At 49.5% G+C, this 71,094-nt stretch overlaps 1 protein-coding gene across 1 annotated transcript; it reads right to left on the minus strand.

Moving 5' to 3' along the window:
• Window positions 1-18,592: 18,592 nt before the first annotated feature.
• On the minus strand, window positions 18,593-56,301 carry DDRGK1 (DDRGK domain containing 1). Its single transcript, XM_035325076.1, has 9 exons — window positions 56,197-56,301; window positions 50,006-50,164; window positions 41,068-41,174; window positions 39,059-39,160; window positions 29,291-29,413; window positions 27,176-27,214; window positions 22,769-22,825; window positions 21,415-21,463; window positions 18,593-20,166 (listed from the first exon to the last, which is right to left on the minus strand). The coding sequence occupies exons 1-9, from the start codon at window positions 56,282-56,284 to the stop codon at window positions 19,994-19,996; spliced, it is 897 nt and encodes a 298-aa protein (XP_035180967.1). The 5' UTR covers window positions 56,285-56,301; the 3' UTR covers window positions 18,593-19,993.
• Window positions 56,302-71,094: the final 14,793 nt, after the last annotated feature.

Consider the following 71,094-nt stretch of genomic DNA (forward strand, 5'->3'; position numbering starts at 1 on the left):
GACCCCCACGCATTTAAAAATAGGGCTCAGATAATGACATTTGCCTCCAGGAACCTTGATCCCCTCTCCTTGCCCCTTTGAGCCGTAGGAAGTGGCCAGCAATGGACAGTCACTCTGCTTTCTCCACCACATGAACCAGCAACACGTCCTCTCCTCGTGTAAGCAGGACTTAGCCCAGCTCCTCACGCCTCCCAGGTTCAAACATCCTCACCAGCAGACCCCACTGTCCAAGGACAACGCAGCAGAGACGTGACCCTGGTGCCCCTGCTGAGAGCCAGCTGGGTGTCTGTGCTCCTTGGAAAAGGGACTGGCGAGCCTCAGCTGGTGGCTGGAGACACCTCACCCCTTCCCATGGCTTTGCAGAAACCATGAGAGGTATTTACGGAAGGGCTGGGACCAAGGTGGGGCTGTGTCTGAGGAGAGGGGTGGCACAGCAGAGAGACCACGAGTGTGCTCCTCTCCGAGCTTGCCAAGTGGGCAACGAAGAGGTGTTCTCTCGTTGCCCTCCTTTAGGACGGCGAATTATCAAGAGACCTTTGTTCACAGCAACCTCGGTGGAAATATTTTTGTGTGTGTGTGTGCGTGCGCGCGTGCTGGCATCCAATTTGGCAATGGTTACTCAGCACACGTGGGCGGCCTGTCCCTTTCTCTCAGCTGGAGTCTCCTCCTCCTCACAGGGACCCAGGAGAAGGATGAAGCTGGAGCAGATGGTTTGGGGGTGCTCAGAAATACCAATGCCAAGGGCTGTCTCATCACCAGCTAGAGCTTCGTGGCGTGCTGAACACGCTCAAGACCAAAGAGGTCTCTCCGAGGATGGGGGGATTCAGGGGGCTGCGAGCTCTTGGACGTGCTGATGGTTTCAGCTCTTGGTTGGAGTTTGGGAAGGAGCAGAAGTGGAGATCTTTGGAGGATCATGCAAAGCATGGGCTTCCATGTTAAATCCTCCCTTCTCAAATCCAAGAGGGTTCAAAACCCACCGATGCTGAGCAGTTCTGCTAGGAAAAAGTCTGAGGGCTTTCTCCAAGTGGGAACACGAGGGGGCAAACCCAGACAGCCGAGCACGGCAGGCACGCTCCATGCACCTGGACATCTTCGGGTACAAGATCTGCCACGAGCCTTTGGCTTCCCCGGTGGAGAAAGTCCCAGACTCCCTCTAGAGCATCCCCGCTGCCCTCATCCCCACAGAAACCAGATTTCCCCTGCCCTCCTTCCCCCTTCACGGCTCCCAGCATTTCGTTTTCCCCGAAGCGACACACGGGCACGGAGCGAGGCTGGCTCCTACACACCTTGGGAGCTCAGGCAGGGCTGCTTCCCACACAGCGTCTTTCACCCAAATGAAGCAGCTCTCGGCTGAGCTCTGCCATCCATCACGCCAACCCGCAGGCAGAGCTGGCTTTTTTTATTATTATTATATTATTTTTTTGGCAGCTTTCTCCACCTTTTGGTTCACGTCCAGCGGGGAAGGAGCGGGGAGCCTTGATGTCAATGCATACAAGGGGCGCGCAGTTGGGGAGACGGCTCGTGCTGAAATTGGTGGGAGGCTTCCCTCGTTAAGCATAACGAAGACCTGGGTATCGAGGGCTGTTTTCAGGCTGCCCACTACAGTTTTCAGTCTTCAAAGGGGGCAAGGACGGATGCAGAGCGGCTGCTCCTCGGGGCTGGGTCACTCCCCGAGGAGGTATCACTGAGATAGTGATACCTCACCCCACACTCACCAGAGCAAGGTTTGGGAACCTCAAGCAAGGTGGGAGCCTCTGGCTCTTTGGGTTTTGGGGGAAATCACCATTTTTTTTTTTTAGCTATGCCCCTTTTGAAACGAGCAGGCCCTCGCTGCCTGCTTGCCCGGGGGGATAACCTTAGACACAAATTGCGTTAAGAAAGGACATTGACAGCAGGGCTGTGCTCAGGGCTAGAGTTTACAGCCCAGGCAACCGCCCTGGGCTCCTTCCAGTCCTCCAGGGACTGGAAACACTTTTGTTTTTCAGTGCAAGCACCACCCCAAGGCTCGGCTGAAGCAGGGAGCACCCATCCCTGGTTTGGGGTCAGGTTTAGTTCAATCCCCACTCGAATTCTGCTGCGACCCGGTGATGCTCTCAGGTTCCTCACAAATTTGAACATATCTGCCTACGTGGTGGCAGGCAGCTCCCCCGACACGTGTCTGCACAAAATGCATCGTAACTTGCTTTGTGGTGAAAGGCAGTGGGGAGAGTGAGGGATAAATCAGCAAAAGAGCCCCAGTCCCACCAAGGGTCAACCCCGCATCCTGCCCGGCTGCCCACGGTCTGAAGGAAGCGGAGAAAAATGCGAGGAAGTTCAGGAAAATGCCTGAGAAACCTGGTCTGGGGCCAGAGATGGACAGAGCTGGGTCTGGTGTGTGCGAGAGGAAGATGAGAGGGGAGCGGGTCGCAGGCTGACTGCGCCGTGAGGATTTTTCTGGGGGTTCAGAGCCGGTCAGCACAGCTGGGAGAAGGCACGGGGAAAGGCTCCGATGAGAAGATGTCGCTGCCTGAATTCCCAAAGTTCCCCCAGTTTTCGGCAGCGAGGGTGTTTCACCAGCTGGACAACTTGCGATTGGATTCTCTCCCAGTCTTTAAACCGAGCCCATCTGTGTTTTCAAGCACTAGCTTTAACCCCAGAAGTTGTGATCTGGGCAGAAAAAAAAAAAAAAAACAAAGATGAATCTGGGAGCCCCATTCTGGCAATGTAACGTAACGACCCCCCCGATAAAATAACGAACCCGGGCACCTTTCTGCAACAAACCCCGGGGTGTTTGAGGATCTGTTTGTGCCGCACCGAGCACGATGTAGCAACAGCTGAAGGTCAGAGGCGCCGTATAAATAGCAAGGAGGTTTTCTTGTGACATGGCCAGCCGGAGGCATCGCTCTCGGGTGTGCCATCTGGGGCAGGGGAACGGGATCCTCTGCAAGGAAGAAAAAGAAATCCCGGGCACTGCAGGGAGTGTAGGGGAGCGGCGGGTTTGGGACTTGGCTCCCAATTTCACCAGTTCTCGAGAAGAATCGGATGGGATGGCCTCCTTCCGTATGCAAAATGGTCTCCGACGGGGATTCAGTCACCCCAAACGGAAGGGTTTCACCCATAAAAAGCGTCTCACCTCGGGGAGATGAGACCTTCCCTTCGATCGCTCGGGCAGTGCTAGATGTGCTCCAGGTGGATCTTGCTTCTCCCCCTCCATTCCAGGCTTCCTCATTTTTAGCAGGTGATCTGGACGGGGTCATTAAATCCCAGGAACCATTAAAGGCGGCCTGTCGGAAACCCACAGGAGAGAGGAGGCGGCGCGGAGGCCGTGACTGCTGCTTCCCCTCCTCGAAGGACAGCGTTATGGCCGCAGGGAGGAAAATCTTTACCCTCCTGCCATGCCTGCTGATACGGCATCGGATTGTGCGAGGGGTCACGCCTATCGATCACAGCAGGCTAAAAAAGAAACAGCCCATAAATATCTGCTGACATCCCCAGCTGCGCCAGAAACCCTGGGCGAACAAAGGGCTCTCGGGAAATCTGCCCTGGGATTTCTCCGTCCCTCTCCTTCGGGAAATGCTTGGGAGAGCTTTGGCTCAAGCCAGACGACGGGGGCTCACTAAAAGCTTTTGCAGATGTTTTCTTGCAGGGTCGGGTTGTCTCTCAGTCCTCGATCCATCCCGTCCTGGCAGAGCGTCTCCAGCTGCACGGGCTCAGGGCAGTGCTGCCGATGTTCCCGGCGCTGGTCCTGCGCCTGCTCTCTCTAACGCCGCAGCGGGTCTGAATCTGACCCTCGAATTCATGAAACGACATCATTTTGGCCAAAAAATAACAATAAAAAAAGGTAATAAAGGCACGCCGGGAAGTCTAAGGGGCTCTGGGGTTGTGTTTTCTTAAGGAAACTTAGCCCTGGATGGGGCCGTGGTGGAGAAGGGAAGCATGGCCCATGCTATAGCAGCCGAGCTGCATCCAGATCCAGGACGCAGCAATGGGAAGGGGCTGCAGGAGATGCTGTGGGGCTCAGCGGTGCGTTCAGCGTGTGCGGACGACAGGCAAGGGACGGACAGACGGACATCAGGACCCCGTGGGCCAGCCTCCCACCCAGCCCGGCTGCTGCTGACCGCGGCCAGGGCAGGATGGGCGGCCAGCAGCCCCCTCCTCAGAGCATTTTGTGGTGCTCCAGCAGCAGCAAACACGTGAGAGGAGGAGGAGACGGCCAGGCACCGTGCCTCCCCCTGCCTCGTGCTCCCTCCCTCCCCCTCGTTCTTGTTTTTACAAGGCGGACAGGAAAAAAAAAAGCCTTCCCCACGTAATGATGATTCGGCCAGCAGGTCAAGTCAAGCATGATAGATTTCATTTTCGAGCTGGGGTCAGGCGGTAAATTGCCTTAATGCTGCTGGCACCGAGATCGCCATGCGGAGAGCTTCTTGCAAATGAGGTCTCCCGGCATCACCCGGCTGCTCAGACCTGCAGGAGTGATGCTTCAGGTTTTTTTTGGGGGGGCTGGAGGGGATGGGTACAAGTTTTGGGAGAGGAACCATGCTTGGAAGTCATGGTCTGGGGGCATTTCCGTGGATCCCGTGGTCTCAAAAGCACCGGAGTGCGGAAATGCCAGGGTGAGGGATGCTCTGCGGTGGGTGATCCCTTGTTGTAAGGGTCCGGGGCAATATGCGTGCTGGAAATATGAATTATTTCTGCTGCCAAAGGCTCTGAGATGTATTGCGGGTCACGCTGGTGCCAAGCAAGCTCCAGGAGACACCCAGGCCCTGACATGAACTCGGGAAAGAAATCCATCCCGCTGCAGAGGGAGATGGAGAGTCAGCCAGGGAGGGGAAGGTTTATTTAGAGAAACAACCGTGGGCTGCCTGCCCACACCAGGCTTTTAGCTGATGAGCTGCACGTGCCATGGCTGGGGGCGGCTGGGGGAAGGGGTCCACTGTTAGCAGGCGTGCAGCATCTCCTCCGGGGCCCCAGGGGAGGGGGGGCTGATCCAGCAGGACCCCACTCGTGGCATCACCTCGGCCGACCTTGGCCGAACGAGACAACACACCCTGGAAATTGTATTCCCTGACTTGCTGCAGGCTCCTCGGTGGTGGGATTAACCAGGTGGGACGGAGGGAAGGACACCAGGAGGGACACACTGGGGCCAGAGGGGTTCCCCATGTCGTTACCGTGATGGAAATGGGTTTTCCATCCTCCCCCCGTGCCCGCCAGCTTGCTCCTTGTCAAGGGCACGCCGCTAACTGCCCTCCTGGCATCCCGTTAATTAAATGTCAGGAGGTTTAAGAGCCCTGAGATCAGAAGGATTCACAGAGAGCTCCGTTACGGTGCGAGGTGGGGAGAGGGGAAGCTATGGCAGGGAAATTCGCTGTGCCCAGCCCCGTGCTGCGCTTCCCACCTCGATAGGGCACGAAAACCAACAAATGCCGGGATGTTTCCTGAAAGCAGACGAAAAATCCACGTCTGGGATCTTCCGTGGGATGAACCCGCTGAGGTCCTCCCCCGAGCGTGATGGGCAGCGCAATTAAAAGTGATAAATGCTTCTGGGCAGCCTGCTTCGGGTGGTTTCACCAATGACACTGGGATGGTGGAAGTGCCCTGACGCATTTTTGCCAGCTTCTGGGGAGCCCGAAACACGAGCCAAGTTGGGCGATGGAGAAATTTCATGTTCCAAACCATCATTTCTCCTGGAAAACGCTTGGCTGGGCTTCTCAGGTGGCACCTGAGCCCTACGAAGAGGCAATTTTCTGCAGCCGCTCCACCTTCAATTGGAGGTGACGCTCGGTATGTAGCCCAACACCAAGGTGAGGTTGATCTCCACGAGATCACAGCCATCCTCCCCCTCCACCTCAGCGCTCAAAGCATCTCACAGTGATCCCAGCATCAACCCGGGGATGGGGGAACCGAGACCCTCGTGGGCAGCAACGGGGACGTTCCCCGTGGCACCCCAGCTGCTGGAGCTTTCCACCCTCCCTCCCGGGGCTCTGCGCTCACGTTGCCCTCCTGGTTTTGATGCCGGTGACACGAGCGATGCCCATCCGAGAAGGACGGATTGCTCCGATCTTGGCAGCTGCTCGGGTAGGTGCCACAAGGACCCGGGCAGCTCACGGGGAGCCTGACCCCAGCGTGTCCACGCCAGCCCTGGGGAAAGCCACGAGCTCGCCCAGCTCACCCCGACGTGGTGCTCATCTTCACCCCAGGGTGCTCAGCCTCTCAGGGCCTCGAGGAAGGTGCTCAGCACATTTTAGCTGTCCGGGAGGCACCGTAATGTAACCCTCCTGGTGGGATCTCATTATGTGATGAGCCGAACGTCTGGATTAAAATAGATCAAATAGGCACTAAATCCTAAATAAGCCCCGGAGCTCAGTGGCAGCCATATGCTTCCTGGTGACAAGCTCAAAAAACTCCCTCCTTGCCACAAGCTGACGCCGCACACGGTGTTTTCTCTTCCTCCAAACCTTCCTGCTCTTCCTCCCAGCCTGGCCTGGGGCCCCTGGGCAGGGATGGTGAGGGCACACGGCACGTCTGGGCTGTGATGACGAGAGCACGGGTGGGCACTAACACCAAAACGCAGCACATTCGGTGACAACGGTTAAAGAAATGCTGCTAGTAATAGTTAAAGGGAGCTGGAAAGGAGAAAGAAAGAAGCCACCGTGTGGTTTCACCCTAAAAATGTTCCTCCAGATGGCCAAGGTCTGGCAGAAAGCTGCGTATCCCAATACACCGACCCGAAAGAGGTGTGACAATGACACCCCTGGTCCCAGCACCAGAAATACGGGGTGCTGGGGGCTTGCCGTGGCTGCCGAGGGGCAAGGAGAGCAAGGCGGGGGAAGGGGTAGGTGGCAGGAAGTCTGCTTGTAACGATCCTAATTGCATTATTAATGGGAATTTGCGGTAATTGGATAATTTGAATGCTACATGCGAGCCTCGTTGCGGCGAGGCTAGCAAAAATGACTTGCTTTATCTCGATGTGACTGCTAATGAGGCTAACGTTAGAGGTCTGCCCCCTCTGCCTGCTGCCCCCCTCCTGCTCTGCCCCCTGCCCTCTCCAGGACCTGGGTTTGCCCCATAACGAGATGGGCAGGGGGTGTCCTGCTGGTGTCCCCTTCCCCGGTGCTGCCCACGGGCATGGTGGCCCTGGGACAAAACCGAGGATGAGGGGCACGTGTGTGGTGCTTTACAGGGGCCGCATCCTGCTGGGGAGGTCGGGGGGCTCCGTTTGGGCTCGCTGAAGCCCCTTGGCTGAGGGAAGGATGCGGTGCCCACCTGGGGGTGGCACAGCCTGGAGCTGGGCACCCAACCCTCTCCGTTTGCAGACACCTCCCCAAAACTGCCCCAGCTCCCTCTTTTTTTAGCAGGAGGGGCTGGTCGTGCACGGGATGGACAAATCCCTTTTCCCTTTTGGGCGAGATCCCCTGACTTTCCGGCTGATCTCCCGATCCTTTTAGAGGGGAAACAGGGAAACGACACCCCCCAGGATGGGACCTGCTAACCCCCAGGCTTTGTTTTGGCCGCTGAAATCTTTCCTCCCCCCCCCTTCCACGCCTTTCCCTTTGCTCGCTGGGAACGGTCTGGATTTCGGGGGCGGTGGGGGAAGGGATGCTCTCCGCGCCGCCTCTCCTGCCTCCGGTCCTGTCTGCTTGTGGCCGATCCCTTCGCCGAGCAGGGATGATGCTGATGTGCAGAGACACTTGACCGTGCTGCGCGGGGAGAGGGCAGCCCCCTGCCAACGCTCCCCCTCCTGCAGCTGGCATCGCCCCGGGGGCTGCTCCCACGGTGGGGCCGTGGTGGGCACCCCGCTGTCCGTACCCAGCCCTCCGGCGGGGGGTGAGGCTGCCTGGGGGTCCCCGAGGCATGGGGAGTGATGGAGGAGGTGGGTAGAAGGGTGAGGAAGGCGGCCCCGGGCGCCTGCCGGTGAAGATTGACCCTTGGATGGGGCTTGTAGGTTTGGGTGGTGGGCTGGGGGAGACGTAGCCAGTAACTGAGGGGGAAAGGTGACCCAGCTGCCATCCCCAGACTCTTCTTCTTTGTCCTCAGCCTCCATTTCTCCACCTCTCCAACTCCATTCTCCCTTTCTCCATCTCCAGCCTCCCCTTCTCCATCTTCAGCCTCTTCTTCTCCAACCCCAGCCCCAATTTCTCTATTCCCAGACTCCCCTTTTTCATCCTCAGCCTCCAATTCTCCATCCCCAGCCTCTTCTTCTCCATCTTCAGCCTCCCCTTCTCCATCTTTAGCCCCCTCTTCTCCATCCTCAGCACCCATCTCTCCATCCCCAGCCTCTCCTCCATCCCCAGTCTCCCTTCCTCCATTCCCAGCCTCCCCTTTGTCATCCCCAGCCTCCAGTTCTCCACCCCCAGCCTCTCCTTCTCTATCCCCAGACTTCCCTTTTCAATCCCGGCCTCCCTTTCTCCATCCCCAGCTTCCTCTTCTCCATCTTCAGCCTCCTCTTCTCCATCCCCAGCCTCTCCTTCTCCAACCCAAACCCCCATTTCTCCATCCCCAGCCTCACTTTCTCCACCCCCAGCCCCCATTTCTCCATCCCCATCCCCCATTTCTCCATCCCCATCCCCCATTTCTCCATCCCCAGCCCCCATTTCTCCATCCCCAGCCTCACTTTCTCCATCCCCAGCCCCCATTTCTCCCTCCCCAGCCCCCATTTCTCCATCCCCAGCCCACATTTCTCCATCCCCAGCCTCCCTCTCTCCAGCCCCAGCCTCCAGCTCCTTCTGCTTGCCCGGTGCCTGGGGAAGGCTCCCCGCTACCCATCCCATTCTGCTCAGCTGCCGGGGGCTCGATGGGGCTCCCTACAACCCGGTCCCACAGGACCCCGAGCTCTGTGCTGTGGGGCTCTGAACCCTCCGCTTCAAAACCTGGAGCCAGGAGAAGAAAGAGGGCAGCCTCCCTATTTCCCCTCTACACCCAAATTCGGGGGAGGATCTGAAAGCTGCAGAAAACAGACCTGATTTCTCACCCTTTTATCGAGAAGACACAGGGCAAGGGACATGACCTCGTTTCCCCTGCAAGGCGAGCCAGCCCCGCTTCCTCCTGCTCCTCAGCCAAGCAGCCGAGGCTGGCCTGCAGCCTTCCCAGAGCTTGTGGGTATGGGACAGAGGGGAAAATGTTATGGGATGGGGAAAATGTCATGGGATGGAGAGGAAAACGTTACGGTCAGCCCTGTCAGCACCCAGATGTCCTGCTGATTCATCCGGGGAAGCGTCTGCTTCCTACTCGCCGCCCCCATCGGCTGCAGCGGGACGGAGGGACGCAATTTGGGATAAATGTGGGGAAGGAGCACCCCGACCCCTGTCCCGAAATTCCTGGGGCTCCTCGCCGCAAGGTGCCGCTGACTGCAAGTGCCAAAGGTGTCAGGGGATCGTCCAGCCCAGGGCTGGATGGACAAAGGGACGTGAGCAGGGTTAGAGAGGGTGCGAATAGGGTTGGAGGGGATGTAAATAGGGTTAGGGAGGGTGTAAATAGGGTTAGAGGGGATGTAAATAGGGTTAGGGAGGGTGTAAATAGGGTTAGAGGGGATGTAAATAGGGTTGGAGGGGATGTAAATAGGGTTAGGCAGGGTATAAGTAAGGTTAGAGGGGATGTAAATGGTCAGCTTGGCTGGGGTGAGGCTGGCTGCAGCAATTTGTGGCACCTCCACGAGCCCCTCCTGGTGCTTCTGAGGGCTCCGTCTGGGTTTTCCCCCAGGGATTTGGCCGGTCATATTGCCAACAAGCCCCATGGGGTCACCTCGAGACCATGCTGGGAGCCCCCTGCACCCCCATGCACTGGGGGAACCCTGAACAGGAGCGCTCCTGCCCATACGCAATCCTGGAGGGGCCAAACCTGCCCCTGCATCTCCCCCAGCCCCATCCCCGTGGTATTTCCCCCGTGGTGCAGCTCCCCAGGCCCCCAGCTTGCCAAATGGGACCGCAGAGGGCCCCAGATGGGGCGCAGTAAGGGGAAAATCCTCCCATCGCCGTGTTTGAGGCCCAGAGAGGAGATCTGCAAACCTGAGTGGTCCATCCCCCACAAAGCGACAGGGGACAGCTCTCTATGGGATGCTTCATGTCCTTGTTGGCGTAATCGCGTGGATATAATTTGATTATCCCTTCCTAGGTGTTTAGCATCACAAAGGGAAAAGCTGCCTCCGAGCTGAGGCACCGCTGTGAGACTGGTCTGGGGGAAAAAGGGTCGGAAACCGGGCTGGGGAGGCTGCAGCAAGGCTTAGAGCACCAAAATATCCCGTGTCAGCACATTGCTGGGTCCCCAACTCCTGGCTGTGCCTGTATGAGGAGTAAAACAGAGTGCTGGCCTTTGGGGTTTGGTGTGCTGGTGTCTGTGAGGATGAGCAAGACCTTGGCCAACCCTACAAAGAGGGCACTTGGCCAGCTCTTCCGCAGCAGATCCCAAATCAGAACTGCTGCATGGGATGGGGAAGCCAAAAAAACATTGAACCTGGGACTAGAAAGAGGGAAAAAAAATCCTTTGTGGGTTGGAACTGGTGGGAGTGCTTGTGGGGTGGGATGGTGGGCGTGGGGACGGGGTGATGGGAGTGGGGATGGGGTGATGGGTGTGGGGATGGGGTGATGGGCGTGGGGATGGGGTGATGGGCGTGGGGATGGGATGCTCGGTGTGGAAATGGGTTTTATGGGCATGGAGATGGGGTGTTGGGTGCGTAAACGGGGTGCCAGACCAGCCGCGTCCTCCCAAGCGGCCGTGGGGAGGAGGAGGCTTCTTGCAAGGGAGTGAAGGAGGCGGCTTGGCGAGGCACTCAGGGCTGCCGGGCTAAGCTGGGGGTTTAACGCGGGGATAAGCAGCTTTAGGGGGAATCACACTCACAAAAGTCAGCAAGGGAAACCAAACAGTGTCACCGGTTACGTAAGGGATCAGCCAGCGGGCGACGCGTCAGGCGGCCGCCGCGTGCGCTGCCCCCGGGTAACGCACGGGCGGTTTTTGGCCCCTCATTACATCTCGTTAAGGAGCTGGAGGAAGATGGAGGGGAGGGTGAGGAAGGTTCAAAGATACGTGATGGGTCCCGATGGAGGAGGACGGAGCGGGGTTTGAATGGGGCTGAAAAATTAGGGGTGGGTAAGGGAGAGCTCTTCGGTGGCCCCTGCATCCAGATACCCAGAGCCACTGAGCAGGGTCAGGGGCAGGGAGAAAAAAACAGCTGCACCTCATCACATCTACAGTTAAACCAGGGAATTGTTGCTGCAGGGTATTGCAGATAGTTTACATGGATCCCAAAACTTCAGGAGGACACAGCTGCTCTCAGAGGTGCTGTGCTGGAAGGACCGTTAGCTGGTGCTCCCTAGGATGATGGGTGGTCTTGTAGGATGAACAGGCCACCAGACTGCCCTCATTTGTGCACTGTGGTGCTGTAGGACACACCGCCTCATCTATCCAGCTGCTGTATTTTGATTTGAAGCCTTTTTTTTGGATAAAGTTCCCCCAGGATATTCCCCGCTCTGGTGTCCAGAAGTGAGGACCCCCTAGTGGCTCCTCACCCGCTCCTCCCAAGTGAGAGCCCCTGGATCTGCAGCAGGAGGGGGCATTCAGTCCTGGCCGGGACAGGCCAGGCTCAGGAACATCCCAGAGACCATCCACAGGGCTCGGGGCAGCACCAGCACCGATTTCTGCAGGGCTGGAGCCTGGAGCCAGGCAGCAGGATAGCCTGAGCGAGCCATCAGCAAAGTTCACCAGCAGCAGCCAGAACAGCATGTGCTGCAGCCCGTCTCGCCGCGATCCACTCCAAGAACGACACCCCGAGCCTGCCCTCTGTGCTTACTGCTTTTTTTTTTTTTCCCGTTTCTATTGAAAAGATTAATTTCCCCATCTGGAAAGTTTGTGCAAGCGTCAGCCGTGGCTGTTGCATCACGGCGCTGTTTGGTTTGGCCAGCAAGCCCAGGAGCAGCAAGCATCCGGATTTAATCGGGATCGCTTCCCTGGCGGCGACACCCATAAAGAGGAGAGGGGTGGGGAGATCGGCGTGGAAATCCAGGGCAGCTGGAGCCTGAAGCACCTCTGACCCCCTCGTGCTGGGCATACCCCTGGGCTGCGAGGCCTCCCTCTCGTTAAAGTGGTTAATTATAAAGAGAGGCGATGAATAAGAGCTGAGATGGGGGTTTTATTGCCCTCTAGGTCTGGGAGTCTTGCTTCCTACAAGGGGGCTGCAGATCCCACGCCTGCAGGAGGGCTGGCACGAGGGAACCCAGCACATGGGGGGGATTCATGGCCACGTGTGGTCACTGCAGGGACCTGGGGGCAGAAAACCAGTGTGGTGTGTTGGTTGAACCCCTGATATGACACTTTATCCCTTAATTCCCCCTTCGGTGTGTGCTGGAAAATCTGCAGAAACGGCTTTGGTGGCAAGTGGGGGGCGGTTTCCACAAGAAGAAAAACAATTCTTCAGGAGGAAGTGCTTGCTTGTAGCCTAAAGTTTCAGCTTTTCATTAAAGCAGTCCCCCCCAAAAAAATTTAAAAAAAAAGTTTTTAGATGAGGTTATGAAGAAAGCTTTCCACTTCCCCAGCTTCTCCTCCTGCTGCTGCTGGAGGTGAGGACACCTTCCCCCCAGTACCTGCTGTGGGGGCTCACCAGGCACCCCCCGGCCATGCCCAGGGGGCCAGGGGGAGACTTGTCCCAATGGGAACCAGCGGGATGATTATCCCTCAATGGAAAAAGCAGCAAATATGGTCCTCATCAAATCCTATAAAGTCCTATAAAGTCCTCTAAAAGTCAAGGAAAAGCCCCAGAATGACAGCGCTGGGTGCAGGGGGCTCAGCAGGGGCTGGGTGTTGTCTCCTGGGGGCGTTGGGCCTGGGGAAGAGAAGGTCCCGGGGAGAGCTCACAGAGGCCTCACAGGGCCTAAAAGGAGCTGAAGGAAAACTGGGGAGGGACTCTGTGTAGTGATAGGACAAGGGGAGTGGTTTTAAACTGAAAAAGGGCAGATTTCGGTTAGACATTAGGGAGAAAATTGTCACTGTGAGGGCGCTGAGGCCCTGCCCAGGCCGCCCTGAGGAGCTGTGGCTGCCCCATCCCTGGCAGTGCCCAAGGCCAGGCTGGATGGGGCTGGGGACAGGGGGCCCTGCCCATGGCAGGGGGTGGAATTAGGTGGGCTTTATGGCCCCTTCCAACCCAAACCCCTCTGTGATTTTGTGATCTCAGCACGGGGAAGCCAGCAGCCCTCTGCAGCACCTCTGCCTGGCACGGCCACACCATGGGGATCCCATGAGGGTGGCCCCTCGCCATCCTCCAGCAGGCCTCTTGGCCTCGCCTCCCCTGCTGTGGGCATTTCAGAATGAGGTTGCCCAGAAAAGCAATTTAGACTGAAAGCCACAATTGTTGTCCTAAAAGAAACGTGAGGCTATGAGGCTTTGCCCCACAGTTGGGCTGACCGGGCCTTGCTCACACAGCTCATGGTAGTTTACAAACTAAGCTCAGCCCCCAAGTCATTCCTTACACTGCTTTGGACAGCAGCCTGCAATATTACTCTTCCTTGCATAAGCAACCTTCTAACTCAGGACATAAATATCGCCGGTGCTTTCTGTTCACTTTGTATTCCAGCTTTGTACTTACCCCCAAATGTCTTGGTTTGCTAGTTCTCTGGGGTGGCTGCACACGTGAACAGGCTCAGCGTGAGTCCTTTCTGTCAATCACACAAATAATAAAGTCGGGGAAAATGAGGGAGGGGAAAAAAAAAAAGCCATGCAGCATCTCTGGGGAAGGGGCGATCGGGCCAGGAGACCTGGGAGAGGCCAAATGCTTGCTGTGCCACGAGGTCTCGGAGATGAGCCGTGCCCCAGCGGCACTACAGAGCCGTGAAGACTTCAGGCTTCAGATCCTGGCTCCTACATCCCCTGCCTCGGTGTTCTGCACCGGGTCACTGGGGCCATGGTCTGCCCCATGGGTCTTGGTTGAATGTGGCTTTCATCCATGGGCCTCCCTGTTCACCTTGTCTGGGTCCTGCAGAGCTGGGCCCCAGCTGGCATTGTCCCTGTCCCACCAGATCCTTGTCTCACCAGATCCCTGTCCCACCAGGTCCCTGCCCCACCACGTCCCTGTCCCACCAGGTCCCTGCCCCCCTGGCTGTGCCATCGCACTCAGCTCCTGGCTCTCTATCCCTTAGGGATGTGTCCCACTGCCCTGGCTGCTGCTGAAACCTGCAGCCCCTCAGGTTGTAATTATCAAATTAAATACGGGGGGATCTGCCCCATGCTTGAGCAGGAGGCTTCCAAAAACAGCAGCTGTAATCCCTGCAGTGAAGGAACCTGCAACTGTCACAGGAGCCATCTGACAGACATCTGAAGGTCCTCATGGCCCATGATCAGGTTTGCTTTTTCTGCAGAGCTGTACCTGCTGCGTCAGTCCCTAGCTGGGACTTGAAACCACAGCAATTCGTCGGCCAGAGCCAGGGCTAGCTCAGCACGAGAGAAATGCCTGCCTGTGCTGCATCGGGCCCTGGGGGGTGATGCCAGCATGCTCAGCACCTCCTGCTGGAGCTGCGGTCCCAAAGGGAAAGATCCAGAAGATGGAGAGACCTGGGGCAGGACCGGGTTTTCCCCTGCTCTCCATCAGGAGAAGGATGTACCAGCTGCAAACACCACCAAGGAGAGCAGTTTGTAGATGTGGGCTTACCCCCACCACCCACAGGAGGTTTTTTTTGGAAAAAAAAAAAAAAAATTGAAAAGCACTTTTGAGCACAGACAGGGGTCCTGACAGGGCCACGGACTGCTGTGTCTTGTCTGCAGACCGCAATTTGCTCTCACGTCTGGGAGGAAGATGAGGTGAGCCATGAGCCCCCCAGTGCCCATCCCGACCCCTCTGGGGACACACGGGGCTGCCAATGGCCAAGGTCAGGGCAGCAATAAATGCCTTTAAGCGGGGGGATGTGATGCCCCTGGCCGTGCTGGGTCACCACCACTGCCAAAAAAGGTCCCCAGGAGGTGGGGTGTCCCCTCGGGGTGTCCTCTGCCCCCTTTCTGGGCTGATTTAGAAGATGATGAAAATGCTTGGAGCATCCTCGCTGCCGGCTTGGCGTCAGCAAAGGCAGCAGCTCCTCCTGCAGTCGCTTCTGCAGCGCTCACCCCATGCCCGCAGCCTTCCTCCCACCTCCACCCCAGGCTGAGGGAAATCCGCGGGGAATTGCCGGGCTGCAAACCCTGGGTCTGCAGATTTTTAGGGAGAAAGCAGCTCAGCCGGGCAGGTTGCTACGCTGCAGGCGCCCCAAGGTTGGGTTGTGGCTGTCCGAGTCCTGCTGTGTCCGTCCTCTGCTCCCACAGGGGGTGGCCGTGCCGCTGGCTGCCACCACTGCATCATTCCTTTGCCCCAAAATGTCCCTAAATTCCCCCAGTCCCGCATGAGCCCTGGCACCAGCATCACCGATGGGTTGTCCCCCGAATTCCCCCCAAATACCATCCGGCTGGGAGCACAATGTGCGGGGTGTCTGCAGCCCAGGAGAAGGGGTTGGGCTCCACCACCCTTAGGCTGTCCATCTCAGAACCCTGAAATGGCTGATTTCGGAATTTTTTGAATCCTGAAGCCCTGGTTTCAGCCGTCTCTGAAGGCTGAAATCCTTTGGATCCAAGGGAAGGACTTGCGCTAGGAGAGGAGAAAAGAGAAACAGGCAGTGGAACAACCAGCGGGCAATGCAAACCAGGATAGCACCAAATGCCCAAACAAAGGGAAAAGGTCCCAGGAGAGCTGCTGTTCACTCCTGGGGCCCCTGTCCCACCCCAAACAGTGCTCAAAGCTTCACAGGGAGCTGCCCCGGTTCTGGGTTCTGAGGGTCTGGGGAAGTGTCCTGCCTCCAGCGCCCTCAGTGAGCGCCGTGCTCCAAAAGTCTCGGATTTTTGAGCCCCAGGTGTCCCAGGGATGATCCCCAAGCCGGGTTTTTCTTTAGGGACAGGCTCAGCTCGTGCCCCCCAGAGAAGCTCAGCCCTCCTGAGATCTTTCTCCTGCCGTGTCAGTGCTCTGGCCGCTCACAGGACCAACGCGTGCATCACAATTTGACTCTCAGACCTCGCCAGCTGACTTCCCAGCACTGATCTGACCCCCAAACTCTCCTCCGTGGAGCTCCTCTTCCCAGGGGCTGCTTTCCTCGCAGCCTCCCCTCTTGCTGGCAATGGATTTGGAGCCGTCAGCAGAAGCGTGCTGTTCCTGGCGGCGTGTGCAAGATCAGCACCGAGAACATCAAACGGCGGCGAGGCGCTTTTGGAAGGAGATAAGCTGCAGCGGGAGGTTTATCTAGCATCAGACAGGGGGAGAGCAGATCTCTGACTCAGAAGGGGAATTAACTGGGTTACCGGCGGACAAATAAATCTGGAGCTGCTCCTCTGTCTCACCACCAAACCTGCCTGGGAGCAAGGAGCCTTCTGAAGGATAGAGGAGGCAAAAATGTGCCTGAATCTGGGCTGGGCACGGGCTGTGATGCACCCATAGAGATCAGTAAGTGCTCCTTTCTCTTTAGGGCAGGAAAAGGATTTTTTTTTCCCCATTTTAATCAGGGAAGATGAAAAGACTGAAGTCACAAACCCTGCGGTGCTTCAGGCATCAAATGTCCCTGGGTATCAGCTCTTTGGTCTGCCTGGGTGGAGCCTTGCAATCAAGCCCCCATCCAGCACTGATGCTCTGAACTCACTTCTGGGGTTAAAAAACATAAATCTGAGTGCCCGGAACGTGGCTGTTTCTGTGCAGAAGGGAAAATTGCAGCTCCGTGATTCATTACTGCCTTGTGATACTTAGCACTTTCCTAAAAGGATCAACAGAAACCAGCAATTTAGGGCAACACCCAAAAAGCCTCCCAGAACCTGTCCCCACTATCCGTGGTCACGGAGAGAAGCTGGAAGCCAGGAGGCTGACGGGCTCTCAAACTCGTCCCATGAACAAATAACCTGGGAAGCTGTGACATTCGCTGCTTTTAAATGCTTATGATAGGAAAATGCTTCACGTTTCGCTGCGTTCTGGGCAGCCGCTCTGTTGTTTCACCGAGACGCCCGAAAAAGAAGCCGGAGTTTTCCTTGGTTAGAGCTCGCCTCGTGTGAAACGAAGACGAGAATTTAATTTTTTTGGCCTTTGCCTTCAGGTGGAACGGCAAAATTAGGACAAGCTCGCTCAAATGAGCCACTAATTATTATTATTCCTCTCATGTACAAGCAGAGTAGCTTGGAGCCCTTGTGCTAGTTCAGGGAGGAAGAACACAGAGATAAATGCTGCGTAACGCACGGGCAAAAATTAGGAGAAAATAGGGATCTGAGACCCTTCAGTACCTGCTCCCATTTTTCAAAGGATAGACACTTCAAGGGGACAGAAACCAGAGCGTTTGAAGTTTTACAAACAGAAGACCCCAAATCTAACGGAGTCGGTAGCACACAGGTATTTTATTTTTGCTGTGATTTCCCTCAATTACAGTATTTTGCTGCTGTGCCAGACGTGACAGAAGGGATCATGCTGACACAGATGAGTTTGGTGGCTGGCTTCTGTGTTTGACCCCGTAAAGTTTTCCATAAGCACGTGGGCAGGATCTGCGCCTTGCCTGAGTCAGGCAGCGGTCAGGATGAGTCCCTCCCGGGTTCTCCTGCAGCAGCAGCTCCCTGCAAGAGGGGTTCGGGGCTGGTTCTGAACACCAAGGCCATCTCCTGCCACGGCCAGGACTCCTGGGGGCCTCCTCTAAGACAGTGCCTGCAGGGATAAATGCCTTCCCTTTTAGGAGGCACTTCTCATCGTGGGAGACATGAAAGGCCAGTTATCATATGGCTTATTAGCTGTGTGGCAATTAATTTTTGGCACAGAGGGCCCACAGTAATTCTATTCAAGGTTTTCTAGTCGAGATTTTCAACCATTTCCTTGGACTCCACAGGCAGATTCCCAGAAAACAACACAACTCCCTTTAATAGGAAAAGAAAACAAACCCCAAACCAGTTACAATTTAATGGTAGTGGCTCTGCTTCCCAAGGCAGACCACAACTGCTGGGTCAGAGCAGAAGCACCTCCACCTGCCCACGCCTCCCGCAGACCCGGGCTCTGCAGCACTCCAGAAAGCCCGGGCAGGAAGATGTACAAAACGTGTCCAGTGATGCATTACCAAAAGAAAGGGCTCGGTCTTGCTACCTTCCTTACCTCAAAGGCTTCACTTAGTGTGGAAGCAATCCTTCAGAGCTCCAAACAGCTTCGGCAACGTGCACTTCTGAGGCTCCTGTTACTTGCTATCGGACCGTGAGCTCGGCTCACAGCACTTTGCTATCACGTTGTTCATTTACCTGCTTTTAATCAGTCCTTCAGAGCCATCAATGAATCACAAGCAACCCTTTTGGCTGTGGCAGAGCTCTGCGAAACCTCAGGACTGAAATAGTTTGGATTATTTTTGCGTTACAGGCTGCAGATCTTGTCCCAGCTGAGACACAGAGGTGTGTAAACGGAGCCTGTGCGCTGCTCTCGGCAAGCAGCTGTCCTTGCACAGCAGAACAAGCTCGCAGTGCACGGTGAACACGGTGTTGTTACACTCGCACAGACTGAGTGCCCTCTGGAAATCCCAGGGATTTAATGGAACACCTCTAGCCCTCCACTGGCACACACAAGTCTGTTGGCTCCTTTATCACATTAAAAACAACTTCTCATCTCTGCAACTCTTTCGGTATCATTTATTTTACAAGAATAGTTTAGGACAGAACAAAAAAAATCATGGCAAAATCAAACTTTTCGTTAATTCAGAGGCTTTACAAGCCTGCAATCAGGTAATCTCTGCTGGTGACTGTTGCACAACATGGTAATGGCACTGATCTCTCGCATCAACGTGTGGTGCTGTGACCGAGCTCTCCTGCACCGCACCACATCGAGCAGCAGTGCAGAGATTAAACAGGAAATGTGCTTCCTTCCATTGTTCTCTTGCTATCTCATCTCACTGATAACATAGCTTTTAGTCTACTTAATTCACCTCTAAGCTCGGCAGCGACAAAGCCAGCTCCCCTGTCCTCCCCAATTACCGCATATCCACACAGATTCTGTTGAATACAGAAAAGGGAATTAACAAAGCATCAATTAGGCTATTAAAAAAATAAATATTCTTAGGCAGGAAATATACTGACATCTATAATTAAGATATTAATAACCGTTTACTTGTAACATTAATTGCGTGACTCATCCTGCCTGAATTTTTATACATCCAAAACACAAAGGCCACGGAGCGGGGGTGTCTGAGGCCTTCAGACACACTGAGCTGGCTCTTACTTCGAAGGATGAATCATCAGAACCTGGTTGGTGTCAGTAGGATTGTCCTGCACAATAAATGAGGCGAGTTAGCCTTTCCCTGGAGGTGTCTCTGTCTCTTGGCTACGGAAAAATAACACAGCTTGGCTGCAAGGAAACTTCTGACATCGTATAAAGCAAACAAAACATTTACATAGCAAAGGTTTTCTGAAATAACCTCCAGAAGTTTTAAAAACAAAGCACTGCGGAAGGTTTTCACATTTTAGTAAGAACAGAGACACGTGTGTGGTATTTTCTTTTTACTATCTCCTTCCAAAGGTGATGCAGAAGACAAAATCCACAAGCCTCATCCCCACAGACCTTTCGTTCCAGGCAGGAACAGTCATCGCCACAGTTCTACAGCTCTGTGAGAGCAAAGCAAGCCTGCAGAATCCAGAATGCAATTGGAGCCAAATATCAAATACATTATCAAATATATTTAAAATATATCTGAGGCATAGAATTTGGAAGCAACAAGGAGTATGGGTACAGTCACATCACACTGACTGCCAAGATGAAGTAGGCAGGTACCAATTACTGATATCCCTGAGGTACACGAGTGTTTAAGCCCCACGTTCTTTGCTAGCTTCTGCTGCACAAATTTTGTACCATCTCTAAAGAATCAAAAGCAAAATTTCCAATCAGGTCTTGTAGCTAACCTCTAAACAAAGCGTCCTGCCTCCAAACACCGCAGATGGACTAGAGGGGTTCCTGTTTGCATTTATTTTTGTGGCTTATTCATTAAAAGGTTAAGCTCCCGCTGTATTTTCTCGTGTCACCATTTCATGCCACAGTTGGAGCAACAGCTTGGCTGTCAGGCTGGAGGTTGATCAGGGAATTGCTTGCTTGGACCAGCTCGGCAATGGAGACTCGTCCCCTCTGCTTGATATACTGAGCCACGGCAGCCATCTCCTCTGGCGTGATGTAGATGAACTTTCCTCTGTCATCAATCACACCTACAGGGGAAAGAAAGGACCTTGAAGTCAGCACTTTGGCTCCTCTCACTTCCCGACAGACATCAGTTACTTCTTTTTGGAAGGGACGTTTGAAGTGCTGAGGCTGCATTTCATATCTAGGGCAGGCAGAACAGCATGCTAGCAGTCAGGCTTTTATTTCCTTCCCTATTGTTGGGCTTCTGAATGGGGCTTTGACAATACCTGAGTGCCTGGGTAAGAGTAATTTGGTTCAGCAAGTGATGCATTTTTTTTTCCCCACTGTGCGTAGCTGGCTGGGAGTATCGCAGCAGCTACTTCAGGTACGTTGCATTGGTGCTGACATTCCAGGCACGGGCAGCTTAAGGAAAAAAGCAAAGCAGGAGGGCCCAGGAGGAGATTCGGAGCCCATCCAGAGCCCAGCTCAACCAGTCCACTGTACCCTCTGAAAGCTCAGTTTCTGTATTTTTGGTGCTCCATCAAGAATGGGAAGAGACTTCTCTGTTCTTAACACATTATGGGGTCAAACATAAGGCAGGGAGACTTATTGGCATGCCTTTTCGGCCATTCAGATGGGTTTCTACAAGCACCCAGCAAGATATTGTGGTCAAGGCTGGGAAACAACTATCAGGTCGGTCAATGTTTGCATTGGCACCTTCCAGTGCTTCACCCTCTGAAAGAAAAAGACCAACCAGCAATAAAAGAGTCTTGTTCAGATGGGGAGCTCCCTGCATGCTCTGTCTCTGCTTACATTCCAGCTCTGATTGCATAGGTCCGTGGCTGGGAACGAGCACTTCGCTCCCTACAGCTCCTCGCTTTGGAGAGCTCTGCGGTGTTTGCTTATCCCACAGCACACCGTACCCCAGCACTGGCTTTGGCCACAGCGTCTTTAAAACAGGCTTGCCAACTACCTCCAAAACGTCCCAGTGATTCTTTCAAATTCAGACTTGGAAGGACAAAATTTGAACCTGGGTACTCAGTAACCCCCTAAGGTCTCCAGCAGGGCTTAAACCATATGTGGAAGCCTTGCGCTGGCCCCTGAGCTGCTGGGAGCATTCACCCCCAACCTCTGTGAAACACATCACAGAAGCAATTCCATCTCATTTTAAACAGAGTTTCACATCTGCTGGAACAGGAATAATAACTGTAGCTATTCATCAAGTCCTACCAAGATCCTCCAAAGTTTAAAACAGAAATTAGAGAGCCACAGTTAAGGCATTTCCTGCACCTTCACCGGCTAAAATATACTCCCACTTGTGTTTTGGCTGTCACCTGTTAGAGTGCCATCTGCCATCAGGTCCTGGATTCTGTTAATTGCTTCCTGTTCAGGAGAGGAAAAGGAATAAACTGGTCAAGAGGAAGGCAAAAAAACATTTCACACGTTCAGACAGACTAGAGAAGGCTGCTTACACTTAATTCCTCGGCATTAAACGCTCCGGTGAAGGATACACATCAGTGTTTCTACATGGATGTAGTAAGCCCTTTGTCAGAAATGCTTTGCTCTTAGAAGGATGATGTGAACCTCTGCTACTTGGGCTGTTCAAGTAACTTCTTCACCCTCAGAAGAGGCTTTTACCTTTACATTACCTGGCTGTATCATGGAAGGGGGGCTATGCACATCTTCCCAGGGAAAGGCTGGATGTGCCAGTGCAACTTGCCAGCTCCATGGAATACTGTGATGTCCTTCCAGAACCTGGCTACACTCGTTACATTCCAGAGCTTTTAATGTCGTTTCTCTGCTCCATTTCAGAGGAAACCTCTTCTATCAAGCCAAAGAGCAGTTTGTTAAATCACTGGGTTAACTCTCTGGTTACTCCAAGGCCGCAGTTCCACTACAAGCTAAACTGCTATCTAAGTTTGGACACCCTTGGGTTCTGCAGTTCAGCTTCTCTCACCCACTTGCATTTCTGTGACCGCAGAAGCAAGTTACAGACTGGATTTCAACTTCAGCTGGCTCACTGCATCATAGAATGGCTCAGGTTGGGTGGGACCTCGAAGATCACCCAGCTCCAATCCCCTGACACAGGCAGGGATGCCACCCGCGGGATCAGGCTGCTCAGGGTCTCATCCAACCTGGCTTTGAACAACTCCAGGGATGGGGCATCCACACCCTGAGCTCACTTTGACAGGCTCTACATGGTGCTGAGAGGGTCAACGTTCTTAAGAAATGCACCAGAAGTTACAAATCCTTAAGTATTCCAAGAATACACAAGCAAGAGGAGCAAAACAGCTCCCATCTATTGATTGCGCGCAAACATAAAATGTCCAGTGATGCAGGCAGAATCTCAGTCTGTTTTACGTCTGCTCCTGATTCCCAATACCCCGGATTGCTCTTTTACTAGATTTACAAATGTCTGCAAGCTCTGTTAGCCAACAAGCAGCTGTGCCAGAGGCACGCTGAACACTTCTCACTGACATCCCGGTATGCCAGCCATCTCTTACTGCCTTGACGGTTCCCTGACAAACAGCCACATTTCGTAGGGCTGGCTTTGCTGACCTGCACTAAAATCCAAGCATTTTCCGCAATGCCAGGGCAGTTGCAGAGATGTTACCCTTAATTATCCACTTTGTCTCTTGTGCTTTTAAAGTCATTGCTTATAACTGCACCCCGAAAGGCAGTACTTACCTGTGTCCTTAAACCCAAGTGCGAAGCTAAGTCCTCCAGCTGAATTACCTTTGTTTTCTACGGAAACAAACAAGAGTTACATGCAGCTGATGGACTAGAGGGTTAGCATATTCATTTTCCTTTCAAGTAAAAAACGCATTTAATGGACTAAGTAGAATGTGCTGTTCTAACTCTTCCTAGTGAGCACTTATCTGTGGCAAAAGCCTCTAAGGTACATCACCGAAACCAGTCTGCTCCGTGGCAAGACTGGATGCTCTGACCCACTTCAGTGAAGGCTCAGATACATTTGCCAGGGCTCATCCTGAACTTTTTCTTCCGTTACAGGACACGCGAGCACAGGCAAATTAAGGAGCCATGGCTCTGTTCTCCCTGCCCCTAAGTTTCTCAACTGCTCCCTCTAACCCCCAGCGTGCTTTGGCAAGATCCCTTTTTGTTTGAGAGATGTTTCAAAACCCCTTTTAAAATGATCGCTGGGCTGGACCACAGCACACACGGCACTTCAGAGAGCACTAGCAACGTTAAATGCTTTAGTCTGTTTTACTAATGCCATGTGTATTAAGGCCCTAATCACCTTCCTAAGCTAATGAAGATATTGTTAAACGAGTCCGTGCTGGGAGTGTGCTGCTAGCCCACATAAGCAGCGTGATGGGGTCTGAGAACAGATGCAGAAACTGCAAATTCTCAGTTTGCTTTTGAAAGAGGCTTGCTGCAGCCTTTCTCAGGCAGGAGCCAGTCACCGGGGCTCACATCTGGTTTTACGCTTCTCTGTAGCTCCAGAGAATTACAGAGAAAACACCTGGTGCACTCATCTGGAGCTACTTGGTTCCTGTTTTCTGGTCTGCAGAAAGTTTTAGAAACTCATCTGTTTTGTGCAGCACCGCTGTTTGTACGGACAAAGGATGCGCTTGTTTGTAAGGAATTTGGGAAATATAAAACTTCTGAAAACGGTTCATTTAACTTTCTGGAGTGCATTCCTAGGAGCTGTACACATAAAGCCACATTTACATTACTGGCTGGAACAGTACAAATGACAAATGTGGTTGTTTCTGATCTTGAGAGTACACTGGAAGGACACTGAAGGACTAAAGAGGCTGAAATAGATGAACCTTTTTCGTTAATGAAACCAGACAACAAAAAAAAAGCCACACACAGACTTAGCAGTTGTGAAGTTTGATGCAGCCAAGCTAGAGAACTGAATACCATGGACTGAACACATGGACTTGGAACCAGTCCATGGAATTCAGTTCTCAGAGCTGGGAACTGCCAAGGTTCGTCACATCTTCTTTTAAAAGGGCGGGGGGTGCAAAGCCGCATCAAAATGAGAAAACCAGGATTTAAACCTCCGCTTCAAGATATTCACCCTCAGTGACCAAGTTCACGGGAAGCTTTCTACTAGAGATCCTGCTGTAAGAGACCAGAGGATGGGATGGAATCAGGATCCACTCCCCAGCCACTCTGAAATATAATGACATTATCAGGTCCCAGGTCACCAAAACGCTTCACCACACACTCCACGTTCTAGAGACAGGCTTAACTTTCCGAGAGCAATATATATAATTGTCCATGCTTTACCAAATTCATTTAATTTTAGGTGTGCTTCCACTGCTGTCTCCAGCAAGGTTGGAAACAGAGGAAGAGCTCCCAGGATTATGATGAAGAGAACTTTTTTCCTTATTTTGTGAGCATAATTTTTGTTGGAGGAAAAATAAAAATAAAGAAAAGGAAGGAGTAAAGCCTCTGAGTCCTTCTCCATCCATTTCAAAAGTAGTGAACACGGAGTTTTGTGTTTTAATCTGCTCTCTATAATTCAGAAGCATTCAGTGATGCCCTGTCATGTCTTTAACCTCTGCCCACTTATTTTTCTTTCTCGAGGTGCTGAGATAGCTCACAGGTGTGTCATGTGCACCGCTGACTAAGATGGCCCCAACGGAAGGGAGATGCTCAGCTTTCAGAAGGGGGGCTTCAATCCTTTCGGTGCCTCTGAGAAAAATCCCTTCTGAAGCAATCCCACAAGGCAGAGCTGGAGAAAAGAGACTGCACCTCACTCTGAACACCCTTAAGAATGAAGCATGAGGTGAGCTACCTGCAGCCAGTAATATCAGAGAAACGGATTATTCTACAGAAAGGGCTAAATCCAATTTTCTTTTTTAAAATGCCAATTGCTCTTGCAATTCTGTAAGTTCCACAGACCGCTTAGCTCTGCTTCTTGATAACGAGTCAATAGTTTCTGGGAATAGAACAGAAGATGGGGGCAACGCAGAGCCTATGCATTAAGCATACTGTCAAGATTAAAAAAGTAGTAAAACTTGTAAAAGAAAGTGATGCCCCAGTTCTACAACTGATTTCTACATAGGAAGGCAGGTGTTGAAGCGCTTCTGAATTTGGTTCTTCAGCACAAGCTTAATTTCTCTGACGTCAAGTCAAAGTGACTAATATAAAACTATACGTGTGCTTGAACACTGAACTGAGACGCTGTGACTAATCTGTTCCAGCCATTATGGCCACCGGGGCAACGTGCAGAACAAGAGCCCATTGTGTGATCCCTTGGAAGCCCTTCCAGTTTTAGTGGGAGATCCCAGGGGACACCGAAATAACTTATTGTTCCACCTGCTGTTATCTCAGGGCAGCTTGTTTGTGAGTCAAGAGCAGCAGTTTCATTAATCCAGGGTTTGGTAGTGCCTCAAAAGCCGTAGAAGGGAATGTGCGACTGGGATCACACCGTACCACATGGTCCCTTTTCCACAGTAAGGGACTGAAACAGAGGATGTCTTAGCAGACACGGCCGCTTCCAGGTTCCCCTCTCTTTCAAAGAAATCTCTCTGGAGTACTGGAACCACTGCATGGCTCCAAAATGAAGTGTACTGATGGCCCACTTTCACTTTATGGTTTTAATTAGGCTCTTTAACGATTTTGGCCGATCTATTCTCAGCCATCTCACCTGCATTTCGTGGTGTTTCTGGTCTGAGTTGACTGGCTTATGCTCGTGATGCTGTAAGTGTTCAGGGGCTATTTCTGTTTGGGTTGCAGCACTGAACATGTGTCCTAACTCTGAGTGCTGCTAGCTTAAACATTTCCAAATTACCACCAGAGCTCACGTACGATCAGAGAGCATTTGACAGAAGTCATCTTGACACCTACCTGGTCTGGTGGGAGGTGTCCCTGCCCGTGGCAGGGGGGTCAGAATCAGATGATCTTTAAGGTCCCTCCCGACCCAAACCATTCTATAGATTCTGTGAAGTGAACACAGCCTCCCACTGTGGCCCTGTGGCGATGGGATCTACTAAAAGTCCCAGTGACAGGCAAGGCAGGGAGCAGCACAGCAGAAGATGCTTGCAGTATAACTTTGTGGTACCCCTGGAACCATCAAGACATTTTCCAGACTTGGACGGCAATCACTCAAATTGACTCCTGGTGTAAAACTACCAGGAGAGACACATATATCTGTAACTCTGAGTTCTTGCTGGGGTAGTGGAGATGACAAACTGGCCCAGAATGTGGGATTCTGGGTTAACAGAATGGTTAGGAGGTCACTGAGTATGTGGGAGACTTGCTTACTGTGAAACTTTTCACACACTTGCAGTATGTTCTCAGACCAGAGCCCAGTTTCCAATAAAGGTCGAGAGGGATTAGTTAGGACAAAAGATCTGCATGACTGTTGTTAGACTAAGAGTAGAAAAACACCTTTGAATTTTTATGTACTGACAGCGGAGAAAGAAGCATTTGTTGTTACAGATCAAAAGTGGAAAACCTCATGAACACATCACAGGTTTTAAATAACCCACCATGTCATATCATGAGAGGTAGACTAAGAAACACCCTGTGAAAAACAAGTGATCTTTTCCTTAAATACCCCTATAAGACATCAAGACAGCATTGTCATTTGCACAAATAAAAGCAAGAAAAGAAACCATGCAGAAGGTCTGAGTGACCTTCACAATGCCGGTGTTTCAAACACATCCTGCCCAGCAGGCCACACGCTGGCGCAGCAATTCTCATTCATGCTGAGCTGAGACGTGGAGATTGCTTTCTAAATCAGTAGCTGATATTCACAAACAAAAAGCTCAAATGTCCCAAGACCCACTCATCAGCAAACATTTCTGTTCGTAATCTCTGAGGGTGAGCCACCAGGTGCAGAGTTCACGCACACCTACCTTATGGATTAGGGTACGAGCTACAATCTTGCCCCCCAAAGCCAAGACAAAGCTATAATTGTATGTCATGTTAACAATGATGGACACATTTATGCATGATTAAGTACATAATGAAGGTTTTATCTAAAGTATCACTTTTGCTACTTGTTGAATATTTAAGTAAATCAAAAAGGAAGTAAAGATTTCCCTTCTTTCTGCGAGTCAGCTCTTTGACACAGCTATTTCACATATGGAAGGTGGAGAAAGGCCAGCTTACCTTAACATACTCGAGAAATTCCATTAGAAAGCTGCGAGACTGGATACAGCAAGGAAAACAATTGTTATTTTAAATTAATAAACATTAAATGCATCACAAACTCAGCACAAATATTATAAAAGCGTTTAGCGTGCATACTTCTAAAGTTTTACAGAAACACACAGAGAAGGAGATTTTGAAATGGGGGAAAAAAATTGAGATTTAATCTTAACTAGGAATGTATGCTCGGTATTTTCTAAGCCAGAACATGGCTCAAGCACAATTTGTGTTTAAGGCTTTTCTGAAAGGAAGGAAATCCTGGAATCTTTTATTCTTTACATCATACATACCCTGAAATAACCACATCTGGGTGAGTCTGTGCATCACGTATTAAGTTACACATATACACCGAGGACATTTTGTACGGTTTTGTAAAGTACAGAGTGATTCAGGAGATGGCTCAGGCAGATGGTCAAGTGTAGCACACAGCTGCACAGCACATGTGGAAGCTCGAGCCCTTTTCAAAGCTATGCACCTGAAATCCGGTATTTTAATAGAAGTGGCTCAATTTTCAAAGGCAGTGCAAACAATGTGCACTTCAGCTAACAGGAGATCAAGTTACCCTGCAACCCTGGAAATCAATCAGCCTTAATTAACTGCTTAACTCCGGGCTCAGGCCCTTAACTTCAAGCAGGGGTTTCGGCAGGCTGCCCTCAACCCCACATGGCAGAGTTTGTAACAGGACACCAGAACGCCTCCGTACATCATCAGCCATAAGACAGAAGGACGGCTTGGCATCTTTCAAAGGCGGATGTCTCCAAATAACTGTGTACCTGTGATTGTTTCTGAAGATGACTTTCAGATGGCCTGCTATTAAAATTCTACCTCCCCACCCTTACCAAAGATATCTTATGTTGAGATCCGTGCATCATCAACTGCCTCCCAGGCTCTCCTGAGCCAGGAACACCCTTCCCTGTTCCCACATACAGAAAAATAAATTTCTCCTCATCTGTGCTCACGCAGTTGCCTGTCAATAAACACCTTCTAGCTTCCTAGCCTGGTTTTGAAGGGATTTTCAATAGCAAGATACAACTTCTCAGTGTTGATCCCGGCACGATGGAGGAATTTCAGCTAAAAGGAAGGGTTCCTCAGGGAGAACGTACGTCTAAGGTCAAGGTGTTCTGATGAATTACAAGCACCTCGGCCCAAAGCCACTCCCAGTCATGCTAAGTGCCAATCTACTCAGTTCAAACAGGGCACTTGAGCAGAGGAGCAAGGGGAACAAACCCACACGACCCTGGGAAAAAAAAAAAAAGTTACCCATCATGAAATCTATAGAATGGCTCCAGTTTGACAGCTGCCACCCAAGAGCCATTTCAGGATTTGACAGCAATTAAAATTAGTCTAACGTGTTTTTTTTTCTCTCAGCAGCCTAAGAACACTGCCTCCCACAACAGAACCTTTTCAAGTTTGCAGAGCTATTATGTCAAGTATCACATTTCAACCACCATCCCCAGCAGCTCGCCTGCAGGCAGCCACAGGAGGAGCAGGCTAGAACATTATGCAGACTTCGAAACACTATCAACAGCAACGATCACTTGCAACACCAAACGGACAGCTTTCCAGTGGAAAACCCACAGGCACTTAAGCTGTGTCCTGTAATTTCTCTTAGTAGAAGTGTTACAAGACAAGTTTTGTCTCAGCTTGATTTTTTTTCATTTGATTTTGCAGCAGCTCTGCTCCTCTAGAAAACAACACCAAAAACCTGACAATTTCCCTGAAGATATGTGGACAAGTTTAGCCCTGCTTTCACCTGGCTCACCAACACGCAGTACATGGGTAGGGCAGAGCTGACGACGGTGTGAGGATGTCTGACTCCTGGGAGTTTTATTTCAGTCCTTACACAAAGCGAGGAGAGGACTCATTTCCAGAGACAAGCATTTGCCTGACAGTCTGGAATGAGGAACTGTAGCGTTCCCCAGGAAATACCCCTGGTTAACACGGACCATATACACAGCTTAACTTCTAAAAGCAAAAACATTTGGTTTGATCCCATTTTACAAGAGAGAACATGGTAAGGACAATCCAAGTCTAAGAAAGACAAAGGAAACTGCAGTAACAGCCCAACGTACATACCTCTTCCTCTGTCATTTTTTCTTCCACCCCTTCCTCTTCAACTACAAAACTCTCCTTCAGCTTCAGGTACTCTTCATACTCTCTCTTCTCCTCCTCTTCTTTCGCCTTTCTTTTCTCCTCTTCCTGGACAGGAAAGATGACAAGTGGTCAGTTTGCTCCTCCCCAAAGGAGGTTTAGCTCTAAGTACAGGAGCATCTCCTCTATCTGCAGCCTGGTTGCACTGTGACAGCAGACAGAAAGCTTCTAGAATGCCTCTTAAGTTCTCCCTCGATGGCATCATTAAATTCACAAGCTGCTCTGCCACTCTTCAGACAGAAACCATCTGACATGGTGGTGTAAGCTTGCACAGAATACACCTAGGCTGGCTCTTAACAGGTCTAACACGGGGAAAAAAAACCCTCTTATATAGCAAACTGTTGTCTTCATTTGCATGAACACGTTTCTTTGCAGCTCCCGTGACAGGAAGTTCCTGCCCCTAAATGCACTTTGATGCAACATCCACATTTTCAGCAACTAGCCCCAGTTTTATTCTGAGATGCCTGGGGTCCGACGGGAGGGATCCCAAAGAGCAGTGGAGTTACCCTGGTGCCCACTTGTGTGCGTGAAGGGTTTCAGGTAAATCCCTAAAGCCATACAAAGCAAGGTATGCCTGCACGGGATGTAAAGAACTGCAGCAATTGCTTTGTACCTAGGGAAAAAGGCATGATTGCATTTAAAAAAAGGTGATTTTACAAGTTTGACTGTTAATCAAAGCCTCCAGGCTCCACTTTTAGTTATGTGCAATAAAAATACTTTCGGTTACCCAAACTGAGAAAAATGTCGAAGTCTTCAAAATCGCGTGCAAAAAAAAAAGAAATTGCTGACCCAGAAAACTCTAAGCCCCAAATCAGTGAAATGGTGATGCATACTGGGCAACGTAGAAGAGTCACCCATCCACGGCCAAACTGCAATGTAAAGTTTTTAATGTGATAGGCTACTTAAAAAGTATGTCAAACAAGAACAGGATTTCACTTGGTGCTCATCAGTTTGCAGCTTTCTACGATTTTCTTTCAAAATTTCTTTTGCTAGTCTCAAAAACTTACACGTTTATCTTCACCCAGAAGGAAAAGGTTTCCTTACAGGAGTTTCTGCTGCAGAGCAATTTCTGTTTGTGCAGCACACGGGACAACGAGATTCCAGCTCCACCAGCCTCTGCTTGCTATCACGTCGCAAAGGATTGATTAATACCTAGAAACGTGAGTTCTTCGAGTTTCAGCGACAGCCTCTGCGCTTTCCTTTACTATCAGCACAAGAATCGACCTGCTAAGGAACAACTGCATTGATTCCTAAACACTTGTCACGCCGCATCTTTGACACTAATATGGTAATTGCTTCCCTAAATGGCTCGAAAGCAAACACTTGTTCCATTAGAACAGGAAGAGACAGGGACAGGTCATCAAGTATACTGAAAAATGTCTGTATTTAAGAAGAGACCGTGTAAACCAAACCCAGCAGGTATCAGAAATAGGCACGGGAGTGTTGCTCTTCAATTAAAACTGCGGAGAGAGAAGCTATATTAGGTCCCAATCACATTTAACCTAAACTCCTAAGTCACAAAAAGGAACGCCAGCAACTTTCAAGGATGAGAAAAGCAGGACTAAGAGGATCTTACTGTATCTGAAAAGTCAAAGCCATTTTTAACCTCTATCTCATCGAAAAAAAAAAAAAGAATTACAGATCTGAGGAAGCTCTTGAGACAAAACGAGACCATTTTCTGGGTCATTCATCACCATAATGATTATTAGCAAAAGCCCAGCAGTAATTTTTTCCTTGCGTTACAGGTGCCAAGAACAACATAACCACATTTCATTTGGAAGCGACAGCAATTGTTCTTTCTTGTAAGTACATCAAATTGAATCTTGATCCTGGAAATACGAGAATAAGGTTCTTCCCCTGGTCTATTACAGAACTTGTGATTTAACGTGATTTGAAATGAGAAAAAAAATGGCAAAAATTGAAAAGTGCTCGGGCAAATAACTTCTGGATAGGTCTATGAAAAAAAAGTTTAAAGAGACAGCATCTGATTTACAGCGGAACAACAACTGAACACTATTTTCCTGTTCGGAAGGTCTGACAACAAACACACAAGACCCATTCCCACCTTCCTTACCTGCCAGAAGAACAGAACCTTATTTTTTTTTTTTTAAAGCATACCTGCACACTCGTATCAGTAATTCCATTCCCAACACACACTTGTAGGTGTGTCTGCTGGGAGACCAGCGAAGCGCTCAGCTCCCAGTCCTGCATTTGTGCTTTCCTTAAAAGCCCAAATCAGTCTGTTTTCCAGATCCTGAATTTTCACACTATGATCAGCAGCATGTCTCCAGGTGGTCTGCAACACTGCTTTGATAGCTACAGCATATCAGCCTTGTGGTTCCTGCTGGTGGTGGAGGCCTTCATAACACTAAGTATTTCCAGAAGCTTTTTCATCAACCAACTCAAAACCCAGGCACTCCCTGCGCTGCTTCACGTACCTGACTACCCAAACTGAACCACGATTGAAGCTATAGGAAGAAAAGCCAATCTGTAAAGCTGGTTCAAAGCAAAAGGAGAGATGACTTTGTACAACTGCACTGGGAAAAGCAACCAGCAGCAGCGGGAGCTGGGCAGGGGGAACCCTGCTGAAACCCCACTGTCTGTTAGCAGGTCATTTCAGCTAGTTTTGCACCATCACACTTGGGCATGTGAAAGAGTGCTTGGCATACAGCAGCTGCGTGGAAGGTGTAGGGTCAAATTCAGACAGGTTGCATTCCCATAAAAAACAGCCTTAAACCCCCCAGAAACACTCTGAGCCTACTGGTTAAACAGAGCCCACATATGGCTTCATGCCAAGTCGTACTGGGGGCTCTCAGCTCTGATATGAATTTAAAAAACCCCACATCTTTACTCGTCGGGTTTCTTTGCCCCTCCCCACTCTTAATTTCATATTAACTGTGGTGGAGTTAAGTGGTAATGCATGTGTGCTTAGGGGAGAGAGAATAGCAGGGCCACCTCCCTTCGGTGATGGGTGGGGTGCTGGGGAAATCCCGGCAGCACGGAAATTTGGTAACTGCTGATGCTCACCTTCAGCTGCCTGCTTTTTTTTTTTTTTTTTTGAAGCACGTTCGTTTCTGTCCTCACCCACCTAAATCTTACCCAAACCAGGGGCCTGCCACAGCGTGGATTTGTTTTCGATCGGTTTACTGTAACGCACCTGAAGGACAAACTCTCCCACTCTTATCATGTCTTTTTTTAGAAGGAGGGGGAAAAAATAAAAGGAAATCACTCAAATATTTCCTCCCCCTCTGCTTTCTCTCATCAAAGAGCCACATTATCAATCACTACTGGACCAGCTCTGCCTGCTTGCTGTGTCTCACCTGACACCTTCCATGGCAGAGACCCAGCTTCCACACAGCCTGTGGATCTCTAGCACTTTGGGAGACATCTCTTTCAGCTGAACCCAGAGGAACTTGAAAACTGTTTTAGACTTTTAGCTGGAAGCACCTGGCTCTTGGGACCACAAAGCCTGCTGGATCCTGGGAATGCTCCTTGAGTGACCACGCTGTTTGGGCTGGCTGAGGGATTGCAGCCTTTGAAGGTTTATCGCGCATTACTGTTTTTAACAAAGGGTGAGGACCCTTACAGTACTGTCCAGCAAGGTATTGAACCAGTTCCTAGCTTTCAGTGCAGTAACCCATTTAAGGTGACACCGACACAGTATCGGCCTGGCTGGTAAGTAGCTTTTCTGAGAGCTTCGCCTAAGCAGCTTTCCCTGAGAGCAAACTGCTGGTTGTGTGCTGCACCACGGCTCCTCCAAATCAGATAAAGGGCCGAGCTGCTGACAAACACATCGCTTAGAGGCAGCTTATTCTACTGCTAAGTGGAAGAGATCTCACTGCGAGTGAGGAAGGTAGAGCAGATGCTGGACTCTCCTCAGTCACCAACTGTTATCAATTGTTCCTTCTCTGTCGCTGTTTTCTTAGGCAGAATGAGGGAAAGCACATCGGTTCCTATACCATATGCTCTGAGGTTCACGGACCAAAGAAACCCTCCTCATTTAACATAAAGTTCTTGTGCCGTTAGTGCAGGTCCTGCAGGAAGCAAACAGGGACTTTACAGGTACGTGATATGACACAGATTGATTTCTGAGATTCCTCCCCACTTTTCAGACAAAAAATAAAACCTTTAGAAAGGCAGAATAGGCGTTTCCTACCAGTCCTCATCCCTCCAAAATCTGAGCAGAGACAGTCTGCTGCAAGCATTTCAACCTTTACTTGTAAAGAAGTTAATTTTCAGGGAAGTGTTTAAACTGATGCTTCAATTGAAACGCAGTCGTCTCCACCAGCCTTCAGAACCACCCTGGCTGTGGATGAGGAGGGGACTGAAATGCCAACCAGTCAGTGAAAGCCTCTGCTGAGAAGAACACACACCTTGATGTTCTTCATGTAATGCTACACAGAATAAAAAATCCAACATTTTCAAACTTGGTACCCATTCTTACATGATTAAATGTCAAATCAAAGAGTTGAAACTTTGGGGTCTTTGTCTCCAAAAGCTCCAGCAGCACCCTTGGGATCATTAGGTGATCCTCCATCCCTCCAGCTTTGAAGATCCAGCCCGTTTTTATTTAGGTACTTCAATGCAAAGCAGAAAGCCTAAACGAGGTTTCCCGACTCTGGAAACTTTGGGCACAGCTGTGCTTGAGCAACACAGACCTTGTTTTAACAAAACAGTGAACAACCACCAGACCCCACTGCCACTGTGGCCTTTTATTTCACAACCACCAATAGCTGGCTCAGTGGAAGATTGGCAGTTTCTCTACTGTATCAAGCTGTGTTTCAAGAGCAGTTCACACTGCAACGGATTTGCAGACAGCACACCCTGCTCAACGCTGCATTTTAATGTAGAAGAGATCACCACGAGCCTTGCAACTGCATAAGCAGTTTCCTTAGCAGAGCAAAGGTAGGCTGAGGGAGTAAAATCTACAAAAATCCCTGTGCACAGGAAAAGAAAAAGCTCTTAGGCGAGCAATATGCGAGGCTTTGTATAGAGACACTGTTTTGCAACATCAGAGGAAGTTCGCTCTCATTGATAAGGTGTCGGTTGGTAAACCATCTCACCACTAAAAAACTCCAAGAGTGAAAGGGAAATCCCCAGGGTAAAGCAGAGCTGAAGCAAATGCCAATTATAAAGGAGCTTCCTCGCATGCATAGCCAATCAGGTCAGCAGAACGCTGGAAAGGAAACTTGAATTTAAAAATATATTATCTGGTCCGCAACACTGGAGCCAAGGGGCAACCACATTTTATTTATACGTGCATACAAATACATCTGAATAGAACCAGGGAGTTATTTTTCTCAAGAATATGTAAGATTTTAGCCCCCCTGAAGCTACAGTTCTCACTTGTACATCGTTGCGTGGAACTGCCCCACAATAATTGGAGAGAGGTGTCTGTTTGCATATAGAGGAAAGTGGGTTTTCATCTGACCTGAGAATTCATTATTTCCACTAGACTCCATGTCTCAAACCATTGCGTGGGATGCCTGCGAAAGGGTTAACAGTCCCGGTGACTTTATCAAAGATCAACACCGGGGGATTTCTACAAGATCTACGCCATGATTTTGTATCTGTTTGGCTTCCCTCATTATCTGACAAACTTTTAGGCAGCGTTTAACAGGGCAGGAATCATCCAGTGGCGCTGGATAGGTTTCAGCCATCAGTTTAAGGATGCAGCTGAAAGGGAGCTCTCCTTGAACACAAGGACAATCTCAATGTTCACAGAGCAAAATTTGGGTAACAGCTCCTGGGGGAGAGGTTGGGAAACAAAAAACACAACATTTAACTGAAATTTAGCTAACCAAGCTGTTTGGACACTAGATGCTCATCACTTAAGTTCTCTTGTAAATACAGCAACTATATTTATTTGCATTTAAATTAAACAAAGCCTAGCCACCAAATTTATGTGAAAGCCTGAATTCAAACCTTTGAATGTGCAGCAGAAGAACATGACCAATTCATGCAGTTAAGACATTTATTCTGGAAGTCTTAAGCCTTCATCCTTGGTCCTAATATATTTCCTGAAGTGCAGGAGAATAAAGAAATAAAAACTAAGAACAGATTTCCTGCTGTCACCATACCTGCAGAAATAATCTGATGTACTGGAAAAGGAAGGGGAAAAATAATGAAGCCATCTGACAACCGTAACATTTCTCAGACAAACTTCAGTAATAAACTCAAAATTTCTGGTGCTCTGTGGGATTACGTGAACTACAGAAATGTCAGGAACCAGGCTGCCGCCAAGATCATAGTCAGCTACCGTCTGTTCTGCAATTTCACGACTATCAATCACCACTCGAGATACCTTTTGCCACTTTGCCTTTCTATCTTAAAACCTATCTAGAGGAAGAGTTGCATCACAAGCATAGTCCACAAGAGATTACTGGGGACAAAGTGTTACTTGTGGAAATGAAGAATCCGTTCTCTAGAGGAATGTATGAATTGCATTTTATTCTACGTATTCCACAAAAACAAACCAAAACCCCAGTAATCCCTCTTCCTCTTATATGAGTTCTGGAACAGAAAGGCATCTTTTACACCACGCAATCAGTTTGCAGCAAGATTTTAAAGATAAAATGTTATGATCACAAAGACAGGTTGTGCTTACACATGCAGAGATCAAGTATCTATTAGTTCATGTTCCCTCCTATCACCAAGTCAAGTCTCCAGTGCTGAAGTCTTGTTATTACCATGCTCCCTGTAAGATTGCTTTCTGGGCTGACCGAAGCAGGAACTCAAGCAACACAGCCTCAACACGTACACGTCTTGAATTGTTCTGCTTCCTGTTAAAGACTCAGATGAAGACAGACTTAAAAATATTAGCAAACAGTTGAGGAAGAGTATTAAATATTGTCAGAGACATGGACTTTGATCCACATTGGAAATGGATTATCAACCCATCTTAGACCCAGGCAAAAAAAATAATTAAAGTTGAATACGCTTTTACAGAGTAGCAGAATAACATTTGTGATGTAGCCTGGCGGGTTGGCTTGCTGCCCTGATAAAAATTACTGGGGAGAAAGACACCCCCCAGAATAAAAAAGAAAGTTAAAATTACAGAATTAAGTAGCCAAGGAAGCTATCACCTAAAGTGTTCTATTACAGTCTTTATCAGGAATGCGGAAAATCAAAATCAAAACAAATGGCATTTTTCTCGTTCAAGCAAAATAAATTACTCAGCCCTAAATTGAACAGAAGGCAACTAAAAAAAAAGTTAAATACGTTAATAAGCACTTTCTGTGTGTAAAGATCTCTACCTAGTTTGAATTGTGCCCTTATTTGCAACTCAACTCCTCAACCATGGCTGACTGATCGTGATCAGCCAGCTGCACGGCTAAACCCCAGGCCCAACTTGGAGGGAATCACCAGGAAAACGTCTTTGTCCTGGGCTATAACCCACTTGGAACAAGTTGTCCAAGCTCAACTGCTATTTGATTAGCAATCCCCCTGCCTTGCTGGCTACCAAAGGACCTGACCTCTTGTTGGCCTCCTCTAAATGAAGCGACACTGAAGCAATGCTAGCAGCCAGCCAGGGTGCCCTCCTAATTCCCTCTGGAGCATTGGGCTCTTCATGTTTTATTTCAACCAATAAATTCCTAAAATCTTAAGAAAAAATAATTTAAAAAGTCAGGGTGTTGAGTGCAGACAAAACACTTAAGGATACACTGCTGGAGGAAGACTTGCCATCTGAGTTCTCTCTTATGCTTTGGCCTGCAGGATGGACAAGTCCCACAGCAAGCAGGATGTGCGATAGATGGGTGCTTTATAGGCAGCCAGAGCTCCTCTTGCCTCTTTCTGTGCTGGAAGTGTAAGGGGGAAAACTGGGAAATGTTTAAGAAAAAAGGAAAGCGGTCACACGGACCACAAGGCAGAAGCTGGTGCTACCAAATTGCATGAGCAGGGGAAAAGCAGGAGACAGAGATCCATAGGAAGGCAGGTCTGATGGTTCTGCTGTCACAAAACAGGTCAGCTACGCACAGGAGTGGCTCAGACTAGCCACGATGAGTTATCCAACCTCAGGGTTACGGCTTGGCCACTGCCAGACACTTCTGAACTGGTACATCTTTCCTCAGAACTGCAGTTTTGGAATACTTGGTCCCCTGGAAGTTTCTTTAAGTTTTTTAAGGCAAAGTTTTGGACCCTGTTACGTACCCTGGTGATGTAGAACTGACATTCTCCTCATACAAACCAATTTCTGAAATCCAGGAGCCTTCTACTGATGAAAATGGAACAAGACAGAGTTGAAGAAATGAAAGATTTTTTTGGAGAGTAAACAGCAAAATGTACCTTGTAGAAAATAGATTGTATCTATGAGATCTTTCATATGTGCATAATGTATGGAAAAAAGATTAAAAAAATGTCTTTATCCTGCCATCATGCCTTCAACAGAAGGGAAAAATGTCTTTTCCTCTTTTAAAATGTTAACAACACACCCCACTTAAACAATTCCTGCTTAGAACAAATTAAAACAAACCTGCTCGCAGCAAAGCAGGCACAGATCTCCATTCACATGTAAGTATCATGGGAAATTCACGCTGAAAGCTGGCAGCCCCACTGCCCTGGGACAGCAATTATTCAGCACAAAACACCTTGGCCCTTGCCTCCAGAAGCACTCTGCAGAGCTACCACACGACTTGCTCAAGCAGCAAGGAGCACGAAGCTCCCTCCTAGTTCTCAGCACTGATGCCTAGAATACACAAAGCAGCTCTGAAATAAGTTTGCCACCCCCGGTGATGCAGCTATTTAACAAAGGCATTTCAGTCACACAGGATCTGTTTTTCTGGGTCACTCCTGCTACCATACACCTTCATACACGCACAGCTTAGAAGCCTTTAATTGTGAAGCGCATGCAAATGTGTTTAATTAGAATAAAGTTGTATAATTTTACATGACAGTTGCAAGATCGGTTGCTAGCATCTTTCGCTTTCTGCCCTGCTGGTTACAGCTGTCAGGCAGGCAGAGCTAATGAGCATCAGCAACCGGCACACGTTGCAACATGAGAAGTTTTATCACGGGTGTAATCAAATACTGCAAGCGGGGCCCTGCATGGTTGAGAAATCTCCATCCGTGGAGGCATTCACAGCTTGGCTGGACAAGGTTCTGAGCGACCTGCTGTGACTGGACATCACTGGAGCAGGACGACAGACCACAGCACCTCCAGAGGTCTCCTCCAGCCTATGTTGTTCTACAGTTCTGATACCCACACTTCTGGCGCCCCCAGAACTTCTCCTGCAGTTCGATGCAACTCCTTTCTTCATATATTTGCACTGAGATCCCAGACAGACCAACAGCCAACTTTAACAGCTCTATTTGTCAGCATAACAAGTTGACCACCAAATGTGTCACTGTGGCATACAGCTGCAGCAGACAGGCTGCTGGATCCACTGCTAGGAGGCTGGGTTTTGATCTGCCCTAGCCTCGGCTGGGGGTGAGTCCTCTCTGCTACACGTGTGTAGTGGTGTTTGGAGCAGGGGCTTTCACTTCTGCCAAGCACCTGGCGGAGCAACGCTAGGGTCTACAGCTGAAATCACCGAGCATTACTGCAATTCATATAAAATGAAGCAATAAAAAAAACTAATAAAAGATGTACGCAATAGTTTTGAAAACCAAAAGGAACTCTGATTAGAGAATTTACAGAGAATCTCAAAGACCAACTTGGTTAGAATTTCCACCTATAAATACAACCAATCCCACCTGTCGCTCTTCCTCGAGACGTATTCTCTCCTCTTCTTTCCGCCTTTCCTCCTCTCTCTTTGACTCAAGTTTTTTCCGTTCCTCTCGCTCGGCTTCTTCAGCCTTAAAAAAAAAAAGTAGCGTTATGCAAGAGAAGCTTTAATCCTCCTGAAGATAGATTTTGTAATTTCATATGGTGAGACCATGGGGAGTTTTCTCACTATCTTCCTGTGCGCCTGTTCAGAATTAAAAAAAAGCTAATAAAACAAGTAATTATGATTTAACTTCTTTTCCCCCTAGACTTCAAAATACTTAACATTGTAGAAGTTTTAAAATTACCCTTACATTATCTGCTTCTCAATAAGCATTTTCAAGCTGGGTACATACATATGAAATTATTTGTATAGAGATATGATGGAATGGCGTGGCTTTTCCCTTAAAATTTAGCTAGAATGGACTCTAAGGTGAAGAAAAAAGGAGAGGGGGATAATCTCTAAAACCAAATACATTCAAACTTTATCGTTAACCTGGGGAGAATCTCAACAAAAATGTCTTGAAATCATTTTACTATTATTTTAAACCAAACCTAGCAAAGACTCTTTTTTAAAATGCTTAGTGTCTTTTTTAGAGATTTATTTTTTTAAGTTGTTTTTAGCCTATTCAGTTTGAAAATACGTTAGGAGAACAAGCAGAAGACATTGAAACGGAGGAATTGTGGCTTTGAATGTCTCAGCAAAAAAGACCTAACCAAGGAATTTACTTGTCTACATGGGAAAATAAAAATCAGCACGTTCTAAAATGAAAAAAAAAAAAAATCCTCACTCTACCAGCTGATGCTTATCTTCATTCAACCTTGTCTCAAATTTTCCACAAAAAAAAAAGAGGGTAATTAAATAGAATGCATACGGAAAGTAATGACAAAATGGTTAGCACAGAATGAGTGAGAAAAGGATCGTAATGGAAGCTTATACAACAACCGAGCTTGTTTATTAGCAGCCACCCTATCTATAGGACACACCGGTGTAAAGGAGAAATGGCATTTAAACTTCAGGTTACTCTAGAATTCTCAGCATGGATTTCACTGCCGTTTTTGGACCCTCTACATATTAGAAACATAATCATAAACACTTTTTTTTTTTAAAAAAAAGATGCATCAAGTCAATTGTGCACTTCACCTTCTGTTATGCAAAGGCTGTTTCGGGGTTGTTCCCCCTTGTGCAACCCCACGTTACAGAACCATACTGAGTTTGTAAAGGAGCAAGTAGAAAAACTGGAAGGAATTAATGCGAACTTGCAGCCATCCACAAGCACACTGCAGAAAGTAAGGTTCAGAAAACCTGTTGCCCCCCTGGAATTAACAGCAACGTGGTGGACAAAATTGAGAAAAGAAATGCAAAAGTATGTAAATGAGTAGTTTTACACACTTTACATTTAAGAACAAGCAACTGAAAAGTTAGCGTGCTTGCTAGGTACACTTTGGCAGAATTTCAAGCAAAAACTGACAGCATAACAGATTTCAGCAGATTTCAGGGTCTGCTTTTCATCTCCCCACCCTCCAACAGCACAGCAAACATGGATAAACTTGGAGGGAGTCTTCCCACTAAGAGAGCACATGAACCACTACTCACAACTGCCCATGGCTTTGATCGCAGACCCAGTCTTACAACAGTGCTGTGTGGGCTTGAGAGCTGGTTTTTTTTTCCCCTTAAGGGCAGACAGCACTGACACTGCGCTGCAACCCAGTGCAAACAGCCAGTGAAAAGCATCCAGGAGTAACTCACTGGATGTAATTCATGGGAGGAGTAATTCTCCTCCCCATCAGAATTCCAGAGAACCTGGTGGCAAGCCAGTGAGTGACAGCCTTGAGATGTGACATAAAAGGCTCCATTTATGTTTTTAAAACAAAATCGTAATAGTTGTAGCGATCACACTGCCTTTGCCTCTCCTGGGTGTCAGTTAGTACCAGTTCTTAACCAAGCATCACTATTCAGGCTCTGCTCTGGGCTTTATACGTGGCAGGAAATGCTTACCTCTCTCTGTGCTTTCCTGGCTTGTTTCTCTTCTAATTTCCTCTGCTTTTTTGCTCCAATTTTCCCAGATACCTGAAGTTCTGGCACCTCCTCAGCATCGTCTTCCTCTGCAAGATGATGTTAAAGGGCAAACAACAACATTTAGATGGTCTGTGAAAAGCCCGTTCAAGAAACTTCACTGCTTCCTTGGAAAGCAGCAGCAGATGGAAAGGAGACACACACACATATTTCAGACAAGATCTAGTAGATGGAAAAAGGCAAAAGAAATTCACACAGAACTGCCAAAGCCACAAAGTCAGAAATAACAAGGCAACACATACTCAAGTCAGGGGTAAAAATGTACTTGATATTTTGAAGGAAGACTTCTACTAATGTTTCCTGCTTTCCACAATTACAAGAAAAACTTTCCCTTGCTTACTGACAACTGGGAGCGCATCTTTACTGCTCCTCACCCAGCTGCAGAGATCTTCCCTCGGCTCAGCACAACAGACATCCACTCAAAAAGGGGAATTCAGAACATGCCACTCATCCACTGCTTCTAGCTTGGCGTAAGTAGCATTTACAGGAGGAGGGAAAACAACCCTGCAGTGCAAATTTTGGGCTTGACTGCAACAAAATTACACGTAAGTAGCTCAGCGTTGTATGACGAGGGGTTGTTCGTATAGAGGATTTCTGCAGCTGTGGGATATGAAAGCGTCGTGCTCAAATGGTGAGCGAATGCGTTACGTTCCCGCTCACCTAGGGGCTAACCAAGGCTAAAGAGCTTTTACAAAGCCATTTCCTTCCCTCACCGCCCCCCCACGTCAAATATTTAGCGAGCATCTGGCCCCATCATTCACTAGTGTAAACGAGTCCTTGATGCTTCTGCAGGAATACTGCAGGCTGATCTCAGCACTCGGAGATCATCCACTCGCTTTATCAAACCCCACACGACTGAGATTCTCTCTCCACGGACCACAGTTCCTTTTTTTCCCTCCCTCCTTTTTAAGGAACCAAGAGAAATTGCTATTAGAGAAGCACATGGACAATACCCACCCTTCTTTTTATACGTAGAATCAGGTTTGAAACACTTTTGTTTTACTAATTCCAATACACAGCACGGCGCTATGGTTAAGCCACCGAGACACATCAACAGAAACGAGTGTAATTGAGAGCTGTGTAGGTGGCTCTCAAGTAATTTAGCTGTTTTCAGGATATGGAAGTTAATACGAGGCAGGCTCGCTAGCTTGGGCTTCAGAGAAACGCTAGTATCTGATTACTGAGATGATCAAAAGGGTTCCCCCTTCCTCCACCACAACCGAGTGCAACAGGGACACTCAGGCTTGACACAGTTGCTTCTCTGATTTTGCTGAACCTTAAAATAACTTCATTTTTTAAAAATACTAGGCCAAGGGGAGTTCCAAACACAATGAGAGCACAACCCAGCATGAGCAGGCAGTACTCCTAATTCACAGTTTAATGCAGGTATTCTTCTTTTGAGCATCACTTCTGGAAAACATCACAATATAAAATGCTATCTATGATGCTATTCAACCCAAAGCTCGGAGCGCTTCTCAGATTTTGTCTACATTAAAAATACCTGAGCCAGAGGTCAGGCAGAAGTGTAGCGAGGCACTTTTCCAGTCCTGGATCAAGTATGCCTTTGTTCAGTAACATTTGCTTTCCTCTTCCTCCTATTTTTTTTTTTTCTAGTGGATGGGATCACATCGAACAGGAGCCAAGAGGCAGCGATGTGGACGCAGCCCACGATTCAGTCCAGCACGAAAGGCCAACAACGCGCTAAACCTGGGTGCAATTAACACGTGCTAAATAAACCCGAACATGCTGACGAGGATATAAGCTCTTGGCAAAAAGGGTTTGCTGAATCAATTAGTTATGACAGCAGCATAGCTGCACAACAGCAGGGCGGCTGCTGCACAGAGCATCCAAAACCAGGAAGAAGTAGTTGATTGAGCTACAGTCACTTTTCACACTCGGAGCTGTGAGACCTGAGAGGGGTCAGTCCGCGGTGCTTTGTGTGCTTCAGCTGGGATGCAAGGCCCGTTCCGTTAATCGTCCTCGTGTGTTACGAGAGCACAGCAGCGGGGCTGACCAACCTGCCGCTGCACTCGCTCAGGAGGCGTAACATCAGACATCTCCGCACTGTTGAAGCTAGAAGCTGTTTTGTCTGAAGGGTGATTTTCCGTGGTGCTCTGTGCTGCTCATCTGATGGCTTCCAATGTGGCAGCTCTGGGACGTACGTAGGGCTGTGGCAGGAAAGGGACGGAAGTTTAGCGCTCCACATTTGACACGAGCAGTTTTTCAGCAGGGACCTGTTCCCAATTCTTTATCGGTCAGGTAGAGAACACCATACTTCAAGGCACACAGAACCCTCTTCACCTCAACTGCTCGGGTGTGACACGAGGAGACACCTGCAGTCAGGGGCTCAGGATGCTCTGGTCCATCTCCGGAGAGTTCAGCGCAACTATTTCAACATTTCCAGAGCTTGAGGAGCACTCCCAGCAGCTCCCAGCTCTGGGACAAAGCAGCAAAGGTCTGACTTAAAGTGCTGCTTTCACACCACCACCGTGTCCTGATTTACACAAACTGGGGGCTAGCTGAGCAAAACCCACGAGTTTTTCCTTAGTTTCTCCTGAATGTTTTGGACATAAAAGGCAGGACAAGAAACAGAGCTAATAGTCATAACAGATGTCTGAAACTCTTGAAATTTGGAGTCCTTTTTAAAAATACTTCCAAATATCATTAGAAAAGAAAGCGTAGTGGAGTACTGATGTTTTCTATCAGGACAGGAATTTACCAGCTACCGTGCACAGGATATGCAAAAACTCCAAATGAAGCAACCCCCATCATATATTTTGGTTACCCTTGATACCGATGTCAAAAAGCCCATCTTGCCTCCTCTTTAGTTTTGGAAGTTTTCCACCAGAAAGGATGCGGCTACTCACACAAAGCTCTTTGTGCACAGCTAGCTGCTTGATTTACAATTTACACAACACCTAAAAAAAAAAAAACAGAATAGGAAAAAGGGGGGAAGATGCCAGGCAAAACAAACAGTTCATCCTGAGGACAGAACACACATGCGTGCTATAAAGATCAAATGGATGTATGACACCAGCTCCTAGAAGGGAATCAGGCAACCATATGGAAAGGTGTGGGCATTCACGAGCGCTGCAGCGGGACGCTAACAACTTTATTTTTTAAACCTGGTGGCTATCCAGCTCGGGAACCAAATGAAACATCTGCTTATTAACCTGGAGCCACAAAAATCAGCCCGTGCTTAGGCCAGAAAAAAGGAGAGTAAACAAAGGACGTGAGCCCCTCTGAGCAGAACAAGCGACTTCACGTTCTTTCTTAAACCAAGCCATATGGCATAACTGCGAAACCACACACCTACAGCTTCTACGCGCCATCTGCACTCGAGATGTCTCAAGGGCAGAAACACGCTGTGCGTACTTTGATAGCACCGGGTCTTTCTATATGAGTAGGAGCAAGTCAAAATTAACTTCTGATTTACCAGTGAGGGTGTTAGCAGTCAAAGTTTAACTGTACTAGAAAGGTTTTTCTACTGATGAAGCACTAAAATTATTTCAGTTATGTTTATTAATATGGTTCTAGTACCAGCTGTTCCACGGGAACACCAGGGGACCACACGAGCATTAACAACTTCATAAAACTTCCCAATCTTTTAGCACACCAGAACATGGGGAGATGCAATAGGACATGAAATTGATGGTCTGCTCAGAAAAAAAAACTGCTGCTCCTTCTGGCAAATCCCAGCACAGACACATTCTTACATACACCATCCTCTACTAAGTGGGTATAAAGATTATAATTTATTTTTAATATTATTTTTCCCCCCAAACCAGCACAAAACATTCACGTAAGATCTTTTCAGACCTAAGATTTGAATGCTGGATTTAGATGCTATGAAAAGCAATAATGGGCCTTTTAACAGGGCCAATTACTGTGTATTTTAAGCTTTGAAAGACTCTTCCTTTCCAATTTTGTGATTTATTTCTCAATAGTGATTAATACTTCAAACACGTGATTCTAACCCCCAACTTTTGCCAAGCAAAAGACAAGAGGAGCTCACAATTTAATTTATGTTGGAACCAATGGCTTTTCCTTATTTATTTTTGCTTATTTTACAAGCTAGAGGCTATGATGGGGCTATCAAAAGCTGCTGGCTTTAACATCAATTCCGTGCAAGTCATTTAAATTGAACCCAACGCTCACTGTGCTGGGTGTTCCTATACCTGTGCTCAGATGTACAGGGCTGAAAAGTCATGCAGATGTACGGAAACGTAACGTTTATGAGTCACAGGGCTGCCAAAAGCAGACAGTCCGTAGTTTATTTCAGGTAGGCATAAAAGTTGTTGATTAAACCAGATTATTCCTTTGGTGCAGTCCCTAATTTGTTTTAAAATACATACTTGAAACATAAAATAAAGGGGATTTTGTGTGCATTATTTTAATTTTGCAACCGACCAAATCAGCCAAGTCATTTGTTTGTGGGATGTGAAGGTGAGCAACTTTGAAAAAGCAAACCCTTGAAACTACTCCCTGGAATCGTGGCAGGCAGCTCAGGCACATCCTTCTCTGCTTCTTTCTTCTCGTTTCTCTCTCCACCGGTAGCCACCAAAGCCTCCCACCCAGAGGATGCCTGGTGGTCTTTGCTTTGCTTGGTGGTTTGGAGATGGCCATTGTTTCTTAAAGCAGCTTTTCTTTATGACTGCCCTAAATCGTGGAGCAGTGACACTTTGCAGCCCACGTTCCTCTCCTCCCACCCCAACTGGCCCCTCCATGGGCGTCAGCAGCTGGTTTTCACCCACGACACCACTCCAAGTGGCAGAAAAACAGGACTGGAAAACCCATGCCCCCCTCGCTGGCTGACTAACAGCCCTTGGAAGAAGCAATTTGCCCGGGCACGCCTCCGTCTCTCCACAAACTCTTTGTACCATGCGCTGAGACAAGCAGGTTTTCTCACTACGTGTCTGTACAAAGTCGCTGTCAGAAATAATGTTTAACAGTCCCTCAAGCAAAGGCATTTGCCTCGGATCATCCTCCTCGTTATTTTTACCACGGAAGGATCAAGGCGATCCAACCACAGTTGCTGTTAGAAGTTCATCCCTGCAAGTTTCTTATTGCCTGATAGGGAACTGCAGCCCTAAAGCCTTTACTCTGGGCAACTCTCTGCTCCAAGAAGGGAAAAAGCAGCATACCTACATCATCACTGAGCTCCTTGCAGCCTTCAAGGCACCACGAGCAGCTTTGGAAGGTCCAGCACAGCTCCAGAAGCAGACAACTGCTTTTTTCTGCACATGAACAGCAAGCAAGTAACAGCTGTTGACAAAACTCCGCGTGCACCAAAGGCAATTAGAGTCTGGGTGGATGCACGCAGAACATCAGCCATGCAAAACCAAGAGCCAGAGACAAGGGTCAGGCAACAAATAAATGGGATAAATGGCTGCTGCTAGTTGTTTTCAGTGCTGTGCGCCACAAACGATCCCCAACCTGACTCCAATTTATCCCCTTTCCCTCCCTAGCTCGGCCTCTCCTGCCCTAAATGATTAACGCCTGAAATCCGCCCCCTTTTATGCCTCGCGGTGAGTTTATTTTTGTCTTTGCTGGAGTTAGCCCCACAAAGCCACTTCTGTCTGGGTTCAATTTAAATTAAGCCGCGCCAGAGCTAACCAAGCCTGCTAGCTGGGATATCGGAGGCGAGCTAACCACAGGAACACACAACTCCAGCACCAGCCGCTCTCCTTCCAGACTCAGGCTGCAAAGGGAAAGGCAGAGGCATGTTGTAGCAGGGCAGACGTCCTCTGAGGCACGCAGATTTGTAGGACAGTCTCCAAGACTGACCCAGGCTGCAGGGAAGACAGCAGTGTGATGAGTAGAACGAAGCTGGGCGCCACAAACCAGCCAAACCTATCTTTCTAAGCCAGCCTGGAAGTCGCGTCAGCGGAACCCAGCTGAGGGGGTCTCAGTCATTTTGAGAATTACTTTGTCACCAGTTGCAAACATCTCCCCGTCAATCTGTGGTCATCGGCCGGTATTAATAGACGCTGATATTCTCACAAGAGGTGACCTTATCGAGTCCTCAGCTAACCACTGAAAAACATTACTCAGCCAAACGGAGCCAGCGTGGGCACCCGGGGAGCGGGCTGCCCCCACGGTGCAGCGCAGCCCACGTGGAAGCCGTGAATAAGGAGCCCACGCAAGGCGTGGGCTGCAGGTCTGGTAGGAAAGTCAAGGCTTTTAGTGCTTCCCCCCTCTGCTTTTTCTGTCTGTACCGACCTGCAAGTCATTTAGGTGCCTCACCCCACCCAAGCTACAGGAAGAAATTACAACCTCATTTAGCCCCACTCGCAATGGGTAGAGATTTGAATATTCAAAGCCATCATTTACCACCATTGTTCGTTTTACAGGACTCCTTCTTACCCAGACTTACAAATAAGGAAGATTTTGACTACAGAAGGGACAATTAAAAGTTACTGAGGTTCTGCTCCCAATGCCAATTTTTGTTCCCCCTGCCTCATTATTCCAGGAGAGATTTCAGTTCTGCCACAACTTAGCACAGGCAAACTGCTAGTTTTTGTACCCCCAAAGCTTAGGCTTGTTCTGGAATCGAAATCCGATTGTTAGCTGGAAAATAGAAAACCCTCACCCTAACCACAACTCCAAAGCCTGCAAGAGCTGCTTTGAGACGTTTCCTGGAGTCAGCAGAACGGGCTCCTGGCCAGCAGAGTGCTCTGGTGGTAGCAGCAGTTCCCACCTGACAGCGCTTTATGGCTGTGGCAGCAACATGGATATGGCCTGGGGGTCCTCATGCCCTCCCCGAGGTCTGTGCCAGGAATCTTGCTGGGAAGTGGTGGCGTTACGCCCGCACATTGGGATGGCACAGGGCAGGATCACGCAGCTTTGCTCAGCGCTAAAACACAGGCTCGGGTAGGAAATCTCACACAGGGATCAGAAACTTGTTAATAAATTAATTTTTTTAAAATAAGCAATAGTTTGACAATAAAATCCTCTTCAGCTGCAGATAGATGTCTGGAAGCCTTCTGAAGCAACAAGCACATTTAGAAGGCAAGGCTGATGAAACCAGGCGGGCTTGTTCTCAGCTCTGCCAAATAACTTCGAGTGCCCCAGCTGGGCCTGTGCTGTCTGTGACTGAACACCACCGCGGGCACTCCGAGCTCTCTTCTCATGTGAGCCAACTCATTTTTGTAACACAGAGCTCCACAAGTTGTTGGGACGACTCGCTGTTTCAACAGGATGAGCGGAAGCAGTAGACAAGACTGCTCCACATGGCAGTGACGCAGTGAAAACCCACGTGGCCCCTGCCCAGAGGAAGCAAATCTAGAAGTTATTCCAGGCCCCTGCCACACACCCACAGAGTGGGCTTCAAAAACATGTAATTCATCCTTCTTTAAGTGAAAAAAATACACTAATACAAGCAGCTCATGCCCACGCTAAAGGCTGTGTAGCAGACCCAACCAATCTGTATCAGAAGGAGCTAATCCCAAATAATGTGGCTACGAGACTTTGTGCAGCTCGGGGCAGGAGCTTCTCTCCACGGCTCTCCTGCTGATCTCTGCGCTCATTCCCGAAAGGCTTTGGTGTTACTGCTGTGCACCGGTGCTACGGCACTGGGATAAACCATCCCAGCGTATGAATGGAGAAAAAAAATATCCACAAAGAAACACAAAAACCACGCAAAGGTTACAACAAAAGAACAAGAGGTTGTTTTAATATAAAAAAATAGAGACGTCATCTCAAAACTTCATGCAAGAGCTGTAGCACTTGCACCTGATGTACACTGAAGCTGCAAAAGAATTATTTATAAAGCCCAGTGACACAGCTAAAGTGACAAAATAATGTAAGCTTTTTGCTTTCACAGTTTCACTGTCAGCCTTTGGCATCGAAACTTTTGATGCCTGGAGTTTAAGGGGAAAGCTTTTTTTTTTTTTTTTTTGATTTTGTTTTCCTTGCAGGATGTTATCACATGAAAAGAAAGAAGCAAAGTTGAAAAGTTCAGGCCTGTCAATTTTCCATTTGTGCAACCGTTGGACACGACGGGCTTGGAGAGCACGTTTACCTGCCAACGTGAGCGGAAAATGAGCTTCTCTCAACTGCAAGACAAGAAAAGCCGGGGAAAGCGCAATTATCTCCTAATCATGGCCTCACACAAATGCGTGCTCAGCATTTCCCACCTAGCGCGGGCCAAAACCATCACCCTGATCTCCACTGCAAACTTGAGCGAAGCAAGGTCCACTTTTATCTACACTTAAGTGGAAACCCCGAAGGCTTCACCCACAACCTGAGAGCGAGAGGAATCATGGTGATAATGTCTCTGAGGAGACACGGAGATAATGGGTGAGTTTTCACGAGAAGAGCGAGTGGGACTTGGGGGGTGCAGAAAGGTGCTATTTATTACCATTTTCTTGCCTACGACCATGCTAAAGAAGTGCGGCTATTAACTGCAGATCCTGCACGGGAACGGAGGACTCGCTATCAACTTGCTGGCAGTAGGACAAAATGCTGCAGTCTGGGGTGACCCCAGCTAAGCAGGCTCGATTCTTATCGCCAGCTGGATGGCTTCTCAGAAAGCAAACTCCAGATTTTGCAGTGAACGGTGGGGAATTAATGCTCCCCTGAATTTGCAAGAAACCAATACTTTGCTACTTGCTTGATGTTTTTAGGGCAAGGTGATGATTCTAGTTACCCAAATTTAACCTGCATGGCTCTGAGGAAATAAAAAGGCAGTTTCTAGTAAGGAAGTAAAGAAGATGGAAAACCAAACAGATCACAGTCAAGCTGCAAATGATTCCCAATCTATAAAAATGAAAGTTTTTCTTCAGGAGCCAAGTGCAGCCCAACATCTGCTGCTCAGGTCCATGTCAATGGCTGGAAGATGAACTGAACCAAACTTTACCTTCTGCCCACTCTTCTGCCTGCTGTGCTCTCCTCTGGGCCAGCAGCCGGTTCCCCATGTTCCTCCGGCGCCTCGGCATCCCATCTCCCCGCTCCTCGACGTGGGGCCGAGGTCTGGCCACTGCCATCGCCGCCGCATTTTGCTGGGGTTCCTCTTCAGCTGCAAGAGGGAAACCAAATCGGTGAGAGCGCCGTCACCTCGGCGTGCTACAGCTGCCCTTTGGCCAGTCAACTCTGGCAATCATAAGTGCTATTTTCTAATTGTACTATTGGATACTATTTTTAAATATTTTTTAAAATATTACTGTTTATTCAGTGCTGTTTTCTAAATGACAGAACGCCTCCCCACTCTCGTGGTTTTTTCCTGAGAGGCAGGAGATACCTGCAAGTTGCTTTCCTGTGACTAAGAAGAATAATGCACCGATACCAGTCAGTTTTGCACCACTGTACTGACCACTACAGAAAATGCTCTGCTAACGTTTGATTTGTCAGACTACATCCTCCAAAAAAACAAAACCCTTACCCCAAAACTGTTCAATAAATTCCTATATTTGATCCAAATAATGTTTTCCCTTCCACCTGAAAATATTTTTCCCTTTACGTGGTGAGCCTGCCAGTCACTTAGGACTTACCAAAAGGCAAGGACCCAGAATTACTTCTCTTCCCTTCTACAGTATTCAGATTTTTTATTTTGCATCTGTGCCTCTTAGAAGTAGATTCATCTGAATCCAAGCCTGGCTGCATACATGTTTCACTATGGAATATGTAAATCAGCACACCCGAAACTAAACCTGAACAGCAAGCAAGAACCACAAATTAGAGCCGCGCATAGCCGAAGACACGGGGAATCTTCATCCTACCACACCGATTCAACAAGGTCTCCAACAAATCCACGCGTGGGAAGTGAGCACGAGCAGAAGTCAATCCAGAGCTCCAAAGGTCACTGCAGCTCGTGCTGCCACCCCCTCTGCATGTTCGTGTTAATTGAGATCTGACAAGCGAGCAACAGCTGGGGGACAGCACGAGAGCAAGTGACTGAGCTGTGGGCCCACTGCAGAACCCCGCAGGTTCTTTTTGAGACCTCCACGATCCCACTGCTGACATCTATGGTACTAACGCTGAACCAATCTGATGTTTCTTTCCATCACCATCCTCGCTACTTTGCATATCCCATCGATAAGGGTAACTGATATTTGTGTATGTTGTTCCTTGCTTGGTCCTGCAAAGAATTAACCACTACGGCCTTCGTTGAGCTCGGCATTCAAACAGTCTCTGAAAGCTGCAGGACTTTTACTTAAACCCGGGACACATTTTTGTGCTTGGCTGGATTCTGTGATGTCCCAGCAGGAGCACAAAACGCTCTCCACGCTCAGCCAAGTCTCCAGCATCCGCTGATCCAAACAATGCCTTCCTAAAAAAACTCTGCTATTAGCATATCTGCGATCAGAAAATAAGATTCATTATGACTGCATCTGCATGATGATCAAAGGTGTGCTTGCAGCTCATCTCGGGGTATCTCGACCAGCTTCAAAGCAGCAGACGGCGGTGCTGATAACAACACAGCTGCAGCAGCACCGAGCTCAGCCCAGGCTGCAAAGCAGAGCACTCAGGGGAAGCATTTGGCCAGCAAAGCCATCAGCAGTTCAGGATGGCTGCAACCATGCTGCGAGCAGTCCCCCAGCAAACGCTCAGCGCTAACTGCAGCACCGTGACATTTGGAGTTGAGTCACTGCGCTGTCACACTGCTGTCACCCTCCTGTTCCCATCCCCTCCTTCTGTCTGTGGACCAAACCGGGTCTGTAATAAATTACAGCGCGTAGGCTCCAGGGGTCGGATCGTTTTGCTTCAAGACTTGCCCAGGCTTATTTGTGGCATGCTAATGATTACTCTGAACGCTGTTCAGCAGTGAGGGAAGCATTACGCTGCAGAACTGCAGCCTGCTTACTTGGGACATTACTGAAGTGCCAGAAATACTCTCAGTCTGCAAAACGACCTCTAATACACATGCAATATTTCTCTTAATGCATTCTTGAGATGCCCTGCCATTCCAGCCTCAGCATCCTTTCAGCTGAAAGCTTCAGCGTCTGTGCTGGTAACTTCCAAAGGCGGCCCTGCACAGCGCACCGGCTGTGAAGGTTTAATGCTCGTTCATTCTGGGGCTTGGTTTGCGTTCCCATCACCCCGTGAAACAGAGAGCATCGAGCATTTTGTAAGGGAGGAACCAATTTATAAGCCATGCAGTCAATTCAAGCTGAGGTGTTTAATCCTTCAAAATGTGAGCAAAGCTATCTGTTTCCTCAGTTTAAGTCTCTCCAGGTGACCTGGCAATTTCTCATAGCTGACCAGTGTTAACAGGGCTCAGAAGTTAAAAACCAAACCAAAAACCAACCACCAGAGCTGACCCATATAATGGTCAAATCTACAAGGCAGTTGTTGGACAATGCTTATCTTTTCAGCTCTCCAGAGCACTCAGACAAACAGCAAAAGACGCCTGTAGGCTACAGTCTGTCACCTAGTAGAAAAAGGCGTGCTTTACTACATCTTTTTTGCCCCTGCCTACAGCTTCTGCTTGCAAAGCATTCAGCTGCACAATCACCTGAAAAACATGACGGTTAGCCCTGGCTTATCTTCCCACCCTTCAAGAGGAGGAAGAGGAAAGCATCGTCTACGTGGAACATGCATGTACCCGTCTGGTTCTCCAGGGGCCAGTGTGTCCACGTGGCTCCGGTCCTCGCAGCACCCAGAAGGCTGGACGTGCTCACCTCTGCTCTGGAAGCATCACAGATGACGAGCCCTGCACACAGAGGGTGTGACTGGCAGTTTCAAACAGCACAGAGAACACTCTCAAATCCCCTTCAGTTCATGTTCTCAGAACTGGACTGACTGCCACATACGAGGTCAAGAATACACTTCTGGCAGGCCAGGCCCTGGCGTTTTTTCCCCCTGCTCCCGCAGCACAGGGAGCAGCTGGGTGGCTGTGATTATCTGGAGACATCTCACTCCTCGTTTTCCTGTAGCTGCAGAGGTCGCAGACCGAGCGGCACCCCAGGCTAGCTGGTTCACGCATCCATTAGTCACACAAGAACCGAGCAGACTTGGTACAGAGTGAAACTCAATGACCGGCGCTATATAGGTCAGGCAAGCTGATCCAGGAGCTGCTTGACGGTTTGCAGAATAGCAGGCCAGTGGAAATTAATTAGATAAAGCCATCAATTAACAGGCATTACAAACAAACAAGAAAATTCAACAGAAGTCTGGAAAACGGACGTGGCTTCAAAGCTCTGTTTAGCTTCTGTTCTAAGCTTTAGGTTCTCCACTCTGTGACTCAGCCTTTCCAAAAGCAGGGAACACCTCCTTCCAGAGGGCAGAGGTTTGCTGCCGTGCTGAGATGAGCTCTGCCTTTTCAGAAACATCAGCCCAGTGCACGGGCTGTAGCTGATTATTTCATGCCACTTGTCAGTCAGTGCACAGCAGCAGCTGTGAGACCGTGGTCACGCTATCGGAGCTCTTTCTCAAAGAGAAACAGAGCAGAACCCTGCTCTGAAAGCAGGGCTCTTTCCTAAACTGGACGTGAAGCACATTCATTACAAAGAATACCGAGAAACCTTTCAGAGCCCAGACTTCTTCGGACCTCATTTTACATCCCCCTCAGCTAGAAACCTGCTCCTTACTGAAGCTTCGCACATTTTCACTTGCTCAGAGCAAATACATTTTCCCTTGATAAGCTTGCAGCACGCTATCTGTAGGTATATCAGATAAGCAGGTCCACCAGCGCTAACACCTGGGCTGGCAAGTTTCGAGGCAGTCTGTCAAGACATGGCTCCTGGCTGGTGATCTCCCTCGTCCCACAGCGCCGAGCAGGGAGAGCTCCACCTGCTGCACCCGCACCCACCGGCTGGACTTCCCAGCGCCGCGTCGGTGCCTTTTACCTCCACGCTAACCTGACCTGTGAAATTTGATGAGAAAGTGATTCAACACGCAACAGGTGGAGGGGAAGCCTGCTCCGTGTCCCTGAAGAGGTATTTTTGCCTAGCACTGCTTATCGTACTTGGGCATGGTCACAACAAGATACGCCACCCGTGTGTTAAAGGCAGCAAGGCTGCGTTTGTTCTGTTCTCAGCAAACAAGCCCAGGCATGACAGTGCTGGAACCACTGTGCTACTTGAAATGACCTCTCGCAGGAAATACAAAGTTACAGGATTTACCTCTTGTGACCATTAGCCTCCCACTTCAGCTAAAAGTCTGTTCTACAACACTTTGCAAGAGCAATTCTGCAAGAGAAAAAGGGTCATCGTCACCACGCAGCCCCAGACGTTACAAGGAACGAGCGAGCTGCCACCCATTCTCTAGCTCAAACTTCCCTGGTTTCACGTCCTTTCCACGCAGTACGACGGGTTTACTAGCAGAACTGTAGCAGCTTCCATTTTCTACGTAAGAGATGGGAAAAGGAAAACAAGTTCTTGTTTAAGGCTGAATTCTGCAAAAATTTAATTAGTCCACAACACCCCCAGTGGTTTTGAAAAATAATTTCTGTTGTCTAAGGAGAATAAAAGTCACCCCCACAAACCGAAATTCTGTGGAGAACTTCAGAAAGATAGAAATCAACACATTCAGGTTGCAAATTTTCATAAATTTTACAATAAAAATAGGCAAGACTGATTTGAAAGTGTCAAAAAGATGCCATTGAAAAAGCAACTTCGCAACAATTATCCTGAAACCAAGCTAATTTTAGCCAGGCTGCTTAAAAATAGCATTAAGGCTTCTCGAGAATTCAGATAAGTTAAAATGACTGCTTGGCCTGCACTTTCGTTAGAATTTTATACGCTTGGAAAGAAAAGAAGAAATCCTCCCCAGCTTCGAAGCTTCTGATTTGCCTAAGTCACGACACGAGCGAAGCTGAGGAAAGAAATCATTGCCAGCAGTCTCATTTCTCTGGGACGTTCATCACTTGCTTTTACCAGAAGCTGAGCTCCAAGTAACTAGAAACCAGATGAAATTTCGTCAGTTTCCACGCTGCTGAGGAAGAAAGATTTAGAGCAGGTCTGTACAAGAAGCAGCGTGAAAGAAATATGTTGGAAACTTTAGTTTTTAATCGGAAAGAACTGGTTTTAACACAAAGTCCTTACTGGCATGTATTCTTGCAGTAGTATGACTATGTTTATACTGTTGTGTTTTTTTTAACCTATTAAAAAAAAAAGAAAGAGAGCTATCAAAGCTGCCTTACCCCCCAAGACAGAACCCAAACACCAAAACCAACCTGAAACAGACACAAAACACCCCAAATTCTGGGACCAGTGTTATTATATAACCAAAGGCTTAGGTGGCTGTCCTGGCTAAACATCTGAGTACAAGTCCTTGCAGCCAAACAGTTTCCCCTTGTTCCCTCTGGAAATAAAGTCGTGCTGGTGAGCTTACTGAAGAAATATCCGACTTCTTCCCTAGCCCTAAAAGCATAGATGCTGCTTCCACCACAGCCCCAGCAATAAATCAGCGGTGTTCGGGAACCTGGAAGGGCTGCATCATCCCATCCCGAGAGTGCAGAGCTGGCTGGGGAAGTGGGCAAATGCTGCAAGATTTGGGTAACGCTGGCTGGGTGTGAGGCGGGCAGGGAGGCCCTGCAGGTGTGTGACAGGAATATTGACTCCACGCTTGGCTGGACGCTTGGCAGGGTGCTCCAGGAGATATTAGGGGACAAAACGCCCCGCAGGACGAGCTGGGGGGTGATCCTACTAAATCCTTTTCCCCTCAGAGGTCTCAGAAAGGGCTCACCAGGCTCTGAGAGGGGCACCCCCAACACACTTCAACGCCACCCCCACCGGTCCTGCGGGGAGCAGCGGGGCCGAGCCGGCGGCAGAGGCTCCCTACAGGGGGGGCTCCATGCGGGGGTAGAGCCTCGGGGGGCCGCGGGATCCCAGGGGATCCCCAGTAATCCCCAATAGATCCCCCCCCCCTTCCCTCAGGGGAAGGCCTGAGGTGGGGCGCTCCCCCCCCCACGGCTACCATGGAGACGCCCCCCTCCCCTCCCCGCGGTCGCCATGGAGACGCCCCCTCCCCTCCCGGCGGGAGCAGGGCCCGAAGGGGACCGGGCCCCCCGCAACGGGGCGGGGATAGGTGGAGGGGGGGGCGGGGGGGAGGGGGAACCGTAGAAACCCCAGGGCGAGGAGCGGGGGAAGCCCCGGGACCGAGACCCACCTGCCCCGGGCCGGCGGCGGAAGCGGGCGGCGAGGAAGAGGAGGGCGGCGAGGAGAGCGGCGGCCGCCGCCAGCAGCAAAACGTCCATAGCCAGCGCCGGCCCGGCCCGCCCCGCCCCGACCATTGCGCCCGTGGGGCGGGGGGGGGACGGGAGAGGGGGGGGGACGGGATTTGGTACGGGCCGGAGCTACCGCGGGGCGGGGCGGGGAGAGGCGGGGAGAGGCGGGCCGTGCCGCCTCGGGGCGGGGCTGAGGTAGTCGGAGCGTCGCAGAATAATGAATAAATTAGATAATAAGAAAGGTTGGAAAAGCCGTCCGAGATCGTGTGGTCTAACCGTCCCCCTACCACCACTGTCACCCACCGAACCACGTTCCCAAGCACCGCGTCCAACCCTTCCTTGAACACCCCCAGGGACGGTGATGCCACCACCTCCCTGTCACCCCATCCCCACACCTGACTGCTCTGTCTGAGCAGAAATGTCTCCTCATGTCCCACCTGAACCTCCCCTGGCACACCTCGAGGCCGTTCCCTCTCATCACTGGTTACCTGTGGGATGAGGCCGACCCCCAGCTTCCCACCCCTTCCCTTCAGGCAGTTGCAGAGAGCAATGAGCTCTGCCCTGAGCCTCCTCCAGACCAAACTCCCCCATTTCCCTCAGCTGCTCCCCATGGGACTTGTGTCCTAGGCCCTTCCCCAGCTTCGTAGCCCTTCTCTGGACACGCTCCAGGGCCTCGATGTCCTTCTTGTACTGAGGGGCCCAAAACCGAACAGCTCATGTTCACGCGAGCATTGATCAACACCCCCAAATCCCTTCCCTCTGCACAGCTTTCCACCCACCCTGCCCCAAGCCTGTAGCTCTGCATGGGGTTGCTGTGGCCAAAGTGCGGGACCTGGCACTGAGCCATGTTGAACCTCATTCTGTTGGCCTCCACCCATCAATACAACCTGTCCAGGTGGCGTCTGACCCTGATCAGGGTGGGAGGTTTGTGAAGGGAGGTCGTTGGTCCGGCCACCCTATTGAACACAAAACCATCACATTGCAAGCTGTGCCCAGGCTGCTGCCGGTCACAGAGAGGAAGATGAGGGGAAAAAAAAATCAAAGTTATGAGGGAAAACCACTTGTAAATGGAGGCCTGGCTGTAGGGTACGACTCCCTGCCAACGTTGGGGTCACTGGTGAGGCGTCTCCCTCACTGTTACACCAGGGTGTAAGCTTGCCTTGCACCCCCGAGGAGCTTCTGTCCTCCTCTCGGTGTGTGGGATATAAGGGAGCTGAAATGTGCTCAGGCCGGAGCTGCCTGGCTCTGCAGTGCTAACGTAGCTGGAGAGATGCCGTGGTGACACGGCCCGAAATGAGTCAAGTTTGCAAAAAGAGAAGCTGACCCTGAACCCGCCCAAAGCTACTTGTCTCACATAGTAAACTTGCTTAATTCGGTAAAACTGCAGAAAACTGGGCTGCCCAGAGAATATATATATATATTTTTAAAGTCGGGTTTGCATTGATCCCTTCAGAGCTAGCTCTACCTGGGCAGCCCTTGGCTGTATCCCAATAACTGCTCTAAGCTCATCCAACGCCGATGTGCAGCCAAATGGAGGATCTGCCTCCTGTCGGTTCCCTTTGCTCTGTGACTGTGCAATGGTCCAGAGCAAGGAATATTTTATCTATCTATTTATTTATTTATTTATTTTTTCCTGCATTTGTTTTTTTAGCCAGATCAGAACGAGCATCGACATGAAAGATACTGCAGGAACTTGGAGCTGGGGAGCGGAGAGCAAACTTCCCCCCCTGCTTTAGGAAGTCGCCCTCTCTTAGACCTGAAACTTGGCTGGGCTCAACCCCCGTCCTTGCGTGAGCGAGGAGAAAAGTATTATAGGTTTTACTGGTTTTGACTTGTGTTGTGGTTATAGCATTCTGACTGATCTAGCCCCTTCTTGCCTTAGATCACTTTAGCATAGCCTATTAAAGTTGTTTGTTGGAGGGATTATGTTTTTTTTTGGGGGGGGGAAATGTTTTAGTGATTTGAAAATGGGTATTAAAGGCTATTGGACATATGGAAATAATCAATAGAGCTGTTTGCTAATTAGTCATTGCTGTGGTCTACAGCAGTGTCTGCACATGCCATCACGTGCTTGAGATAAATGCAGATCTGTCTGCCACAGAACAACCAGACGTTACTAAGAAATTTGGTAACGATACAGAGCCAGTGACACAGCGGGAAGGTCTCCAGGAGAAACTGAACTATGAGCTGAATGTTTGATTACAGAGTTTTATTTTAATAATAATCTTTCAAATCTCATTGTTTTCAAAAACCATGTCAGGACCCCTTTGTTAATGCTCTGCTCAAACTGAATTCTCTGTGGTCTGTTTCTGTCTTACCAGGTTATTCTGCAACACACTGTTTGGTCGGAGAGGATGCTTCTTCTGGTCACTTTTGAAGCACTGGGAAAATTGCACATATACACAACCAGATAAATCATGAGCTACAGCTTTCCTGGTGGTTACCTGCAGTGGATGCTTCAGTGGACGGTTATTTTATATCTTGTATAAGGGATTGGTTTTAAAAATAAAAATGGAATTAATGAATGAAAAGTGTCTATTTTTCTTCCACACTTTGTCTGCAAAATTGATAAGTGGAGACTATTTAATGGAAGTTAAAAAACGCTGGTTTTAGTTGTTTTATCTGCAGAATATTTCACTTTTCGGTAGCCAAATTCTGAATAATGTGTAAATCCTGACACAGATGAAGCGAAATGTGATGAGGGGAGTGACCCTGGTTTCTAAGAGGAGTCATGTGCCTCAAGCTCCTAACATCAGATAATTTTTGAATTTGAGATAATCCAAGAATATATGAAAGTAATACTTGGGGCTAAAATAGAGTTTGGTTATCTCCTCCTCTCTCAAGTGTTAAATAACTTTTTGACAGAACTAAGGCTAGAGCTGAATCACTTAATCAAAATTAATTTTGATTAGAGATCATCCTAAACGTCCTAAGAAATACGACCGAGTCTTAAATTAGACTTTGTTGTCCTGCAGTCCTGTATCAAGTTCGGTAACACCGCTGAGAAAATAGCAAGTGGGCATGGACCGGGTGTGAAGCAGTGGATTGTGCTCTGCACCGAGATCATTGCTGGAAGGTGGGAGGCGATGGGGAGCTGTGTTCTCACAACCTGCCCAAGTTCAGAGATGCTTGCAGGGTGGTCTGAGCGTGCAAGAAGCCTTGTCCTGGAGCCACACATTGTCAGGCACCAAGGAAAGCTTAAATAACGTGCCCAGAAAGAAGCGTTATTACAGTCGTTCAACTTTTGTTCTTGTCTGCTTGCTCAACAGGCTCTCGTTTCTGCTTTGCTTGTTAGCAGCGGCTGTGGCACATGTGGAGGGAGCTGGTGGCTGCCAGATATTGTCATCATCCAGCTAACGACCTTGGTCTGCAGCCAGCCTTAGTTTGTGCGAGTGGTTCGTGTTCTATTTGCTTACATGGTCCCTACAGCCTTTAATAAAGCGGTTGTATTAAAGATGTGATGTCATCTGATCCTCTCTGGGCTGCAGAGCTAGAGGATGAGTTTTTTTCCTGTAGGTGTCACCATTATGCTGTCTAGAAACAGACTAAATTCTACAGGAGACGAAAGAGAATCACTGGGTTGCTCAGCTCAGTTTGTGCCGCCTGGGTTTGTTCAGAAATATTTTACATCCCCGGGGCTGTATTTCTCAGATGCCTTTTTATATTTTCCCCTGGTTTAGATCTGGAAAACTCCCTCCGGTTCTTTTAATAACCGTGGATTTTTGAAGGATTTGGGGGGCTGGCTCCCTACTGAGACACCGGGGAAATATATGTGAGGTGCCAGGGCTGTGTGAGGGCTGCGGTGGGCCGTGGGTGTGAGACCCTAAGCAGAGGCAATTCAGCTTCGTCTGTGCTAATAAACGAAGTGCAGCCAGGAACGAAATGTATCCTGAGCCCCGTGGCCAACTGGCACAAAATGCCCTCTTCCTTGCTAGTAAAATGTCTTGCCTTCCAGAAGAGGGCGGCTGGATGCAAACGGAGCGCCGGGAGTGGTTCCTGGACTGCTCTGTGCGTTCAACCACGCCTGGGAATTATCCAGGAAAAAGCAAAATTAACGCCCAAATTTATGCTGGGGAACTCTCTAACAATTTTCCCACATGGATGATTGCTTCCCAGGGCTTGGGCATGCCCGGATTTACAGTACGCCTGTAACCTTTGTGTACAAATCTATTTACGGAGCAAAAACAAGGCTTTTCTGCCTGCCTGCTCCCTGCCACTTGGATGGGTATGCCTGGTGTTCTTCCAAGGACTCGCCCATAAGCGTGTGAGCGAGCGGAAGCGTTTCTGGACCCGCTGCTTTGTGCCAGTGGGCCTGAAGGTCTCCAGCAGCTTCCAGGAAGCGCTCAGCGTGCTGCAGGATCGGGTTCTGGGAGGTCTGTGAGTCGGTGTGTTCTCCCCGCTCCACGTGAATTTCTTGTTTAAGGAGAAATAATGTGGCTTGGAGATGCTTGGGATAACTTTTACATTTACCTTAAAAAGAGAAATTTAAATAAAAGTGCAAAGCCAGCCTGGGTTTTGTCCTGCTGCCTTGTGTTTCACAGCAGCTCGTTTCTGCTCTGCAGGTCTGAGTGCCTGGCCCGGTCCAGCCACAGCTTCTGGGGGAGGTATTACAGGCTGGGAGATGCAGGGGGTGAGATTTGGAGATCAGACAAGGACCTTGTTTTCCTTGAAAAGCTGGGCGAAGATTTGAGGCAAAGAACACCAATAAAGATATAAAAGTAAAAGCCATCTGGTGAGGCTAAGGATTTCCTCGAGCGGGTCTTCAGAAGTACTGGGGATGGAGACTGCTGTGTTAATAGAGGATTAGAGAAAAAAAAACATTGGAGAAGCAAAATCCCTGAGGCTGAAATTCAGAGGCTTTCCTCCCGCCTAGGCACCGCGGTGGGGATTTACCTCTCCGCCGTGACTCAGCCCCGTGCGGTGGAGCCCGGCAGGCAGGGCGCTGGGTCAAGCTGCAAGGGCAGCGTGGGTGAGAAATGATTCCCCAAAATTTCCTGGTGAGCGCTGAAGCAAAACCAAGGGCTTTCAAACGCTCCTCGGTGCACGGCGAAGCCGCACAGGGCGTGTGGGTTTGTGTGGCCTCCTCCGTAGCCCTGTCTGATTCCACGCTGGGGCTGTCCCGGCTTAATGCAGCAAACCTAGTGGTTGGGACCACGTGGCATCCTTCTAACGATTCACCCATGTTGTTTTCTTCATCTCTTTTGGCTGTAAATTATACAGGACGGCTCCTAACTGAAGTTTCACGGGAGTAGAGGTGTTCCCAGAAAAGAGGTTGTACTTCTGGAGAGCTTTCTGCTGGAAACCACCCTTACCCGACTCTGTGTAGCTGAGCTCGCTCCCAGCACCTTTCCTGTGCCTGGCCTTTTGAGGCTGAAAATCAAACAGATGATTATTGACCTCCTTCACGAAGCCAGTCCTGGGGAGGACGAGCGGTGTTATTAACGTGCAGTGCTCGCTATCATTCTGGGTATCTTTTCCTTACAGCGTGGCTCCGCTGGCACAGCCCTCTTCTCGGCAGCCCGGCCTGCCGAGCTGTTTGTCTAGAGCCTTAATGGGCTCCCTGCATCTTTTCAGAATGTAAATCGTAGCCACTTTAGAAGGCAGTAGTTCAGAAGGCTGTCACTGCAGCCCCGGTTTAATTTCATCCGTCGGTTCACTTGTTTCCATTAAAACCCATTTAATTAAAAAAGCTATCTTGTTCTCGGGGCATCCATCTCCGTTTGGAAGGAGCGAGCGACGAAGCCACGCGAGTGGCCACCCAGCCAGTGACCAGCATGGGGATGAGGATTGTGGAAAGCTCTTCTCCGCCCTCAGCACATCCACCAAGGAAAAGAAAACCCGAGATGACAAAATGCGGCTCGGTTCGTTTTCTGAGCGTGGGCAGGCGGAGAAATCCGCCACAACCTGCCCCGACCTGAAGGAGGGCGGCTGCTGTCACGCAGCGGTGTCTCTTGGGCTGTCCCCAGGGACGGATGGGAATTTGCAAATCTAATGTGATTGCTGCTCGAGGTAAGGCTCTCGCTGCAGAAACACGTTCTCCTCGCCAAGTTACTCAGATCGAGTGCGCTTAGCTGGATTGCAAACCCCACTTAATGTGAGTGTTGCTCGCCATTTAGCATCTCGGTTTCAGCCGTAGCAGCCTGAGTCACAGCCTGCGTTTCTCTTCTGGATGCAGCACACAAGAAGACATTTTTATGTTGCCTTGGCTCCAGGCTAAATTGTGCTTCTCTCAGATGTCACCTCCGGGGCAAAGCCTCCCTCCAAGACTTCCCTTTCTCACCGTGCCCGTGCCTTCCCTCTCTCTGCACACAACCAAGGGATGAAACATGCCAGATAATTGATCCAGGCTTCTGAGAACTCTTTTACCACCAAAAGAAGGGAACAGAGTACACAGCCCAAGGCCAAGAGGCAAAGGGCACAAGCTGCAGCGAGGGAAATTCCACGGAGGCAGAAGGAAAAATGGCTTCAGTGTGAGGTTGGTGAGATGCTGGAGCATTGGCCCCGAGAGGAGGGGGCATTGCTTCCCCTGGAGGTATCCAGAACTCAGCCGGACGAGGCTCTGAGTTAATTTTCCCCAGACTAATTTTGAAGTTGACCCTTTCTTGAGCGAGGGGTTGGGCCGCAGACCTCCGCAGCTGCCTTCTGTCCTAAACGCTCGGGCATTTTTATTCTCTGCAAATGACCCTGAAATAAAACATAAGGAATTGCACGTGCAAGGAGAGACGAACGCAGGATGTGCTTTGAAGTGCCACTGTTCCACCTCGGCAGCTCCTCGCTAAGCAGGCTGCATCACCGGGGTGGGATATTTATTTCTACTCGAGCTGCGTGGAGTCCACATAGCTCCACATGCCTTCCTCCCCCCCGAGCTAATCCGGATAGATTACAGGAGGGAGCTGGGGGAGAGCAGGAGAAGGCAGAGTGGCTGTATTTAGGAAAACAATCCTTAAAATCAAAGCACCCAGCAGGACTGGGAGCTACAGGCTGGCACCGCGTTCCTCCCCTGTGTCGTGCGTCTCGGCGGAGCTGCCTTCTCTCTCCAACGAGCTCTGCTCCTGCCTAGCAATGATTTGGCAGTGTGGCCAACTGAGCAGAGCAGCTGTCTGTGCTGTGCCCGGTCCATGGATGAATGGGGGGGACGTGGGACCGTAAGGACTGTCGGGCTGGATGAGGCTCGGGGCACGTGTTAGCTGGCGCCTGGCTGTATTTGAGCAGCACGGCAGGTTTCCAGAGGTCATTTCAAGAGCTGTGCAGGAAGATTTGGAGGAAGAATTGATTATCTCACCCCCTTTCCCTGAAATATTGCCTGTCTGCCTTCCTTGCAAAGATCGGGATCAGTTTCAAAGGGTCTCTAGCACTTAGGTGGGAAGATTCCAGGACCGATCCGTGGCCTTTGCCAGGGGCTACCAGGAGCCTTTTGCTGCCTGTGTGTGGTTTACATGTGCAGTGTGCACCGAATCATGAAAACCTGGAGCCTCTAAAACAAAAGGAAAGAAAAAAAGAAGAACAGGGAATCCCTGACACCATTTTCCCCTCACAAGCAGCCACAGCAGTGCTTCTGCCAGGATCTGTTTCTGCAGAGATCTGGCTTCAGCAGGGGTCAAGGTGCTCAGAAACGATCCTTGCTCCGGGCTGCAGAGCCTAAAGGAGAAGAAATTGAACCAGATCCCCTGGAGAGAGACAGAAGACCAGTAACCTCACATGAGACATGCACTGGGTTTCATCTGCCAGCTGGACTCAAATAATTAGGGAAAAAGCAGCTCATGAAGCTAGGTTTCTGCATAGCCCATCCCTTCCTGAGCATCTGTTCAAGTGCCCCAGGCACTGAGCATCCTCCCTGGGCTGCAGGCAGGTTGTTACCCCCAAGAAATATACCCCAAGGTGGAAAAAGATACCAATAACCTAATATTTGGTGGTCTTATATGGGCAAGACAGACAAGGAGAGACCCCAAAGCCCTGGTAGCTGTTGTTGGCTTAGAGGGGAAGCACAGTAGCAGAAGGAAGATTTGGGGCAGCACTAGAAAGGAAGGGAAATGCCTTTTTTTTTTCAGCTGAAGTTTAACCATGCACAATTACATCACTCAAATCAAAATGATCATGGAAACGATTTATTTTTTTTTTAAGGAATGGCAATTGGGAAGTTTTATTTCTTTTACTCTTGGGATCTGTGCTTGGGGTTAGGAGGGAAAGTTACACGAGGGTTTGAAGGTACGTTTTCCCCTTATTTTCTCATCTTCTTTATATGCGGAATGATCTGAAACAAGAAAACGCACCCTGGCACTGTGAAAGCACAATTTGTGTTTTGTTGAGAAACCAAAGCTGGGTGCTGGAAGCCATGAACTTCTTGAGCGTAGCACCTGGCCCTAGTCTCACCTTCATAAAACCACAAATTTTGAAAACATAATCTCGCAGGGTTTCCTCCCAGACAGGGTGACAGCTCTGCTGCCTGTATTCCTGCGACGTCTGGGCTTTCCGAGGGCTTTTGTTGCTCGTTTTCTTTCTCGGTGAGCTGCTGTGGAAATGGGAACACTCGCCTGCCAGCGACAATGCTGAAAAATACCCACTTTCCCCGTTATAATTTTCCGAGGTAACAAGTCCTTGGGGGCAAATATGTACCTGAGCTGTTGTTTATGATGGGCTGTCACCGACTGGTGCTGACGGGAGTATTTCTGCTTGCTCTCTGAAGGTAAATGTTTACCCGCAGCTTTGCCTTTTGCAATAAGCTTTCCGAGGGATATTTTCCGTGACACATCTCTGGGGCAAATCCGTAGCTCGATGTCTGCTGGATCTGTTTCCTGATTAGTTAATTCGTCTGGCTGATGACGGCTCCCAATTAGCACAAGGTGCAAGACGAAGACGGATGGGAACCTCCTGAATTTTAAGCACGATCCGAGCGACGTTTCCAGAAAGCCGGCAGGAAATTATTTGACATGCCTGAAGAAATCCATCACGGCGGGTGTGCTTTCTGCCTGCAGCTCTGGAGAACCCACAGAGGGGCTGGGAGGTTACAGCTCCACTCTCTGGACAAGGGTGGGTTTCTGATATCTCAGGCACCAGCAGGCTTCAGCGAGGCACTGTCGGACCTTCTTGTAGCCAAACACGACGACGCAGGAACTGGCTGAATAATAGATGTAGAAGAGCCCTCTGAGGATGCTGCTCTCCAAGTTGCGCTTGAGGAGCCCCGAAATGAGAGCGATCTAGGCCATGTCATTGCAGAGCCAGCAGACAACATAAATGGAGAGCAGCGAGAGCAAGATCTTTGTAGCCCGAGCCGTGTGCTTGTTACAGGTGCTCCCCGTGGCGGAGGCAGCCCTTGTCTTCCTCATTTGCCTCCAGAGGAGGTCAATGATGAATCCGTTCAGGGTTATTATGAGGCTGATGAAGAGGAGGCCCAAGCTGACAGACACATCGGTGGGGAGCTTCACGATTACACTCCCCGGAGAGCTTAAGCAAGTGCTGGTGGTCAGGCACACGGCGGTTTCGTTCGCTCTCCTCTTTGCTGCTGCGTTGTACCGAAGGTAGGGGGGTTGGACAACGATGCTGAACATCCAGCCCCTGCCCAGGGGCTGAAGGACTTTGTGCCAGATGGCGTTACTGGTAAAGGCAAAGAGCACGGTGAGGTTGCCTATCGTAAGCACCAGGAGATGAATGAAGATGGAAAAAGGCTTCATACCATCACTAGTGCCTGAAGAGGGATCCCCGAGCCTGCTCTCATCTAAAATAAAACCCTGCTCGGGAAAGATGTGGCGTGGCTGGTGTAGGCGTGCTGCAGGGCGTGCTGGTGGCTACAAGAAGCTCTCTGAGAACAACAGCCAGAGCCCAGTTATGCTTTCCGACTCCCGCAGTACTAATTCATTTGAAGGTAATACTTCAACCTCCGTGGCAGTATTATTATTACTTTCTCCCATGCAAAATATCAGCCCTGGGAATCGGTTCCATTTTGCCAGACTTTTCAAAACCCAGCCACCATTTATTTCACTGATGTGAGGTGGAACAACACTGAACTCCTTTTTCTTTTTCCTAGTGGAAACACAAGAAAAAAAACCCTCTGCTTTTCTCCCATCCCGGCTTTGTTCCCAAAGGGGGCTGACTCTCGGGGGGTGGATCAGACGGGGAGGGAAGCCTCCCATGTTGGAGGCCAGCCCCCTGTTGTGTGGCTGAGGCTCTGCTGTGTCCCCCCAGAGCCCAGCTGCTTTTGCAGCTTTTTTGTGGTCTGTTGTTGGCCGTGCGAGGGTCAGCATGGGGATGAGGCAATAGCCCTGGTGCTGGAGTGAGGGCTCCCCTTGTTGTTAGACCCACACATATCCAGCCTGTGCTGTCTCTTGCTCACCTCCGTGCTCTAACAGTGGCCAGAAGCAGATTTTTCCCCTGCTTTTAGGAATCGGGAGAAGACATGAAGTGTTCTGCATGAGTGCCTTCGATGGACCTTTCCTCCCTGTGTTTGCATCTTTGCTTTCGAACCCATTTACAGGAAAACCTGCTGTAAGAGGAGGCAGGAGAGTGGTCAGCATGGCCAGAGGATGAAGGGCTCCCAAAGCCCCCTCCTGCAAATCCACCCCTGAGGTCCCAGCCTCGTCCTCGGGCACATCCGATCCCATCTCTGGGCGTTATTCTGGATACAGCCCAGCGAAGTGCCTCGCCCAGATATGAATGAGGACATCAAGGTGATGGAGACGGGGAGAGGTGGTGTCCTCGTGCCATTCACGTGGGGCTGGAGGAGCAGATCGATGGCTGCTGGTGACAGCCCAGCTTCCACCATCTTCGCTTTGATTTAATCACTGGATGATCAGACCAGAGCTCGAGATTGAGGCTATTAACTGGTGTGCTGTTCCTTTTACTGGATGGCCAGTGGGGGAAGCTACTGGAGGATTTCCAACGCTCTGTGTCCAAAGGAAGAGTGCATGGGGCTGCCAGGAACCTGCCCAGTCCTACCCCAAACCCTCGCAGCCCATCACGGTCCCTGTCGCAGTAAGGATCTCCTTAATATCTGATCTAAATCTTCCTGGGGACATTGTGAGCCCAACACGGTGGCTGTTCAGTAATGAATATTCATTATAATTCTCTAACGAAGGTCAGTGCTCCTTAATAGGATAGAAGAAAGGCACACAGGAGGTCCGTTCGGTTACGGAGGTGGCTGGTATATGAGGCGGTGAGCTGTTATAATTAATATCCCAGGAGTCACAATGTGCTAAGGAAGCTCTGGCAACCAGATGAAGGGACGCCGTGAAGTTTTAGCTTCAGAAAGTTGAAAAACCATTGAGCGGAGTTAATGGAAATTCTGCCTGCGTGAGAAACACAGGTGGAAAGGAAAATCGGCTTACTTTAATCAAAGCAAGAGGAAAAAAAAAACTAATTTAAATCAGTCCAAGTGATTGCAGGCTTAATTCTTTCCCCTTATTAGACTCTTCAGTCCTAACCCTATGGTCCTAAGAGATCTCTCAGCACCGGAGGCGCGGGCGTTGGATTTGTATGCGCGCTGACCCCGCAAGGCGATGCGGCAAAGCCATCCCCTGGCAGCAGGGTGGCTCTCAGGCTGCACCTTCTGCACCAACACCATCCCTTTCTGGAAACTGCAAAGGGCAGGGAGAAAGTGCCCTGTCCCCGAGCTCAGCTTGAGGTGCTAAGTAATTGTTATGGAAGGCGGGAGACCGAGGGAGATTTGCTCCGGTTCTGAGCTGGATCTGTTGGGCTTTGGGCTGGGGGCAGCCTTCAGGACCCCACTGATGGTCACCAACCTCCCCTACAATAGCTTCCCTTTCACCCCACGGTGAAGATAAATGTAAAAAAATAAATAATTAACAGCCATGAGCCTGAAGTGTCACCTAGTGCAGAGCCCAGTGTCAGAAAATGGCACTCAGGACAATTCTCTAGAGGTGGCTCAGCTCCTGCTGGGAAGGGCCCTTTTTTTTTGGCCAGAGCCAGGGATGTTTTGGTGCAAGGGGAATTTCAAACAGCTTTCTCCTTCCCTTGTTTCCTCCCAACAGCTTTGCTGCCCTTCCATTTGAAGTCTTGGGTGGAGAACATCTGCGCTGATGCTTGTGGCTTGCTCTGCTCTTGCCCCACATCAAGCTGGGTCTCCCGGGGTGCATTCAAAGGCTCCTTGCCTCTCCGAAGGTTTTATTCCCTGCAGGGAGCGAGCCTGCATCTGCCTCCTTTTCACCCCCATGGTCCTTTTGGCCCCTTGTCCCCACCATGGTGGCCGAGAGCAGATCGTGCTCCCTGCCTCGCCTCGGCTTTGGGAGATGCCCTGGGTCAAAGGAAGAGCTCAGCACCTGCAGCAATGTGGATTCAATAGATTTAGGGCTGATAAAAGGGAGGGGTAGTCCAGCAGGAAATAGGAGGGAATGTTTATTTTGTGCATTTAAAAATTGGTATATTTCATCCCCAAAATGTCCTGTTTAAAAAGGAAAAAGAAAAAGGCATGTCTAATTTTCTTTCCCTTCCTCCTTCTCTGTTTGATCTGCTCTATAAAAAAGTGAAGCAAGAGGGAGGATGACAGGTAGCTATTGGTTTAGAAAGCCCTGATAAAAAGCCCTGATAAAAAGCCCTGATTTACCTTGGTTTCAATGGGGTTCAGACAAAATTCCTACCAGGAGAAAAATGGAAGTGCATTCCTTTTCTTCCCATTTCTTTTTTCTTTTTCTTTCTTTTCATCACAGAGATGGCACAGATGGAGAGGTTTTAACCAGCCAATTCGGATGAATGAGTGGAGGAGAGACCCCATTTCATCCTGGCAGCCCTCCTGGAAAGGAGGCCAGCTCGTTAGCCGCAGCTCTCCGCATCCCCATCAGCACGGCCCGTTCTCCCTGCCCTGCGCGTGCCGAGGTCCTCCCCTGCCCTCCCAGCACCTCAGCAGGCACCTCTTACAGCTTGGTCTCACGCCTTGCCACATTTATGTAATGTTTTGAGGAAAAAAAAAAGAAAAAAGAAAGGAAAAGCCTGCTTTTGCAAACATTTTTTATTTTTCAGCCTTCCCATCCATCTTCCCCGTCCTCAGGAAACATCCGAGCCGGGGGGATGCAGCCAAAAAGAAATGGAAATATCCTGGCGTGTTTTTGCAGTTAGATTGTAGTGTTGTAGTGTGCGTTGTTTTTTTTTTTTAGGATTTGCATTTCAACAGAAGAGCAAAAATAACCCGGAGAAGTGGAGCTGAAAGCAGACTCCCGTTCCCAGGCAGGAAAATCCCCAAATGCCATTTTTTTCTAAACTTCCCTTCAGCCCTGTCCCTTCGCAGCCGTCGCTGGGTTCAGCACCCACATGTAGTGTCTCCCGGTGCCATCAGCAGCGCCCAACCAAGAACTGGGAAAATTGGTTTTGGAGGCATCCCCGGTGATGGATTTTGCTGCCATCCTGTGGTCGTTGCCTTTTGAAGCCACCGAGGCAAAGGAAAAGGGCTGGGGGCTGCTCCTCTGGAGCACGGGGATGGACTGGGCTGGATGCCGGGAGGCTGCTTACCAAAATCCCCACGGAACCCCGTTTTCATGTGTAGGCACCTAAAAACCTTTAAAAATCTCCCCCCAGGAGACTGAAAGGACGCCAGCAGGGAGGCAGAAGAAAAGCTGCTCACCTCATTCTGATGCTTGCCCGCAATCAGTCTCCACTCTCCGTGCCTCGGTTTCCCCAGGTGCAAAATGGGGATGGTAAAACCTGCCTGGAAGGACGCTGCAAGAGCTCCTGTGCTCCCAGCTGGTTGCAGCTGGGGCCAAACTGGCCAGGGCAGCATTTTCTCAGGATCCAGGGGCTTCAGGTGCCTGCTGAGCTCCCCGGGCATCCACATCCTCAGCCACCTTCCCAGCCTCAATATCCCCTTGGGCTGTGGGAGCCCCTGGGTGCAGCCACTCCCTGGCCATGTCAGTGTCATCCTCAGCAGCCTCCTGGCTTCTGCCCGTGGAGAAGCCAAGGCCAGGGGGACCCAGCCCCTCTCTGCCTTGACCACTGCAGGGACCCTGCACCCATTTTCCCCCAAAGTCCCTCAAGGAGCCTGCTGACACCTATCCAAATTTTTACCCTCTGTGATCGTGGCCTCCACCTTCCTCCTGCTCCCCCGGGCAGCTCGGTGGCCCTACCCTTGTCACCACTGCCCCTGCCTTCTGGCCTCTCCCGGGGGTTTTGCCCTGAGCTTGTCCTCCCAATGCACCGTGGTGAGCCCCAGGACGTTCTAGGAGCTCCTACACCACCGTGGATATAATGTGTGGGATCTGAGGCCCCACCAAAAGCAACGCCCTCTGGATGAAGCAGTGCATATCAGCGCTGAGGATAATTCTGTATTCCCTTCTGCTCTATTTTAAGCAGCTCCAGGGATCGAAGGAGCCACCTTAAGAGAACGCAGCCAGCACCATCCTGCTCCATCCGCCCACGGGCCGACAGATTAAATCTCCTTGGCTTGTGCCAGAAGTCTTGCTCACTTGTTTGTCATTATCTGGAGCTTTGTTAGGCCATGTTAAAAAAATAAGCAGCCAAACAAAACTTTTGTTTTCTCCTTTTGGGAAGGAGAAAGTGCAGACAAAGCCTCGGGAAGCAGCCCTGGCACAAGTGTGCAAGAGGCACGGGGATGCTTCTGCCCGTGCCTTACACCTCACCTCCCTTCTCGCCCATCTCCAGGGCAAATCCACCTCCGTTTCTAATCGCAGCTTGCAAACTCTTTCCAAAATTTGCTCTTAGCTTCAGAGCTCTCTAATCTCGCACATCTTCTCCCACCCACGCCGGACACCAAAACCAGAATCCCACAGCGAGTGATATCCTTCCCCGTGCAAACTCAAAAGGAAGATGAAGTCCGGATAAGAGCTGAGCCAACACATTTGTCACAACCCATTAAAACTTTCCCTGCTGATATTCCCATCTCC

Source organism: Oxyura jamaicensis, chromosome 4, assembly GCF_011077185.1.
Source record: "Oxyura jamaicensis isolate SHBP4307 breed ruddy duck chromosome 4, BPBGC_Ojam_1.0, whole genome shotgun sequence".
Classification (NCBI taxonomy): domain Eukaryota; kingdom Metazoa; phylum Chordata; class Aves; order Anseriformes; family Anatidae; genus Oxyura; species Oxyura jamaicensis.

Bases quoted from the DNA above. Each gene is read 5' to 3' on its own strand.
- DDRGK1 (XM_035325076.1), bottom strand. From the start codon at position 56,284: ATGGACGTTTTGCTGCTGGCGGCGGCCGCCGCTCTCCTCGCCGCCCTC. The intron at 39,161-41,067 runs GTAAGCATTTCC...TTTTTTTTTAAG, and splicing joins CCAGGAAAGCACAGAGAGAG to GCTGAAGAAGCCGAGCGAGA. The intron at 22,826-27,175 runs GTAAGCTGGCCT...TTGTTTCCGTAG, and splicing joins AATTTCTCGAGTATGTTAAG to AAAACAAAGGTAATTCAGCT.